The sequence below is a fragment of the Chenopodium album genome, chromosome 1 (genome assembly GCF_948465745.1).
Source record: "Chenopodium album chromosome 1, dcCheAlbu1.1, whole genome shotgun sequence".
Classification (NCBI taxonomy): Eukaryota; Viridiplantae; Streptophyta; class Magnoliopsida; order Caryophyllales; family Amaranthaceae; genus Chenopodium; species Chenopodium album.
Genome location: NC_137834.1, coordinates 55,399,874 through 55,471,962, shown reverse-complemented (window position 1 = coordinate 55,471,962; position 72,089 = coordinate 55,399,874). Strand labels below are relative to the sequence as shown.

Genomic DNA, 72,089 nt, shown 5'->3' with positions numbered 1-72,089 from the left:
AAACTATCTAGTATTCCCTTTGTTTCACAATATAATGTTGATTACATGTGTTCTTACACAATTATTAAAGAATATAAAATCATTGATTAAATGTCACATACTGTCACTACTATTACGCAATTTGAACTTTTATAGTTTTTGGTTTGGCTATATTCTTGCCTACAAAGCATTAATATAGTAACATAATCCATTAAAACGAGGAAGATTTGATCATTGATGGAAATGTTTTTTGTATTTTGGCCGAATGATCTGAGTGAGCTCTTCAGACTTTGGCCTTATTTGTTATGAAGTAGAGTATTTTAGAGAGCTTCAAACTTATTGAAACCTATTAAAGGTATAAGCAAATAAAAAAGCTAATTTGAATAATGTTTGGGAAACAACTTATAGAAAGCGGTTTTGGGCTCAAATAATAACTCTTTTTTAAAAGCAGTTAGTGTTTTATAAAATTAGCTTATCCGACATTTAGCTTTTTAGTAATTATATACATTGAAATTAAACAGACAACAATCTATCTAATCTAATCTAATATATATAAATAAAGTAGACATTTTTCAAGAGTTTTCGGCGCGCCACATAAGAAAATGTATTATTTTGACCAATGAAAAATTAGAATAATAATTTATTTTAGAATTAAAAAATTCACTCACCACCTAAGGAAAAGTGACAAATAAGATTCAAGAATTTTGCCACATAGATAAAAACAACGCATTGTGAATAATTATAATTTAAATTATACAAAAAACTAAAAATTGTCTTTTTGAAAAAAACTAACAATAATCTTTAAATATTAGGATATAAATTATTAAAAAAATAGATTAATTAGTATTTTTAATTTTTTGATATTTATCAACAATGGTAAGATAACGTGCATTATAAGTTATCATAAGGTTGTGCATTATAAGATAATTTTAGACAATACAAGCTCAAGAAACATAAATAAATAATACTTAAAATTATATCACAAATAATATTAGATTTAAATTATAAACGTTTTTAATAAAATTTGTGATACCTACGATCATAAGATAATTTTTTACAGCGTTATAAATTAACGCATCATACGACATCAACGAAATTCTGTATCAATACAAAACCCAATCAAGGGAATTTGTGTTAGCAATTTTCTCTCAGTTTTAAGTCATCAATGGTTGGGTAAATCTTAGCCTAATTTTTAAAATTCTATATTTGTAATTATTACTTACATTATGTTTTTTGGGATATCTAACGAGTATATGTTTATGTTTTGTTTAATTTATTGAATTTTGTTTTTACATGCTTATCTAATTTAATAGGGGGATTAAATTCGAGCAACAATTGATTGGAAAATCAAAGTACGAGCTCTCGCCTATTTGACATACTAAACATCCGCAAATTAAACAAGATAGCTTAATAAGTTTGTATATGGTCCAATTGGACAAGGAGGTATTATATTTTAGAAATTGCTTTTATTTATTAAATTTCATTAATATACACCTTTTTGGTTTTTTTATTAATTAATATAATGAAAAAATCTAACTTAATTGTAGGGTGATTAATATACACCTTATTTTTAATTGTAGGGTGATTACGTTCCAACTTTGTCCAACACTTTCGTCTAAAATATATTGAAGGAAATAATTTCCTTATACGGAGCATGTTTATTTTAGCTTTGGAATTACAATATTTTCCTCAAAATACATACATTTTAAAAAAACAAAAAGAATACTCCGTACATATTAATTAGAATTAACATATTCAATTTCCAATAAATACTTAGAAGCTAATCTAAACAAATACTACTCGTGTAATGTACAAAGGGATTTATAAAAAAGATTTATAAGTTTTTAAAAAAGGGAAAAAAAAAAAAAAAAGATTCAAAAATATTACAATAAAATCTGTGCATCGCACGGGCTTACATCTAGTATATATATATAAAAGGGAGTTTTTCCCCGAGTTTTTAGAGAGCCACGTAGGATTTAATTTTCTTAGCGCGCCATGTAGGATTATAAATTTAGGTTGTAGCCAATTAAATAAGAAATTATTAATTTATTTTACAATTAAATCATTCAAATGCCACGTAAGCAAAATTGACGAATGAGATTTTAAAGTTTAAATTAATTAAATACAAAATATTATCTTTAGAGATTAGGAATTTTATCTAATATTTTAAAACTTATATAATAACAATTTAATCACATAAATATGAAAACAAAGCATTTTGTGTGAGACTGGACTCACGTGAGACCGGGCTGTAAATGAAAAAGGCGCGAGGCTGATAAACCCGACCAAAGCCCGCGCGCCATTTAATAAAATGTCTCAATTTTTTTGTTTTCATCATTTTCCTAAAATTTTGAGCGCCGTCATTTTCTCAAAATTTCACACTCCTTCATTTCGACGAAATTCAACGACTGCATTTCCTCAAATTTCAGAGCATTCAAATCTTCAAATTTCAAATTTCAAACAATTCAAATAAAAAAAATGGAGAAATCAAACAACACAATGATGACTGAAATAGAATCTGATTCACCCATAGAATCAATTTCTAGCTCAATTACTGCTGAAAAAGGTAAATTACAATTCATAATTTCAGATTGTTTTTAATTTCAAATAATATTTGTGAAATGTAATAGCGAATTTGTATGATGAATTTCGATTTATAATTTATATGCAAGCCAAATTGAATTTCAGATCGTATTAAATTTTGATTTAATTTCCGATCGTATGTAAATTCTAGTTAATTTCGACCTATAATACGCAATCAATGCTTATGAAATTACAGATCGTTATTAATTTAGAATGAAGCATAATTTAATTCAATTTCAAATCGTAATTAATTTCGACTTATAATTTAAAATCAATGCTAATTATATTCCGATAGCATTTAAGTTCGACAAATAACTTGCAATAAAAGCTATTTTAATTCGAATTGTATAAATAACATGTCGTAGAATATTAATTTAAATTTGAATCTATTTTCCTGATAATTTTAAAGTAAAATTCAAATATACTAATGCTAATAATGTATGCAGCAGATAATGCAATTATAGAAGACAACATCAATGAAGAAAGAGATACTGAAGAAAGAGATGAAGATGCTGCTATAATAGGTATATTGATAATTAAATGCTCTGTAATTTATTGATGTATGCGTTTAATATAGTTTAATTTCTAACAAAAACAATATAATTTCTGACTTATAGAATCTATTTCCTGACTAATTTGGTAATTTGTGAAAATAATCTGATTCTGACAAGTTCAAAATGTTTATTACTGGATTGAAAAATCTAATTCCTGTATGCAATAATTTAACTGACTATTTTTATATTGAACCTGTTTATAATTATCTATTTCGTGACTATTATTATCTAATTTCTTACAATTTGAATGTATTTATGACTAAATTAAAAAATCCAACTGACTATTATTATATGAAACCTGATTATTATTATCTATTTCCTGACTAATACTATCTATATCTTTTTCATTTCCTATATAATTCCTGACTTTTATTATTTTATTCCTGACTAATATAATACTTGACTGTGATAATTTATTTCCTGACTAATATATTGTAATTCCTGATTTGGATATTCTAATTTCTGACTAAAAAATGCTAATTCCCGAGTATTATAAATTTTAAAAAATATTTAATTACTGTGTATAATAATGTAATTCCTGACAAAAATACGATATGATATGAGTTATATTTACTTTTATTGCATATTATTTCAAATATGACAAGGATGAAAATATAAGTAGATGTTTAGTAGGTTATACTGTGTTGGACTACAATGATGGATTTTTTTTTATACAAAGCTCATTCAAGATCACTTGGTTTCAGTGTCAGAAAATCAACAAAAAGAAAAGATACCAATGATAAACTATATGAGTTTTATTTTAGATGCTCTAAAGAAGGACATACAAAGGGTAAAATGAAGATAGCTGGTGAACAACAATCAGTAGAAATACCCATATTGGTTAAAACTGATGAAAGAAAGAGAAAAGAAATGGAGGTAAATGAAACAAGAACTGGATGCAAAGCTCATATTCGTTTTAAGAAAAATAGAGAAGGTAGATTTGCTGTTCTTACACATGATTTGGACATAATCATGAACTGGTAATAACAGTTCAAAGACATCACTTAAGATCAAAAAGGCAAATATCAGCTCCAATGGGTGAGCTAATTGAGAGCATGATTGAGAGTGGTATTTAACCAATGGATGCTTATAATTATATAAGCAATGAATCTGGAGGAGAAGAATGTGTAGGTCATATAAGAGAGATCACCTTAATTATGTATCAAGGGTGAAAATGAGTATTGTTGAAGGTGGAGACATGCAAAATGTATTAGATACCCTTCAAGAAAGAGCAGATCAAGATCCCTCATTCTTTTATAGATTGAAATTTGGAGAAGAAAATAATGTTGTGAGCTATTTTTGGCGTGACTCCCAAATGCTTGAAGATTTCAAAGCTTATGGTGATGTTTTAATCTTCGATACAACATACAGAACAAACAAATATGGGTTGATATGTGCTCCATTTCTTGGTATAAAAAATCACTGGAAAACAACAATGTTTGGATGTGCATTCATAATTGATGAAAAGACTGATACATTTGTTTGGCTGCTTTCAATCTTCAAAAAGTCAATGTGTGGAATTGAACCAAAATCAATCTTCACTGATCAAGATCTTGCAATGAGTAACGCCATACCAGAGGTAAGCAGTTTCAGCTTAATATTTGTATTTGTATTTTATATTGGGTTATGTTTTGTATCAAATAAAATAATCTTGAATTTTTTATTTAATTCCTGATAATTATAAACTAACTATATAATGTATTACCTGAAAAAAAATATTAAGCCTGACTTAAATCAATCAATGCCTAAGATAAAACACATTATATCTGACTAATATTTTCTAATACCTGTCTAAGTTAAATGTAATTCTGAGTTAAAAATATCAAATACTAAACACTAATTAAACTCTGAAATATTTAAATCATGACTAAAATATTGTTATATCTGGCAAGAATTATTTTATATCTGACTATAATATACGAATAGATGACTAAAATTTTATATCTAATTTAAACATTTTAATACCTGACTAATAAACTGTTATGCCTCACAAAAATAAATTAAAAACTAACGTGAGTTATTTAATATCTGACTTTGACTCTTTAATACCTGACAAAAATATGTCAATTACTGCCATGATTTATATAATATTTGATTGTAAAATGAATTTATTTGATTTCTGTCTAAGTAATGACTATAACTTTACTAATACCTAATGAATATCATGTAATATCTGATGAAAATAATATAAAAATTGATGAAAAAAATAGATTTATAATTGACATTATATATTTAATATGTAATTAAAACACTTTAATTCCTGGCTAACAAATTGTTATGCCTGAAAAAAATAGATTAATAACTGACATGAGTTATATAATATCTGACTTTGACTCTATTATACCTGACAAAAATTTATTAAGTACTGCCATTATTTATCTAATATCTGACTATAAAATGAATTTATTTGAATATCATGTAATTCCTTATGAATTTCATGTAATTTCTGATCAAAATAATCTAAAAACGGACTAATATATTATTATGCCTGATAAAAATAGATTAATAACTGACGTAACTTATATAATATATTAACACTAATTAAACTTTGAAAATATTTAAATCCTGACTAAAATATAGTAATATCTGACTAGAATTATTTTATATCTGACTATAATATACGAATAGCTGAATTAAATTTTAAAATTCTTTAAAAAATACAACAAAAATAATTTTCTGAGAAATATGATTTATATCCTGCCCTAAATAATATAATATCTGACTAAACAAATAATAATAATGAAAGAAATAATATTATTTCTGATTTTTAATACAAAATGAATGCCTTCTTCATACATCTCCATAACAGAAACAGAACAAAATCAAAAAATTTCATCATCTTTACAATGAAAACAAGGGATATAAATTAATACAAAAAGCATAAACTTAGTACTTCAAAATCATCATCCATTAATTTTAATAAAATAAGAAACTATATTAGATTCTATACATTAATTCCTACCTAAATCATCAAGTTATACTTTAACAACAACAAGACTATTCAAGCTTAATTTTCTTCTTCTGCATAACTGGTTGAGTTGCTTCCTCCCTCTTCCTTTTTTTTTGCTGTACATATATAGCTTCTTCATCCTTAAATAACCAACGCAGCCCATCCAAAAATTCAGCCCAATCTTGAACCATCCCATTATGAAAGCCATAGCCATTATTCCTAATTATATCTTTGGCCATCCACCACCTTTTACTTTCATGTTGGGCTCTAACATGATGAGAAATCAAGGACTTAAAAAACCATAGTTCATTCCAGTGCTTACACACACAGTTGCACATGCCTTGGGCTTTAGGGGGCAACTTAGGAAAAATGTACATGCATAAAATTTCTGGAATTGATAACGCATGTGGGGCATCTTCTAGAGCCACCATATGATGAGGGTCATCTATTAGATCCATATAACCTAACAAAACACACAATAATTATTGTATTAACACAACATCAATTACACATAATTCATCCAACAAATACTCTATTTTTCAAGAAATGTTACTGTAGGGAATAAATTCAAGCCTTTAAATCCCACTAGCTTGAACCCCACTGTGATCATACACTAAAGTACGGTGGCGTCCAAAAGGGAAGAAGATAGAGCAAAAGAGTCGCCAACAAGTTTTTAAGGAACTTGTAAACCGTTCACGAGGTGAAGGTTACACCCCTTAACGATCCAAGAGATCGTCAACCCCATAAGGTCTAGAACCAAATAAGGGTTCGGGGATGAAGGTACAAATCCAACCTAAAAGAGATTGAACCTGCCCTAATAATAGGCCTCTACTTTATTCTGATCGTATTCATGTGCGCTTTCTGATTAACATGCAATCATTAGGATTAACCCTAAACCTGTTTAATCTATGTTGGTTGAATATTAATGCACAAATAAACTATTATTGGCGATCACTTGAATTATAATCAAATTAACCCTAAACAAGATTATTAATTATCTTATTAAGCGTGATTACAAGTACCAAATTCCCTTTAAGCACGCATAAAAGGTGTGATCAAGCAATAACAATAAAAATCAAGCAACACAATAAATAATGAATATCATGAATAATAATTATAATAATAATAATATCATCATAAATAAAATAATTATCATCAAAATAATAATAATAATAATAATAATATTCATAATCATAAATTATAACGATTATAATCATAATCATGTTCATGTTAATATTAAAGCATAATAATTGCAAGATCCTAGGCATGATACTAACAAGATTAATAGCAAACCCTAGCATGTCACTAAGCAATAAAAATCAGATCTTTAACCCTAACATGATACTAACAATCATAAATATTAGGAAGAACATAGGAAGCATCGTAACAATCATATTTAATATATTTGATATTATAACCTTTTCCCTAAACATGATACTAGGAATATCATAATAACAATATAAACATGATTTCTACATCATAATATCAATTAATCAATTAAAGTACTTACTTTGATGCTTCGTACCTCTTTCTAATAACAAAATACACACGTTAGTAACTTCAAGGAAAATAATAATCAAAACAATTAAATTAAATAATTGAAATAGAGATTTGGGACCAAACCCTCAGAAATTAAACCTTTCACGCCTACGGCGAAGACAACTTCGAATATGGCTAGGTGTTTCTAAATCTTGTGAATGCGGAATTTTGTATGAGAACACAAAGTTTTGGGAAAGATGAAAGAGATGAACGATTAAGAGATTTAAAGAATGCTAATGCATGAATGATTTAACTTGCGAATGAAAACTGATTGTTGATGATTGACTTGTGAATGAAGAGAATTGGTGAATCAAAACGGAGTTTTTAATACGATATTTATAGAGAAAATCAGCCAAAAAAGATAAATTAACAAAACAAAGTCTGACGCTCAAGAAACAGAGCTGGCGCCAACCCTGGCTAGTTGGCGCCATGCACCAATGGCTAGCGCCGGGCGCCAATCCTGGTTCCAGGCGCCAAGGACTGGGGTTGGACGCCAAACTCGATTTCGACGCGTTTTCGAAAATGTGATAAATTTACCGTACTGGAGGATAAAAAAATATAATTTCTTCAAAAATGCTATTTGATTTTAATAAAAACTCTGAAAAGTCAACAAAGTCAACTTATCAATGCTAATTGAATTAGGAACGAAAAGAACATTATAGAAGAATCTAGAAGACTAAAACCATTCCTAATTGCATTAGGAATGATAAATCATATTAGGCCCTCCCCTAGATCATTGGGCCGCATATAAAGCTCAAACCGGGCCCAGTTTAGTAAATTGGCCATAACTTCCTCAATATTCATTGGAATTGGGCTTATAATATATCGTTGGAAAGGTCTTTGCAAGCCCCATCCAACTACACCATTATTGGACCCATATCATGGGCCAAGAAAACTGGATTGGCTGTTTTCTTAAAATAAAGTTTTCAAAAACAGAGAGAAGAGAAAAGAAAATAAAAACTTTCCGCAACACTAGACTTTTCCACACTTTCGTTTCATTCGATTATGATTCGACGTGAAAGGTACTCATCACTGGGTTTGGTTTTGGGGATACACAAATGGGTGTCTACAGAAGCCCCCACTTTGACTGAGTTTGGAGAAACGCAAGTTTCGAAAACAAAAGTCAAAGTAGCGATAGGGACGGAGAATGATTCAGAACGTTCTGCGATCCTAAACCAATCTTGTAACGCCGATACCTGCAAAACTAGCGTTAGTTAAACAGATAGAAGAGTTAAGAAACGCGTATCTTGCACCGTCGAGCACACGTCTCCGAAAGTAACCGATTGTTTTGACGACCTCCTGCAAGCTAGAGAATGCCATCCCGCTTGAAAACCGCTACGCCTGTAACTGCTTCCAAATTAGAAGATTGCTTCGCCTGAAACTATCCTCTCTGAAATGATAATATTCCACATCCTAGGGAACATTATCGAAGATTATTTCTCTTGAAACAATCCTCATCCGCATTGATAATATTCCACATCCTAGGGAATACTATCGAAGATTATTTCTCTTGAAATAATCCTCATCCGCATTGATAATATTCCACATCGTAGGGAATACAATCGAAGATTATTTCGCTTGAAATAATCCTCATGTTGTTCGTGACAACTCTCCGCAAGCTAGGGAACGCTGTCGAAGATATCTTCTCTTGAAGTCATCCTCTTTTGATGCGATAATTTTCCAAAGGAAATTACCGAAGATCCACGCCTGTCGATCTTTAAAAGTTCGCCTGAACTTTGCTTCCGCTATGCCTGTACGTCGGCGCTCTTGTTGCTTTGAACCTGTATGTCGGTGCTCTTTGCTCTTGAACCTATATGTCGGTGCCCTTTGCTCTTGAACCTATATGTCGGTGCCTTTTGCTAATGAGCCAATGCTTAGGCGCTTTAAGCTAAGTGAGACGATCTCTTATCAGGTCGATCACTTTATGTAATCAAGCCGATTACTAAATCATGTCAAATTGCTTAGAGGGGCTAACTGGCGTACCAAGGAACCCAAAATATGTTGTAGAAGGCTAGCTATACCTCAACAGGTGGCTGGACGCTTTGGCGTCGCTGAAAAACCATCAGCGCCAGGCTCTGATGTTGGCGCCAGGCGCCAAGCCCAACTTGTGACGCCAATGCCTAGGGATTGGCGCCAGCACGGGATTCTCTTTAAATGCCCGTTTTCTCTTCATTTCGCTGCTCTGTTCGTCACGAAAACTGCTCGGGGAAATCCGAAACCTCAATTACTCATTGCTTGCTCGTTTTTCAACCGAATTCGCTCAAATTTGTTGCAAATCAAAGCTCTTATCATCTATTTTCTCGATCTATGTAAGTTTTCCTCAAACTCACATCAGTTTTTATAAAATCTTGGCATATTTATTCACGAAATTTATGAAAATTCGAATTTTATGATGCTCAATTTTCTTTGTTTGTCAAGTTTTATGCCATGAAATTGCTTGTTTATGTTTATATATTGCCTTGGGAGTAATTTGAGACTTGTTTGACTCAATTTGGTGAAGAAATGAGCAATTTGCCATTGTTGGACCTCTTAAGGTCGTGAAGAACAATGTGGCTCGTTCTTGACATTTTTGCTAGCAATTCTTGTTCAATTTGTCACAATAATCACTATAGTGTTGCAAGAAATTGTTTGATTGCTTGAAAAAATGCTATCATGCTCACTTTGAATTTTGCTCTGTTTTAGTACTACGTACTCTATTTTTGCGAACATAGTATCATGCGGCTAGGCGAACCTTAGATACTATAGAACCTTAATTTATGATGATTCTACACAATGTAGCATGGCTAGACAACGAGGCTCGGGTTCACGGTCCTGAAACACTAGACGGGAGCATGAGCCCGTGGATGACGACGCCACGCCGTCCACTTCGCTTGGTCGGCTTCCGGAGGGGGATGAGCAGACTCTGTTCTTTGCCCTTGTCCACCACATTTCTGAGAGGGTGAGACGGGGCACCGAGCCCGGGAGGACACGACATCACGACTCTGGCTGTGACGGTTTAGGCGACTTGTACTGGATGCACATCGCCAGGGACCTTGAGACTAGACTCCTATGGGAGTCTTGCGGGCTAGTTACTCTGTTTGAGACCTCCGAGGCTATGGTCGCCTCCAGCGGGGGTCATCATGTAGTGCGCGCTTTGGTGGAGTTCTTCTGGGACACCACCAACACCTTCCATTTTCCCTGGGGCGAGATGATGGTCACCCCTACAGACTTCAGTCTCATCACAGGACTGGAGTTCACTTCTGTGCCACTGCCGTTCGACGGTGGGATCGACGTCTTTTCTTCAGAGGTCGAGGAGTTGTTGGGGCCGATTGCTATTCGGGCCCAAGCTGAGGTCGAGACGACTCATTTTAGTGCTAGAGGGATTCGCCGCTCGACGCTGGCAGCGGCTCTTGATGACGATGCGACCACCCGAGAGCAGCGGGTGCGCATCTTTGTGCTGATGTTGTTGTCAGGGACATTCTCCCCTAACAAGGGTAGAATTGGTCGGCTTCCGGAGTGAGATGAAAAGACTCTGTTCTTTGCCCCTGTCCACCACATTTCTGAGAGGGTGAGACGGGGCACCGAGCTTGGGAGGACACGGCATCACGACTCTGGTTGTGACGGTTTAGGCGACTTGTACAGGATGCACATCGCCAGGGACCTTGAGACGAGACTCCTATGGGAGTCTTGCGGGCTAGTTACTCTGTTTGAGACCTCCGAGGCTATGGTCGCCTCCAGCAGGGGTCATCATGTAGTGCGCGCTTTGGTGGAGTTCTTCTGGGACACCACCAACACCTTCCATTTTCCCTGGGGCGAGATGATGGTCACCCCTACAGACTTCAGTCTCATCACAGGACTGGAGTTCACTTCTGTGCCACTACCGTTCGACGGTGGGATCGACGTCTTTTCTTCAGAGGTCGAGGAGTTGTTGGGGCCGATTGCTATTCGGGCCCGAGCTGAGGTCGAGACGACTCAGTTCAGTGCTAGAGGGATTCGCCGCTCGACGCTGGCAGCGGCTCTTGATGACAATGCGACCACCCGAGAGCAGCGGGTGCGCATCTTTGTGCTGATGTTGTTGTTAGGGACATTCTCCCCTGACAAGGGTAGTAGGGCATTGCTTTACTACCTCCCTGCCGTCCGTGATCTCCAGCGGATCGGGACTTATGACTGGGCCAGCTTGGCCTATGCTGACTTCGTTCGTGCGCTGAGGGACTCGTGTCGTCACCGGTCCTTTAGGACGAACGTCACTTTGTCCGCTTTTTGGAAGGTCGTAGAGGTAAACATTATTCCCTATAAAGTTTATCCCTACATATTAGTTAGCATTTATTCTCACTTTTAACTTCTTGTAGATCTGGTTCTACGAGTACTTTCCTTCCGTTGCGCCGGCGAGACCATTGCCGAGGGGATTTCCGTAGAGCGCCTCTTGGGGCGGCCACCATGTGGACATGTCTATTGCACGTGTCCGGAGCTGGATCATCTCGGTATGACTTTTAGTGTTTATCCTGATTTTCCGCGGTGCTCTAGACATATTCTTGCATGATTGATGCTTTTTATAGGGACCTGAGGTGGTATACCGACCGTGGGGCGGTTGGACAGTCCCTGGATTAGCCGCAAAATACTCTGCTGGGCGTCGCTATTTTCTGGGGACCTATGGAGCAGTCGCGTACTTAGGAGAGAGAGTCGCTAGACAGCACTCTTCTGATGTCTTCATCGTTCCTGCCGCTCCGCCACGTCATATGTTCGACGAGGCGAGGTTGTCGAGCATGTCTGAGGGAGCTGGTACCCTTTGGCGGTCCCATGCTATGCTGAGGAGCTACTACCTTTGTTAGCTTCAGCCCCTGTACCGGCTGAGGATGTGAGGGTAAGATTCTTAGCTTTTTATTTTTCGCTAAGTAGCCCCCAAGTAATACTTTACTGATTTTTTTCGTTTTATCAGGACGGTCCTGCTGAATTCGTGCCGCCCCGTATGTCCATTCATTACCAGGGGATATACGGGCCAATCGAGGAGATGATTTCTCCGGCTCCCGAGGGCGAGCGCTTCGTAGAGCGGTCGATTCCTCGCCACCAGACTAGTGTAAGCCTAGTTTTAATTCAGAATTTTTTGTGTTCATTTATCATGCATTTTCACTGACTTATTTTTCTGACAGTTTTCACGCGAGGTGGTTTCGGCTATGGCACGATGCATAGATGCCTTCCGGAGCCAGCTCGTCCGGATGAGGAACGCGACCACCTATCGTCGGGATGACGTTGTCCGAGAGGTAGCTTTTCTTTACTCATTATTTCTGCATTATTGCTTCAGTTTTACCTTGTTTCTGATTTCTTTCCTTTTACAGGGCCAGCCTATCGCTTCTCACACTCGTACGAGACCTGAGGGGTGGAGAGATCCGGCGAGGTCTAGCTCGAGACGTCGTCGTACTTCGTCAGGGGGTAGAGGCGGTCGTTCTGAGGCTGCTCGAGCCGATGTTTCTGAGGGCTCGGGATCTTCCTCTGAGGGTGCTCCTGCTGCACCGGTAAGAGAGGCTATCTCGGCTTTCAGAGGTGGTGGGATGTACGAGGTCGGCTCATCATCGCAGCAGCCTCCGCGGCCTCAGCCTCAGGTTGATCCTGGCTGGAGTGGTCCCATCTTGAGTCTTCCTCCTCCCACGGAGATTGGAGCTGGTGCTGAAGCTGGAGCTGGTGGAGAGGTGACTCCTCGTACGGCGCAGTTTTATGGCATGATGGGCCTACGTCCTCCGGCGCCGTAGTTTGTTCCTGTATATATATTTTATTTTGACTTTTTATAGAACTTTGCCTTTGACTCATTATTTAGACACATTTTGTATTTTTATGTTATTATGAATTTATTATGAGTTTATTTGATTTATGTGTATGTTTGTGTGTGCAAGAAAAGTGTGAAAACAATTTTGCGCAAAAATTCCATCATTTTTGTTATTGATGGAGGATATTATCCGACTCTCTCCCCCAAAAAGAAAAAATAAAAAAGGAAAAAAACGAATAAAAATGTCGGGTTTTGGAATTTAAAATAAAGTCCAAAAAAGAATAATATAAATTAAAAATAATAGCTATATTTAATTAATTAAGAAAAAAAGATAAAAAAGGTGTTTAGGAAAATTAAACGGAGCCATAAAGTCTTTAACCGACTCGAGTTTAATATTAAAAACGCAAACTGAGCACGCGCAGCTGTCTTGGTGACTTGGCGCCAGCTGGCGCCACACTATGGCGCGTGGCGCCAGGCGCTACACTTAGCGTGTGGCGCCAAGCTCTGGCGGTTGGCGCCAATCGCGGGTGTTTGACGCCAATTGACGCTGACTCCGTATTTCATTCTGATTAAAATTCTTCGCAATTTGTGTATCAATAGCCCCCTGCCCAGCCGATTCTTCTCATAATTCCAGCGAATAAAATTATTCTCTCCTTTAGAAAAAATAATAATCATGTCTTTAGCCACTAAAACCTTCACCCAATACACTCATGAATGGTGTCGATCTCTTAATGCTAGAGATAAAAAGGAATTAGATTTATTTCACTTGGGGGGAATTTATGGCATCAAAGGGGTAGATCTAGACCTAGACTTCATACATACCGCTTTAGAATTTTGGAATGTTGATACGTATTATTTCAGAATAGGGTATGATGAGATTAGCCCTTTGCTAGAGGAATTTGGTGCTATCTTAGGCTTCCCTGCAATAGACCTGGTAGTAATCCCTAGAGTAGATGCATACTACTATAAGGATTTTGAGCGCTTCTTTAATTTAAAGAAAAGGGATTTATCAAAAATAGTAGATGGCAATATAGTTAATTTGAAAGAATTCGCACGCTATTATTTTGATAAACCTCTTTCTGAATCCTTTCATATATATAGAAGAAGGGCGTTTTTATTTTGCATGCTCAATCAATTTTTTCTTAGTAGTGGTAAAAATAATGAGGGTCAATTAATTATCACCACTGTACTAGAACAAATTGAATCAGGGAAGAATCCAATGCCATTAATAGTTGGAGAGACCATGATTAGTCTCGATGAATTGAAAAGGGACCCAAAAGCGCCTTTTCGCGGTTCTCCAATTTTATTACAGGTAGAAAAATAATATTTTTAATTACAGAAATCAAAAATATATTTTTGGATTGTAATAATACATTTATTTGCATTGCAATTTTTTTACAGATTTGGCTAATGGAGAGGCTAGGATTAATTAGCCCTCCGGATGACATTGAAAATAATATTCCCAATTGCTTCGTGAGAAGAAAGAAGCGCATCCCTAAAATTGGGCGCCATGGGTGGAGAAAAGTATTTGAATCACGTGATTTTGCTATCAAGTGGGTCATCCCATGGTGGAAAATAGAAAGGATGGTTGGTGTTAACAAGCGACCTTTCTGCCGTCTTCCAAGCTTGTCTCGTGTAACATATTATTATCCCTGCAGGATAAAGAGACAATACGACTTACTTCAAAATATTCCTTCCGGGGATCTTCGTCCTCCCTATGAGTACCCTGTATCTCAAGAAGTAGATAGATTCGACGCTTACTGGAGCGCTAGACCTTTATGGGAAGTAATTAACCAAAAGGTTCCCCCTTCTTTACCTAATGATGTAAAGAAGTGGTTGCTGAAGAAATCTTCGATTGATCAGGGTAAAACCGATGTGAAGAATCGTCTAGGTGACAGGGTGACACCTGCCAAAGAACGCTTATGTGCAAGAATTGAATTCAAAACACCTACAATGCCTAGGAAGAAAAATACTACTAGAGACAAAGGAAAAAGGAAAGCTAACACCACAGACAAAAAGGCTTGGGTGGAAAAGAAGCATGAAGTGCTAGCTGAAGGGGAGACAATCTCCTCCAAAATTGAATGTAGGTCCTCTAAAGGATGCCTACTAGCTAAAGTAATGGATGAAGAGGAGGAAGCACAAAAGAATTGGAAAAGAGCTAAAAAGGAAAAGAAAGATTAAAAGCATTGCTTAGCTTTAGATTTATTAGACTTAGACAGTTGTTTTTATTTAAAGTTAATTTATTTCAGCCTTATTTAAATTCCATCAATAATGTAATTTTATTTTATTAATGAAATTTCAGCTTTCAATTAAATTTTTTACCTTAAATTTATTTTATTAAAGCAATGAAAATCGAAAAAAATTAATTTTCTAGAAGTTCTTCGAGTACGGAAGTCGAAAATTTTCCGAAAAACACCAAAATTTGCCCAGATTTTATTCCCAAATTGGCGCCAGTAATTGGGGTTTGGCGCCAGCTATTGAGGTCTGGCGCCAGGCGCAAATTCCATCGGCTGGCGCTGATGACTTCTGGCTGGCGCCAGGCTCTGTTCTGCGACGCCGATAATTTGCCGATTTTCTGTTGACTTTTTAATTGATTCTGGAATGAGGAGATGTCGAAAAATAAAGTGGCCGCACCCGTAAAGGGTTGCCTACGTATCCTTTCCTAAGGAATCAGGCCGAACGTAGCTCTCTTGAGTATCCTACTCAAGTAATTATGGGTAGTATTTCTTAAGTTGGTCGAGATTGGTCATGTTTGAGAATTCATTGCCATCCATATCAGTTAGTTTTGCTGCACCTCCTGACAGGATTGTTTTGACAATGTAGGGGCCAGACCAATTAGGTCTAAATTTTCCCCTTAGATCTAAAACATTTTTCCTTAGTGCTTTTAATACCAAATCCCCTACTTTGATATTTCTTGTCTTGACCTTCTTATTAAAATGTCTAGCCATACGAGTTTGATAACATTGAGTGTAATGTAGAGCTTCTAGTCGTTTTTCGTCGAGTAGAATCAACTCTTCATATCTTGCCCTAGTCCACTCAACTTCATCAAGTTTACTCTCTAGCGCAATGCGTAGAGATGGTATTTCTAGTTCGACAGGTTGTACGGCATCCATTCCATATACCAAGGAAAATGGCGTATTTACCGTTGATGTACGGATTGACGTGCGATAACCCCACAATGCGAAGTGAAGCTTGTCAGGCCAATCCTTATAATTTTCTGTCATTTTCTCGATGATAGTCTTTAGATTTTTATTAGCTGCCTCGACCGCTCCGTTTGCTTGAGGTCTATAAGGGGTCGAATGATGATGTTGGATGCCATATTTTTGTAGCAATTCTTCACATTCGGCTTGAAAGTGAGTTCCATTGTCACTTATCATTTCATTTGGGACTCCATATCAACAAATGATATTTCTCTCGATAAAGAGTGCTACATGTTTCGCAGTGAGTTTAGCGTATGATTGCGCTTCGACCCACTTTGTAAAGTAATCAATTGCTACTAGAATAAATTCGTGGCTTCCTGTTCCTGGGGGAGTGATTTTGCCAATTATGTCAATTCCCCATGTAGAGAATGGCCATGGCGATGTGTAGGTGTAGAGCAAAGATGGAGGGACATGTTGTAAATTGGCATAAATTTGGCACTTAGGGCATCTTTTTACATATTGATGGCAATCCCTATTCATTGTAGTCCAATAATATCCTTCTCGCATTATTTTCTGGACTAACATTTTTCCATTTACATGGGTGCCACAGATTCCTTCGTGAACTATTCTCATTACTCTTTGTGCATCCACCTTTCCTACACATAGAAGAGCTCGACCTTTAGGTACCCTTTTATGTAGCTCATTGTCTATGAGTACATATTGAGAAGCCAAAAGTCTTAATGCTCGCTTTGCTCTTTTATCAGCATGAGGAGGGTATTCTCCATTGGTGACATAGTTGAGTATGTCTGTGTACCACGGTTCTTCTTCTTCTTTTTCTTCGCCTTGGACTAAATCGTCGTGTTCTATAGCCTGGATATATGCTGGTTTGTGCCTTTTTTCGATAGTTAGAGGCATTTGCTCGATTTTCGTGGGAATCCTAACCATTGAGGCTAATCTTGCCAAGGCATCAGCAAATTGGTTTTCTTCTCTAGGTAGATATGTGTATTCTACCTTCTCTAACTGATCGGTAAGAGTTTCCAGATAGGTTTGGTAAGAGGCTAGGCTTTCGCTCCTTACTTTCCACCTTTTAGATATCTGATTGATGATCAAAGAAGAGTCTCCAAATATCCTTAACTTCTTTACTCCCAATGCCAAGGCTGTTTCAAGGCCTACCACGATTGCTTCATATTCAGCAGCGTTGTTGGTAACGTCGAAATCAAGCTTTATTGAGATTGGAACGTGCTCTTCTTTAGGTGATACTAGTAGCACCCCGACGCCACATCCCTTTTGGTTTGAGGCTCCGTCGAAATACAAGGTCCAAGTATCATCTTCAGTGACCATTAAATCTTCATCTGGAAATTCATTGTCATGTATTGGTGTCGAGTCTTCTATTGGAAAGTCTGCCGGAAAGTCTGACACCACGGATCCTTTAATAGCTTTTTGTGGCATAAACCGTACATCAAACTGGGCTAGATTGACTATCCATCTTGAAATACGTCCATTGAGTGTAGATTTCTCGAACAGATACTTGAGTGGATCCAATCGGGAGACTACGAAAACGGTATGCACCAACATGTAATGTCTTAACTTAGTTGTCGCCCATACCAAGGCGAGGCACAATTTCTCGAGCGGTGTATAGCGTGTTTCGTATTCAAGCATCTTTTTACTTAGGTAATAGATTGCGTTCTCTTTGCCTTCTACCTCTTGTGCTAGCATGGCTCCCATTGTTTCTTTGGTAACCGTCAAGTATAACCTAAGAGGTATTCCGGGAAGTGCTGGCGCTAATACGGTAGGATTTGCGAGATAGGCTTTGATCTTGTCAAAGGCTTTTTGACACTCGTCATCCCATATTACTGGTACATTCTTCTTGAGCTTCTTGAAGATTGGTTCACATATCGTTGTTAGTTTTGATATGAACCTACTTATGTATTGCAATCGGCCAATAAATCCTCGAATCTGCTTCTCAGTCTTGGGCGGTGGCATCGACATGATTGCTTTAATCTTGGTTGGATCTACCTCTATTCCTCTAGAGCTTATGACGTATCCCAAAAGCTTGCCCGAGGTGACTCCAAAAGCACATTTTGACGGATTCAACCTCATATTATATTTTCTTAGCCTTTCAAAAAATTTCCTTAACGCTACTTGATGGCCTGGACGGTCCTTTGATTTCACAATCATGTCGTCGACATATACTTCGACTTCTTTGTGCATCATGTCATGGAGTAAGGCAGTTGCTGCACGTTGGTAAGTAGCACCCGCGTTTTTCAACCCAAATGGCATTACCGTGTAGCAGTAAGTGCCCCATGGGGTGATAAAGGTCGTTTTCGCCATGTCTTCTTCTGCCATGAGAATCTAATTGTACCCTGCGTATCCATCCATGAATGAGAGAAGCGCGTGATTTGTCGTGTTGTCTACCAGAATATCGATGTGTGGCAAAGGGAAGTAGTCTTTTGGACTTGCCTTATTTAGATCTCGATAGTCGACACACATCCTTACCCTTCCGTCTTTCTTTGGAACTGGGACGACGTTGGCGACCCATTCGGGGTATTTGGATACCTTGATGAAACCTGCAGTTATTTGTTTTTGAACTTCTTCTTTTATTTTAAGTGCTACGTCGGGTTTCATTCGACGCAACTTTTGTTTTACAGGTTTCATTCCTGGGATTAGTGGTATAGTGTGTTGAGCTATTTCTCTATTAATGCCTGTCATATCTTCATATGACCAAGCGAATACATCGATAAATTCTTTAAGTAAGTTAATTAAATCGGTTCTTTCTTGTTTATTCAATGTTAGTCCGATTTTAACTTCTCTCTTATGAGTTGAATCATTCGAGATGTCAACTGTTTCAGTTTCTTCGATTACCGGTGTTTTCTTTTCGAGTGTTTCCATTGCTTTAATAATTTCTTTGTCTTTTTCATCGTTAGCTAAGCAATGCTCGTCATCTTGGGTTAGAGAAGAACACAAGAAGTAAGGAGAATGAGAAATATTATTATACTCTGAGATCATTACATCAAAGAGTGATATGTCCTCAGAGACTGGATTACTAACTATCCTATGAGAAGAAATAGGAAGGGGAGGTGTTACTGCTAAAGACTTAGAAGACTCTAAAGGGAAAGACTCTGACTCGGACTCTGACTCAGACGACTCTTCGAACATCGGCCCTTGCCCTGTCGTGATTGATATCTTCCTTCCACTTGGAGTAGTCACTTTGATAGTCTTGCGCCACCCTTGTAGTGATCCTTCGGCTGGAGTAATTAGCTTTGAGGGGTCGAAGTTTTCGCTCTGAAGGACTGTTTGAATGAACGAAGAGTTATCCTCTTTATAAATTGGCTCATTCTTTTCTCTCCCGAACAGTAATCCCATGACGTTAAAGTCAAAGCATGGGGGTGCTTTCTCCTTATGGACGGGAGTTGGAATTTCATCAGTGAAGTAGCAATCCAAGAAAATCTCAAATCCTGGTTGTCGTATGCCGTTTACAACAAATGGCTCGAGAAATTCGTGGCATGGATAGTCCTCTCCTTCTTTTATGAACGGACCATTAAGCGAAGAGGGTACTGATCCATTGGAATTGCTATCTTTTGAATGCGAGCATCCCTACGTGCTTTCAACTTGTCCTGGGCTCGCTTGAGATCTTTCCGAGTTGGTTCGAAACCAAGTCCGAAAGTATCTAGCTTAGGGAGGCCAGGTGACTCCAGCGATTTTGCTATCCCTTTCTTCTTTCCTAGGGTCATCGCAGGGAAGTGTCCTTGTTTCTTTAGCATGGTGTTGACGATCATGTTGGAATGGGGGTCATGGCAAAGAGATGTCCTTTCATCCTCCTAGATTAAGGAGACTTCTTCGTTAAAGCCCCATAGGTCTTCAACATCTTCGTCGTGCTCCACATTGATGATTAGTTTCTCTATGGATTTGATTCCCATAGGCGAAGCATCAATAGTGATTGGAATTCCTCCAACTATGGATTTCACTTGTTGGTGGAGAGATGAAGGGACGACCTTTAGATCATGAAGCCAAGGGCGTCCCAACAACAAATTGAATAAGGCTTTGATGTCTACTACTTGAAAAGTAGTAGCATGTTCTATTGCTCGTGCCGTCACATTTAGGGTTACTTTGCCAAGAGCTTGACGGCGAGTATTATCGTAGGCTCTTATTCCTTGTGTGGACGGAGTAAAATCTTCGTCCCTTATGCCGAGCATCCTCGCAGTTCTAAGTGGACAGACATTGATAGCTGATCCATTGTCTACAAGAGTCATGGGAACATTCATCCTTTTGCAGACTACCGTGAGGTTTAATGCCTTGTAATGTTTGTCACCATCTGGGGGTAAATCTTTGTCAGAGAAGGTGATCAGATTAATCAGACTAGGAAGGTGAGGAAGTTAGCCAGTCCCTCAGGAGTAGTGTCAGAATCTATCCCGATTTTATCCAAGGCATTCATTACAGCCAACCTATGCTCTCGAGATGTTGCCAGGAGCTTCCACACATTCATCTCGACTTTTGTCTTCTTAAACTGTTTAACAATGTCGTTGTCTTCGATGATAGGTAAGGGAACTTGTTGTACGGTGGGCATAGGTTGTGTTGAAACGGGAGGTTGTATCCTCCCAGATCTTGTGAAGACGTCTATTGATGAATCTTCTTCAGCCCAAATGTCGTCTGTGGTGTATGATACAGAAGGTGAAGGTCCTACTATGTCCTTTAGGTAGAAATCTTCTTCATCACTGTCCCACACTCCATTAACGGTTATATCCTCTTCTTGTTGAACTTGGACTAATTTCTTTTCATCAATCATTTTCTGTACCAAATCCTTGAATTTGAAACAGTTTTCTATGGTGTGCCCCCCTGATTGATGGTACTGACAGTAATATCTATGTGTCCTTTTTAATGACTCAAATGGTCTCGGTTCGAGAGGTTTGACCTCGCCACTCTCGGAGAGCATTTCGAACATTTGCGCATATGGGATCCCAATTGGAGTGTAGATTCTATTGCTCTTCTTGGGTTTTTCGGTGACTTGTAAGGGAAAATACTTTGCCTCATAAGTCGTTCCCTTGCTAGCTAGAGGTAAAGAGATCTTATTAGCTTCCACAAGATCTTGAATGAGGTTTTGAAACCTGTAGCATTCATTTGTGGTATGACCGTTTCCTTGATGGTACTTACAGTAGGATTTGGGATCCCATCTTGGAGATCGCTTTTCTGGTGTTGGATCCTCTGTTGGACCAATAGGTTTGATTAGTCCTTGATCATAGAGACGATCAAAAGTAGCATCGTAGGTCATTCCTATGGGTGTGAATTCTCTTTTAGGTTTATCTTTCAGAAGTGGAACCTCATCATATTTCTTATAGAGTTTGTTCATAACTTTGAGAGATTCACGTAGTAGTTGCGATGCCTCCTTCATAGACAGTGTGAGCAATTGTATGTCTTCCTTATTTGCCGGTTCTGGAAGGTTATCTCTGACATCGAAAAAGATCTCCTCTCCTTTTTCTATGACATTGATTTCTTCGACAGGTTTAATGAGAGATGATGGGTCAACCTCGTTTTCTTCATCGGAGATAGCCAAAGTATGAGCTAGAGGTGCATTGTCAATGCTTGGCTTCTTACTGGCAGGGGGCAACGACAGTTTGTTATTGTCGATTAGGTCTTGGATAGCTTCCTTAAGCTTCCAACGGCTTTCAGTAGAATGGCCCCTACCTTGGTGATACTTGCAGTGTGCGTTGGGGTTCCAGTTAACCGACCTCTTCTCAACTAGTGGATCCCCAAATGATCCAATGGGAGTTATAAGACCTTTGCATTTAATCGATCAAATGCGGTGTCATAACTCATGCCAATAGGAGTGAAGTTCCTCCTAAATGGTTTCCTCTGTCCTTGGTTGTTCATGGCGAGAACTTCTCCTAGATTAAAGGTGCTAACGTTATTTGAGTGGGCGGTTTTGGAAGAAGAAGGATTGTCGTTCTTCTTTCCTTTCCAGCCACTGTTGGAGTTATTGTTGGCAGCTTTTGACTTAGCCAAGTCATCTTCAATATTGATCCCAATATCATAAACAGCCTTAAAGGTATGGAGGTTATTTTGATATTTAAGATGTTTGGAATATTTTTCTTGGAGATTCTTGATAAACAGTCTCACAGACTCTTTTTCACTTGGTACCTCAATCATTTTAGCTGAGGTTTCTCTCCACTTGTTAAAGAAAGAGGTGAAGCCTTCATTCTCTTTCTGTTTGAGGATTTCAAGTTCTCTATGGTCAGTCTCGACTTGAATGTTGCATTTGTACCTATCAACGAAAGCATTTGCTATAGACTCCCAGGTAGAGGTCTTTTCTTTCTCGAGAGAAAAGAACCATTGTTGGCAAACGGTCTCGAGAGATAGTGAGAAAAGAGAAGGGAAGACCTTCTTATCAATACCCTTGATACTCATTATTGTTTCAAATGCTCTTAAATGGAAGTATGGATTGTCAATTGCTCTGAATTTTGGGATGTCGTTGGCGTTGAACTTCTGCGGAAGAAGATCTTTGTCCACCGAGACCCCTTGTGATGTGAGTTCTTGAAACTTGTAGTCGTTGGACAACTTGCTTAGGCTCTCTTGCATGAGGTCCATTTGTTGTTGTTTCACTGGATCATCGATCCTAAGTGCGAGAAGCTTCAGTGTCTCGGTCACAGTAGCCAGTTGGTTCTTAAGATCATTGACTTCTTCTTGAGTTGCCATTATAACCCTTGCTTTCCTCTTGCGAGCTATAGGTTTGTCGAAAAGTTGGACTTGTACGAAGAGGTTATCTTTGATTAATCGTCCTTCCTTTCTTGACCCCGCGTTGTAAATTAAATCATTTTGCGTTTTAATTACTTGACTCGAATTAACTTGACTTTATGGTTTATTTTAAGAAAAAAGGGGTGCATATTTTTGGCAAACTAAGTATTATTATTTTTATATTGGAGGATTAATATCCGACTTACCCCCCTAAAAAAATGACGGAAAAAACGCGCACACAAGACTCTCTTAATCATGGTCAAAGCATGTGTATTGGTGTGTGCATTGAGTGTAAGTGACATGCTTTGACTCTTGTGTAAGACCATGGGACTTAGTGCCTAAACTTGATTATTGATTCAATTAAACATTATTGAATGCAAAATTAACCGAATTAAACAGAAAACTGATTAATTAGACCGTAGGTGATGACTCGACAAATAATCCGAACTGTCGGCCAAGCGACAGGACTGGCGTCACACTGTGGAGGTTGGCGCCAGACAACATAGCTGTTGTCAGGCGCTACACACCATAGCGTGGCGCTACAGCTCAGACCTTGGCGCCAATAGTGGAGCTTCGGTCTGGGATTGTTTTCGGTATTATTAGTCAACTGGGGTTAGCCTAAAGTCGTACTAGGTCAATTCCGATTGAAAAATTAGACTTTATTGACTCAAATTAAATAATTAATTAATTAGGCAAAGTTCTTTAAGTCATTAATTTATTTAATCTCAACACAAGTCAACAAACGGTTAAGAGAAACATAGAATATATATGCACAACAAATAATGCACAATTAGTCAAGTAGGCACAATATGATGCAATGCGTTCGCAACCTAACCATGGCTCTAGTTCTCTAAAGTTCGGGATTTGGTTTAGTCAAAGAGGGTCCATGGTTAATTGTCCGGATGCACCGCGCGGATGCCTAACCGTGAAGGATTGGCGCGAGTGGATGGGACACCGCAAGCTTTAGAAAAAACTCGCTTCCATGGTTTGGTGAATTCAACATCTTGGATGTACCCTTTGTTGCACGGAGCGTTCAATCGGGTAGATGGAGCATGAATTCCCACAGGGTTATGTCCATATGTAGAACACATATGGGTTTCAGAAAAGTGAGAAAAAATTCAATCAGGAAGTAGGATCGAGCAAAAAATACGAAAAACCGGTCGAAATTAGAACGCATATTTCTGGCTCGGTATTGGGGGAAATTGGCGCCAGCAAACAGAGACTGGCGCCAGCTTTTAACTGTAGCGCCTGGCGCCAATACTGGCGTCTGGTGCTACGGCTAAAATGCTGACGCCAAGCTCTGGCCCCTGACGCTACTTCCCAGATGCCTTAGCAGCTTTCTGTGCTCGATAAAATTTTCCAGTTTCGGGCGGTGTTATTTCAGTCCTAGTTGTGAAAGACACTCCTCAAATTTCCTACATGTAAAATCCTATGTTTTTGACTCATTACGGATGGTCTTTCCAATGAGATCCTTTTTATGCATATGACAATAATGTTAATCAAAATTACGCACATGAAATACTTAGAACTTTTCGAGTCTCATCCACTCATTCTAAATCATTGCCGAAACAAATTCAGGAATTAAAATAGAAATCCTCCCCAGTGGAGTCGCCAAAAACTGTAGGGAATAAATTCAAGCCTTTAAATCCCATTAGCTTGAACCCCACTGTGATCATACACTAAAGTACGGTGGCGTCCAAAAGGGAAGAAGATAGAGCAAAAGAGTCGCTAACAAGTTTTTAAGGAACTTGTAAACCGTTCACGAGGTGAAGGTTACACCCCTTAACGATCCAAGAGATCGTCAACTCCATAAGGTCTAGAACCAAATAAGGGTTCGGGGATGAAGGTACAAATCCAACCTAAAAGAGATTGAACCTGCCCTAATAATAGGCCTCTACTTTATTCTGATCGTATTCATGTGCGCTTTCTGATTAACATGCAATCATTAGGATTAACCCTAAACCTGTTTAATCTATGTTGGTTGAATATTAATGCACAAATAAACTATTATTGGCGATCACTTGAATTATAATCAAATTAACCCTAAACAAGATTATTAATTATCTTATTAAGCGTGATAACAAGTACCAAATTCCCTTTAAGCATGCATAAAAGGTGTGATCAAGCAATAACAATAAAAATCAAGCAACACAATGAATAATGAATATCATGAATAATAATTATAATAATCATAATATCATCATAAATAAAATAATTATCATCAAAATAATAATAATAATAATAATAATAATAATAATAATAATAATAATAATAATAATAATAATAATAATAATAATAATAATAATAATAATAATAATCATAATCATAAATTATAACGATTATAATCATAATCATGTTCTTGTTAATATTAAAGCATAATAATTGCAAGATCCTAGGCATGATACTAACAAGATTAATAACAAACTCTAGCATGTCACTAAGCAACAAAAATCAAATCTTTAACCCTAACATGATACTAACAATCATAAATATTAGGAAGAACATAGGAAGCATCGTAACAATCATATTTAATATATTTGATATTATAACTTTTTCCCTAAACATGATACTAGGAATATCATAATAACAATATAAACATGATTTCTACATCATAATATCAATTAATCAATTAAAGTACTTACTTTGATGCTTCGTACCTCTTTCTAATAACAAAATACACACGTTAGTAACTTCAAGGAAAATAATAATCAAAACAATTAAATTAAATAATTGAAATAGAGATTTGGGACCAAACCCTCAGAAATCAAACCTTTCACGCCTAGGGCGAAGACAACTTCGAATATGGCTAGGTGTTTCTAAATCTTGTGAATGCGGAATTTTGTATGAGAACACAAAGTTTTGGGAAAGATGAAAGAGATGAACGATTAAGAGATTTAAAGAATGCTAATGCATGAATGATTTAACTTGCGAATGAAAACTGATTGTTGATGATTGACTTGTGAATGAAGAGAATTTGTGAATCAAAACGGAGTTTTTAATACGATATTTATAGAGAAAATCAGCCAAAAAAGATAAATTAACAAAACAGAGTCTGACGCTCAGGAAACAGAGCTGGCGCTAACCTTGGCTAGCTGGCGCCAGGCACCAATGGCTAGCGCCAGGCGCCAAGCCTGGTTCCAGGCGCCAAGGCCTGGGGTTGGACGCCAAGCTCGATTTCGACGCGTTTTCAAAAATCTGATAAATTTACCGTTTTGGAGGATATAATAATATAATTTCTTCGAAAATGCTATTTGATTTTAATAAAAACTTTGAAAAGTCAACAAAGTCAACTTATCAATGCTAATTGAATTAGGAACGAAAAGAACCTTCTAGAAGAATCTAGAAGACTAAAACCATTCCTAATTGCATTAGGAATGATAAATCATATTAGGCCCTCCCTTAGATCATTGGGCCGCATATAAAGCTCAAACCGGGCCCAGTTTAGTAAATTGGCCATAACTTCCTCAATATTCATCGAAATTGGGCTTAAAATATATCGTTGGAAAGGTCTTTGCAAGCCCCATCCAACTACACCATTATTGGACCCATATCATGGACCAACAAAACTGGATTGACTGTTTTCTTACAATAAAGTTTTCAAAAACAGAGAGAAGAGAAAAGAAAATAAAAACTTTCCGCAACACTAGACTTTTCCACACTTTCGTTTCATTCGATTATGATTCGACGTGAAAGGTACTCATCACTGGGTTCGGTTTTGGGGAGACACAAATGGGTGTCTACGGTTACTCATAATTCATGCAGTAAATTACTTAAGTAACAAACAACAAATTGATAAATACTAATAAAAAACGCAAAATAAACATAATATAAAAATAATTGTAAGATTAAACCGAACACCGAAAATAATTAGCATATGAAAGGGGATTTTTTTAAAAATAAATAACGTTTCATAATAAACCTTAAATAGATCAATAATTCATCACCAAAGCACAACAATTAAAATCAATGAAAAAAAAAGTATAAAATGATCAGAATTTTACCTTAAAATGCAATTATGATCCGATCGTGCAAAGTTTTTCCAGAAAATGCTTCACTCAAACAGAGAATAGAAGATGAAAAGTTGGAGGAGAATATCCTTTTTTTTTGTCTTCACTGGAGTTAATAAATAGTACTCCGTAAACTAGAAGAGAAAAGGGTGGGAGCGCGCGAAACTAGGGAACAAAGAAGCAGAAAGGTCATTTCAATAACTGACGTCCTCGATTACAACAAAAAAAATTAAATCAGCTTAATTCCTATTATATGAAATTTTTAATCTATTATCTGACTAAAATACTATTATATGACTAAAATACTTTAATTGGTGACTAATATATTATTATGCCTTACAAAAATAGTTTATAACTGATGTAAATTATATAATATCAGCTTGTTGCTCTTTAATTCCTGACTAAAATATTATTATTCTTGACTAAAATATTATTATGCTTCACATAAATCAACAAATACTAAAGATAAATCAAATTATATCTGATAAATAATATCTAATTCCTGTTTAAGTTTAAGCCTGACTAAAATATTATTATTCTTGACTATCTAATATCTTGTAATTCCTTATGAATTTCTTGTTATTTCTGATCAAAATAATCTAAAAACTGACTAATATATTATTATGCCTAACAAAAATAGATTAATAACTGACGTAAATCAAATAACATAGTAACACTAATTAAACTCTGAAAATATTTAAATCCTGGCTAAAATATAGTAATATCTGTCTAGAATTATTTTATATCCGACTTTAATATAAGAATAGCTGAATTAAATTTTATAATTCCTTAGAAAAACACAATAAAAATAATTTAATGAGAGATATGATTTATTTCCTGCCCTAAATAATATAATACCTGACTAAAAATATAATAATCATGAAAGAAATAATATTATTTCTGATTATTAATACAATGGAATAACTTAAATCACCTTAATTCCTTTTATATGAAACTTTTAATCTATTATCTGACTATAATACTTTAATTGCTGACTAATATATTATTATGCCTGACAAAAATAGAATAATAACTGACGTTAATTATATAATATATGTCTGTTACTCTTTAATTCCTGACTAAAATATTATTATTCTTGAGTAAAATATTATTATGCCTGACATAAATCATCCAATCCAAAAATGAAACAACTGACTAATAAAATCTAATTCCTGTCTAAGTTAAGCTTATTTCTGAGTTAAAAATATTAATTCCAAAACACTGATTAAAATATGAATATATTTAAATACTGATTAAAATATAGTATTATCTGACAAAAATTATCTAATATCTGACTATAAAATATGAAAACTGAATTAAATTTTACAATTCCTTACACAAATACAACAAAAATAATTTCTAAGAAATATGATTTAATTCCTGCCATAAATAATATAATAACTGAGTAAAAGAATAATAATCCTGAAAGAAATAATATTATTCCTGATAAAAAAACTATGTTAATTCCTGCATTAATTATTATAATTCCAGACTAAAATAAAACTGTTCCTGATGAAATTAATCTAATTTCTGAACGAAAAAATTATATTCCTTATTGAGGTAACATAGTGCAATTATTCAGAAGTGTTTTTTCATTCACCAGCATTATGCACATAAAAGAAAATTAACAAAAACAAAAACAAAAACATAAGTCCAAATTAGTATATATTTTTTCATTTAATTCATAATATTTTGTCATACTAATGACAATGCCTTACAAAAGCAAATGAACACTGTCACTTTAAACTATATAAGATCATAACAATTCTATATAAAACATTGCTTTTTAATTAAAGAAAAACATATTTACATGGCATTTAAGCTAGCCTAATCTTCTTCTGCGGCCCACCAGGTTGAATAGCTTCCTCCCTCTTTATTTTCTTACTCCACATATCTTCCTCATCCCTAAATATCCATCGCAACCCATCCAGAAATTCAGCCCAATCTTGAACCATTGAATTATGAAAGCCATATCCATTATGCCTCATAATATCAGTTGCAAGCCACCACCTTTCACTGTCCTGTCTGGCTCTAACTACATGAGGAATCTAGGTTTTTAAATATCATAAGTCATTCCAATGCCTACAAACACAATTACATATCACTTGCGCTCGAGGGGTGCACTTAGGAAAAATATACATGCATAAGATTTCAGGAACAGATAATGCATGTGGAGCATCCTCTAGAGCAGCCATGTAATGAGGGTCGTCTATTGGATCCATTTGAAATACTACGTTACAATATACTTGAATTCGAATAAAAATTGAACAAAACTGCTAAATATTCTTTGTTGAAAAACTGAAAATGGATGTTTTTTTTAACAAACAGAAAAGAAATATGAAAGGGTGTATAGATTTTTTTTGAGAGTATGATGTTTGAAATACTTTATTTATATCAGTTTTCACTGCGCGTTTTCCCAAGTAATTTAATTCTAAATCAATCAATTCATCATTTCCTGACTTTTTATCTGCCCACGTAATAATACTCAGTCCTAACATATAATATTGTAATATAATAACTGTTTATATTTCTAATTTCTGAAAAATTTAAACCATTATATGAAAATTTAAATCTATTATCTGACTAAATATATAAAATTTTTACTAACAGTATTATACCTTTATTATTATAATTGACATGATTAATCTAATATCTGAACAAAATTGAACAAAATAGCTAAACATCCTTTGTTGAAAAACTAGAAATGAATGGTTTTTTTAACAAACAGAAGAGAAATATGAAAGGGTATATAGATTTTTTTGGGAGTATGATGTTTGAAATACTTTATTTATATCAGTTTTTACTGCGCATTTTCCAAAGTAATTTAATTTTAAATCAATTAATTCATCATTTCCTGGCTTTTTATCTGCCCACGTAATAATACTCAGTCCTAACATAAAATATTGTAATATAATAAATGATTATATTTTTAATTTCAGATAAATCTAAACCATTATATGAATATTTTTTTTTATTATAATTGACATTATTAATCTAATTGACATTATAAACATAAAGTATTATATTTTTTTATTATAATTGACATTATTAATCTAATATCTGACTAAAACACTTTAATTCCTTACTAATATATTGTTATATCTGAGAAAAATATATTAATAACTTACGTGACTTGTATAATATCTGACTTTGACTCTTTAATTCTTGATTATAATATTATAATTATTGACAATAAAAATAACCTATTATATGAAAATTTAAATATACTAATTTTTGACCAACAAGTATTTTACTGAAAAAAAAAGACAATACATGAGAAAACAAAATAAAATCAAAGTACATTACTGAAATATACTTGATTTCATATACTATTTCGAAAAATATAATATATCAAAAAAAAAAAAAAAAAAAAACAAAACAAAAACCTAGAATCTTAATCATCTTCTGGAGATTTTAAACTTGTTTTTTCTTTTGATCTTCTTTTTCTTCTTCCTGTTTCTTCTTTTGTTGATCGTCTTCTTTCTTTTTTTTTGTTTTGTTCTTCCTGGAATTTTTCTTCAACCCTCTTTCTCTTCCTCAGTTCTTCGATTTCGTTCTTCTCAACTTTTTCATACAGCTTCATCAACCCAGGCCATTCTTCACTCTATCTCTTCTCTCAAGTAGATCATTTAATCTCTTCTCAAAGTTATCAAATTAAAAACATTTTCTTCTGGATTGTTTGATGAAGTAGAAGACTGAGAAGTGTTTTCCATATTTGAGGAATAAAGAAAAAGAGTATGTTTTAGGAGAGAGAATATACAGGAACACAAACATGCAAAATGTATGACCAATTCTTGGTTTTATAGACAAATATAAGAGATTAAAAAAATATTTTACTTTTATAATAATTTTATACGAATAATTCTTATTCTTACATTTTTGTCATCTTTATCCAAAAGTCTAGGTAAATATCTTTATGTTAAATATCTTTATTTTAAATATCTTTATCCAAATCACAAAGTACTGAAAGCAACTCTAAGTAAAATCAAACACTAGTAAAACAATTTTTGCTTGATATAAGTTATCTAATATATGAACAAAATGTCCTAATTTCTGTATTAAAAAATTTTTTCCCTGAAGAAAATACTACAATACTTGATTTATTTTATCTAACATCTGACTAAACCACTTTAATTCCTTACTAATAAATTGTTATGCCTGACAAAAATAGATTAATAACTGACGTGAGTTATATAATATCTAACTTTGACTCTTTAATACCTGACAAAAATTTATTAATTACTGCCATTATATATCTAATATCTGACTATAAAATGAAATTATTTGATTTATGTTGTATAAGAAATGACTATAACTTTGCTAATTCCTAATGAATATCATGTAATTCCTGATAAATATAATCTAAAAACTGATAAAAATAAATCAAATTGTTCTATAATTGTTGAAGAAAATAAATATATAATTGACATTATTTGTTTAATATGTGATTAAAATACTTTAATTCCTGACTAATAAATTGTTATGCCTGACAAAAATAGATTCATAACTGACTTGAGTTATATAATATCTAACTTTGACTCTTTAATACCTGACAAAAATTTATTAATTAATGTCATTATTTATCTAATATTTGACTATAAAATTAAATTATTTGAATATCACTTAATTCCTTATGAATATCATGTAATTTCTTATCAAAATAATATAAAAACTAAAGAAAATAATCAAATTGTTCTATAATTGTTGCAGGTGTATCCAAATTCAAGACATAGATTGTGTCTATGGCATTTACAAAAGAATTTTGTATCACACTTTGGAACTTTAAAAAACAACCCTGAATTCAAGAATATGTTTCACAAGTGCTTAAGTGGCTGTGATTCAGAATCTTAATTCGAAGATGTCTGGAACAAGATGGTTCAAAAACATGGATTAGAAAAAAAAGAGTGGTTTGATAGGTTGTTCGGGCTACGAGAAAAAAGGTGAACTGCTTTGAGCAAGGATATTTTCTCTACGGGAATCCTTTCATATCAAAGAGTAGAAGTAACAAACAGAGCAATTTCATTTAAGGCCAACATAACCACTAAACTTTTGGAGTTCTTTCATATATTTGAAGCTACTGTGAGAAGATGGAGAAGCACTGAAAAGAGTGACAACTTCAGATGTACTACTGAGAAACCAAAAACAACAACAAAAATCTTAAAACATGCTGCTGATGTTTATACTCTGAACTTATACAAGGATTTTAAGTTGGAATTTGAGACCAGCCTAGGAGCATATGCAAAGGAAAAGCCAACTTCAATGCAATACGTCAAATTCTTTGATGTTTCTCTTGATGAAGATTATATGCACACCTATCAAGTCATATATCACTGTCAAACCAATGAATTTATGTGTTCTTGTATGTGCTTCACAGAGACCGGATTGATGTGCTTTCACATTCTCAAGATAATGCAAATGTACAGCATACATGCTATACCAGAGAGATACATTCTGAAACGCTGGACAAAGCTTGCTAAATCAATGATATGGGATGAGAATGAATCAGGTACGTACATACTTTGTTATTTTAAAATTTATTATTTGTTAATTAAATATAAAATAAAAGTATTATTACTCCTAATTATAAAAACTTATTCCTGACAAATATTATATTATTTCCGACGAATCTTTTCCTTATTCTGAAACAAATATTGTTAAAATCTGATAAAACAATTTAATTATGACAAACATAATTTTAAAACTGCTATAAATATTAGTATTTTTTATTAATATGAACTTATTTATTACAAACTTATCATAAACTTATTAATATAATCTTTACAAATAAACTTATACATTAATACCATTTTCTGCTTCAGTAGGAACCCTCTCATTACCATCAGGACGAAAAACTCTAATGTAAAATTTTAAATCATTATCATGATAAATATCCAGTCTTTCTCCTTCAACAATATTATTTGATGATACAAAGCTTGTCCAACCATCATCAATTAAACAATCACCACAGGTTCCTGTATTTTGTGGTACGCTTAACACTCTAACCTCCCAAGATCTTCCATTATTTCCACGATAGACTCTAACGGGACCTGTGAATCTTAACAGAAAACTTTTCCAATCTGCGGGAAGTGGCTGAAATAAAAAAAAAAAAAACACAAAATAGAATTAAAACATTAAATATTTACTAAGATACAAAACAAAAAAATGAGTATAAAGCTAAATGTTTTTACCAAACTAAGCCGATAAATTGATCTGAACTTAACAGAATAATTTGCCAAACTTTCATAGAAATCAGCCATTGTCTTAAAAAATGTACAAAAGAAAAAATAGGACTCAACCTTATATAGAAACAATAGAGGTTGTTAATTTAAGGTTTTTAATAGAAAATCTTGATTTAAACAACCTTTAAATAGAAAATATGTTATGTATGAACAACAATAATTGACATGTAATTTAACAGAAGAAATTATGACATTTGTCTGTTTTTTATGACTTTTTCATGATGGAATAAATTACTTTGAAATTATATGACTTCTTCAGTTTTATCTGATTAGTATGACTTTTTGATAATGCAATTAAATACTTTTTCAGTTTTTTAAAGATATTTATGACTTTTTGAAGTTACAATTAAATACTTTTTCAGTTTTATATAACTTTATTTTGACTTTATTCAAATCTGTATAACTTTTTTTTTTTATCATAAAATATATTATATTTTCATATTTTATAACTTTTTATGATAAATGAACACTTATGACTCAAGGGGAAAACAAAATTGTTTTTACTGAAAAATTTAACATTATTCCTGACATTTAGATTCTTATTTCTGATTATACATATCTTATTCATACTTATACATATCTTATTCCTTATATTGTAATCTTATTCCTGATATAGATATATTGTTATGACTGACAATAAAGATATTATTCCTGATATAGATATATTTATTCCAGACCTATATTATATTATGACAAATGTAATAATTTTTTTATTTTATTTATTTTTTTTGTTAGGAAATGCAACTACAGATCATTCATTAATAAACACTCCTTGGAGGCAATCAATAACAAAGAATTTCTACAACCTTGTAAGTATATGTCAAGGGAATGAAGAAGCAACAAAATTATGTGACGATGCTTTGGAACAAATGTACAAATCTGTAAGAAAAGTGTTCCAAACAAATGAAGAAAAAATTCGTGAGCTTGATGAAGAACAAGAGAGAAGGAATGCTGTAAAAGATCCAAAACAACCAAAACAAAAGGAAGGCCAAAGAAAAACAAAAGAATTAGAGGGCATTTTGAAAGAAGAAGAACAACAACTAGAGATCCAAATGAGTTTGGTACCAAAACTCCAAATCCACAACTCATTTAATATTGAGACATTCATCAAATAATTTTTTTTCATTAAAAATATTTGTAAAAAATATTATTTTTAATTCTAGTATATTTTGATTTGATATTTTAGATTTATAATCAAAATTAAGTTTTGATAATTTTTATTATTCCTGACAGAATTAATCAAATTTCTGAAGAAAATAATTCTATTCCTGACTAACATGTTTTATTTCCTGATAAACATCACTCATTTCTTAAATATAATTTCTGAACCTAGAAATGATATTACTGACTAATATGATTTATTCCCTGATAATATTCTCTCATTCCTTGAATATTATCTCCTAACTGAGTTTTGTTTTTCTTGATAAAAATAAACTAACTTATGTAAAAACACGCATGTACACCTGATTGATAATATTAAGGAAAAGCAAAATATATACATATATAAATAATTGTATAAACAAAGTTTATCAACCAAAACAAACCTAATATTTAACTACAAAAAGGTAATATATATACAAAATAAAATTATCTAACTTTGGTCTATATTCTGCTGTTTTTCCATTTCCTGTAGTTTCTTCTGCTCCAACTTGTATCTCCTATCTTTTTCTTTTTGTATAGCTTCTACATCCTTTTTATATTGAGCCTCAAGCTTCTTCCTTGCAGGTTGAGCTTTTAAAATTTTGTCTTTGTTAATAGAAAATTCAATGCAAGAATTCCATAATTGCTTGCGCAAAAAATTGTCTTCTCTATTAACCAAATTATATGCTATTCTGCATCTATACAACTTCCGATTTTGTTTCTACAAATTTATACAAAAATAAAGAAATAAAAACACTAAAAAATAATTAGTTTAAATAACAAAAAATATCAAGACAGAAAAACACTTACACTTTTTAAATCAACTAGTCCTATATCAAATCCATTGTATTTTTGCATACACATTAATGAAAAAAGCCCACAATCATAATTTTCAGTGCTAGTCTTCCAACTAAAAACTGGAGTATTCCATGTCAAGTTAGGAACTATTTCCGCTAAAGGATGTCCTTTACTTTGAAAAAAACGATGAACAGCTCTGATCTGTAAATATAAATATATATATTTTTATATATAAACATCTAAAAGTGTAATATTTAAGAAACAAAATGAAATAGTTACTAGACAAAAAACTTACCAAATACTTATCAATTAAATCCAAGTGAGATCGATCAATGTCAGTCCTGTTATTTATCCAATCTATACGTGGAGTTATATCAGGAATAAGAATGAAAACCATCAGAGTATAGTGATTTTTGTACCAAATGGGAAAGATTAACTGAAACAATAAAACAAAAAAAAATTATTATAAGTTATAGACCAATACCTGAATTAAACTTTTATATTTTTATCTGTTAATTTTATAAATCATAAGAGTCTAGTTTTATATGAGTTTTATATTACAATGTCTGACTGAATGATAAATGACATAAATAATCTAATACTTGATAATTCCTGACAAATAATATCTAATTACTGATTATAATAATATAATTCCTGACAAAATATTGAAATCTTTGATAATTCCTGACTAAAAATATCTAATTACTGATTATAACAATATAATTTCTGACTAAATATAATAATAATATATTATCTTAAACTTGACAATGTTAAATCCAAAACTTGAACTCTTAGACTATAAATTATTAATATTTGACTAAAATTTAATTCCTAATCAATATACCTTAATTCCTGAATAGAATAATAATATTTAAGACTTAAATTGTTAAGTCTGACAAAATACAACAATACATGATATAAATCATCTAATATCTGACTAAGCATAGTAATTCCTGACTAATAAAATCTTATTCCTGATTATAATAATCAAATTCATGATTAAATATTGTAATGTTAATCCAACACTCTAAAATCTAAGATTGTCTAATTACTACATTAAGTATCTTTATACATGAAAAAATTAGATTAATACTTGATTATAAAAGCTAGTATTTGAATTTAAAAATATATTACCTGAATTTAATAACTTACCAACTCTGCTTGTGCTATGTTTAAATTTGGAAAACGATCAACCCATTTTTGAATGGAAGCATAAACATCATTAGCATCATGCTTTTTCAATTACATATTGAGCTCTAATTTTTTCAACTTCTCCTTAAAAGTTGCATATTCTTCTGGATTATTTTCCAAAGAATTCAAAATTTTTTCCTATTCTTTTATCTTCTTGACATCTTTTTTGTAATTTTCTCTCTTTATTAAATATGTCTGTACAGAGTCCTACAAAACAAAAAAAATTAAACATATATTATGTTATATACATAAAAATTCTAAACATTATAAGTAAAGATAAAAAAAAAAGAAAAAGAAAACTTACAGCAACTCCAGTAAAAAAAACAAATCTTTTGTACTGAAATATTCCTCTGTTAGCTATTTGGCTCTCTTCAAGATTCAAAGCAGAAACCCAAGTATCATGAATAGCACTATTAATCCAGACAGAGGGGCGCATCGAACAAAACTCCTCTTTCACCAAAATAATATCGCTTTGGGAAAGATCTTCAGTTTTAAACTGACAGATAACATCACCGGTATCTTGCACATACAGACTATTGTTACGCGCCTTAACTCCCTCATCTTCTCCTGTAGGATCTAACTCATACAACTCATTGTATTTTCTAAAAAAGAGGAAGTCACACATATATCTTTCATGCTCAGTTAAATTTTTAAGATACAAAGGCTTATTTTCCTGCAAACTCCTAGAGACAATAATTTCTCGATTTTGAATCGGAATCTTATCAATAGGGGGATCTACCCAATCTGAATCCAAACTAGATGCTTCCAAATTAGCCTGCAATTCCAACAACTGTTTATCTCTTAGATATTGCGATCTCTCAGCCTTTTTTTCAGCATATGCATCAACAGCAATAAATTTAATTTCAGGAGGGACATTTTTATCAGTAGGAAATTTGTCTACATCATTCAACTGAATGTGAGTTTTAGGAGGCTGAGGTCCTATTTCCATAAACTCATCTTGAGATAATTCAGCAGCAGTAGGAGTAGGAGTTTTATCTATTACAATAAGGGTAGGAAGAGGAGCACTAGGAGATTTACAACTTCAGTTGGAACAGATTCATGAGCAACCCGTTTCCGTTTCAACATATTTATTTCTCAATAAATCTAAAAATTCAGGTGTATCTCTAGGCTGAGCTTCCTACAGAAAAACTAATATGTATTAAAATAAAAAACAAATAACTTAAATACAAACAATAATAAACTATATTAATTATTGAACTAAAATTTCTAATTCCTGATAGGAATATTCTTATTACTGACAAAATTAATCTAATAGCTGATTGAATAAATCTTTTTCCTGATTAAGAATGTATTATTTTGAAAAAAAGAAGTAAATTTCTGATCAAAAAATTATTATTCCTGACTAAAATATTCTTACTACAGATAGAGGTAATCTAATAACTGACAATAACAACTTTATTCCTGATGAACAACTAGAGTTATAATTTACATCTGAACAAAATTTTATCATTTCTTGCACAAATCATCTAATAACTGAGTAAAATATAATTATTCCTGATACAGTAAATCTGATTAAAAACCCAACAACTATATTTTAAATCCTGACAAAAATATTTCAATTACTAACAAAACTTATATAATATATGACAAAATAAATCTAATTCCTGGCTAGAATAATTTAATTCGTGAAAAAAATAACAAAAAAAATTACCTAATTCACAACATCAATAGGTGATTGATGTTCTTCTGTAACTTTACTCTGACCAAAATCATCAGATTTAGTAAAAACCTGAAAACATATGTATAACATAAATAAAAAATAAATAAATTTATTTATATAAAATATTCAATTTTAATACAATAATTACTAGTATTTTAATAAATTATTCAAATAAAATACAAATATTAGACCTTAGATGTGATGTCACCATCTTTGTCATCTTTTGTTTCTTCTTCAACAGTTACCGAAATTTCTTTTTCGGTAACTTCTGCAATTTGCTCCTTTGATGGTTGAGGAGAAGGAGGAGTAGGGGTAATTAAATTTAAATTTGGCATGGACTGATCTCCCATTGAAAAACTCCCACCTTCTTGCACAATCCTAGCCTGATTATCATTCAAACCAGCAGAATAAACTTCATTGAGTCCCCTAGCTTTCCTTGGTGTCCTAGAAGGTGATGTTGAAGAACCAAGAACACCCTCCTTACCAACTGAACTAACCACATTTTCACCTGGTGCTGTGACAGGTTCAGAATTTACAGCAGTTGTTTCAACATCTGAAACAGGAACATAAGTTACTTTGTCAACAACAGCAACTTCTGCACCAAGTGAAATAGTAGCGACAGGTCCTTGGTGAACAGCAGCAGCTTCTGAACCAAGTGAAACATCAGCTTCATCTTCATTTTTCTCTGGTATCTGTTCAGGGATACCAGTTTCAGGTACATCAAATTCTTCTTCTTCTTCATATTCTTTTTCTTCATTTCTATCTTCTAATTTATCACTTTTAGATAAATCTTGACTAGACTTTTGACAAATCAAGATCAGCAATAACATTATTCACCCGTATAAAATAAACATTAATATCAAAAATAAAAATTAAGTTAAATTTCATATAAAAAATAAAGATAAAGGTAATAAAACTTACAATTTCATCAGACTTAAGTTTAAGATCAAAATTATCCAATTCAGTGGCTAACTCTTTGCTCTTCATAGCAGCTAACACTATTTCATCAATTTTAGCTAAGAACTGTGGATTGGAATGTATATCATCATCTCCTTGAGATTGAGATTCTTGTGAACTTTTTATTGCCTCATCCTTCAAGTTAGTAGCAAAGTGAATTTGGTTCTCTGATACAATCTTCAAGTCACGACCAAATTTCATCATTTTCTTTTTCACAGCCTGATAAAAAAAAATTGAGTTTAAAAAATGAATGAGATTAATAATTAAATAAAAGACACTCAATAATTAAAAATGAATGAGTTTAAAAAATGAATGAGATTAAATAATTAAAAATGAATGATAACATATCCAACATAAAAGACACTCAATATTCTAATTCCTGATAAAAATTAAATAATTTCTGAATGAAACAACATTATTCCTGAGACTGATACCTTATTTCCTGACTATAAAAAATTAATTCCTGACAAAAAATAACACATTCCTGACAAAAATAATGTTATTCCTGTTAAAAGTAATATAATTTCTAATTTAAACAATGTTTTTACCTAATTGAGATATATTTTTAAATCATTCTAATTCCTGACTAATAATATATAATTCCTGATCATACTAATCTTATTTCTGACTTGAACTTGCTAATTCCTGAAATTTAAAATGTTAAAATAAACCAAGAACTTAATTAAATTATCTAATATATGAAGAAAACAAACTAAATCCCGATTATAATAATCTTATTTCTGGACTAAAATTGTTAAATAGAAAACAGTTACTATTGACATCATCAATTAGGTATTTAATTTTTTTATTACTGATAAACATATATAAATTCCTGATATAAATATTCTTAAATCTGACTTAATAATATCTAACTTTTAGAATTATATGTAAGACTTGAATGCAATTGAGATATAAGTTATTTCCTGACTAAAATTATTCCATTCCTGAAAAAAAAACTATGATATTCCTTATCAACATTCTCATATTAATAATGATATCAAATTTCTTACTCCTAATAAAACTAAACTAAACTAAACTTAACTTAATGACAGGTTATAATAAAAAAGCTTTCAGAATTTAGTGCATAATAACAGATAATAAATAATGAACTCTTGAATTAAAAGCTTTAATAAATTAATAAAAAAAAATATGAGATTTTAAACTTACGTCAATATCCATTTTATCAATCTCATCATCAGTTGGGTATTCTTTAGGAATTTTGTACATGACATATCTAGCTTTGTCATCATCAGCTTTGAACTCAATTGGGGCAGACTGTAAACCCTGACCATCCTTATTTTTACCAGAATCAATTAGGGCAGATTGTACACCCTAACCTTCCATATTTCCACCAGAATCTTCATCATCATCAGTATCTTCAAGTTTAAACTCAATGTTATCCAGCTGAAAAGATTTAAGAATCTCCTGTTCACTTTTGCCAGCATACTGTAATGGTAATGTCTTAGGATACAATTTCACAGAACCATAATCAATATTTTAAGCAACCGCTTTAATCCGCTCATTCAGAGATTCACATGACCAATTCATTACAAATGGCTTCCTATCTAAAGTGGTCCCAAACTCAAACTTTTGCAAAAAAGCAATTATAAAGGCAACCAAACAACCATTTACTTGTTTTGATTTACTTTTCAATTCTTGTCCTTCCTTCTTCTTCAAAACAAAGGACTGAAACTCTGCTATAGATGTACATAACCAATCCATCACATAACCAGCCCACTTGTAAGTCTTTATGAAACGTACATCTTCCAAAGACTTTATGATGTTAAAATTAGGGGACTTATCACCAATTGGAGCCAAAAAATTAGAAACAACAAACATAACAAAGAGTCTCTTAAATTCATAAACTCCACCCCTATATTTCTCAAACAATGATTGATAAGTAAGAAAATTAACATATGTCTTCTTCTTCTTACTTTGAGCTGGTCTTTCAGATTCCTTCTTCTTGCTTTCAATACCTTTTTCTGATTCATCACCAGTTTTCCTCTTCTTTTTTTTGTTACTTTCAGATTCATTTTCTTTTTCCAAATCTTCTTCTCCATCCAAACCTAAAAATTTCCTCCACTCTGATTTCAAATAACCATCAGGATTAAAACCTTTTTTGTTTTTGGAAATCTCTTTTACAGGTATATCAGTAAAAGGAATGCCCAAAACATCAGCAATATCAGAACTGTCAATATGAATGGCATGTTCTTTTTTACCAACAATCAGATTTCTTGCCTTAGGATTATAATGAGTTACCATATAACCATACAACTGGTGACTGATATTATCCTTCAAGTTCATATTAAGCAACCCACCAAACCCAATATCTTTCACATCCTTTTTTTGCTGATCACTTAAATCTTCCATGATTTGACAAAGATGATTAGGACCAGATTTATTACCAAGCTCTAAGTCTTCAATATCATCTTCACTAAGAATTATGAAAGTTTGAAAAGTAAAAAATCACATTAAAATTGAGAGATTTTTAAAACAAAGATAAAAATCTTTAAGCAAATCACAAAGTACTGAGAACCACTCTGAGTAAAATAAAAGACTAATAACTGACAAAATTAATTTAATATCTGACTAAAACGTATTAAATGCTGACATTTAAATTGTTATTCCTGAATAAAATAAACCAAAGCATGAGATTTATTTTCTTACCATTCTAATTCCTGACTAATAATATTTAATTCCTGATTATATTAATCTTATTTCTGTCTTGAACTTGCTAATTCCTGAAATTTAGAATGTTATGCTAGACCAGAATAGACAAAGAACTTAATTAAATTATCTAATATATGAAGAAAGCAAACTAATTCCTGATTATAATAATCTTATTTCTAGCTTCAAATTTTTAAATACAAAACTGTGACTATTGACATCATCAATTGAGTATTTTTTTTTTTTTTATTATTATTGATAAACCTAGATCAATTCCTGATATAAATTTTCTAATATCTAACTAAAACTTGATAATTTCTAATTTTTAGAAATATATGTCTGACTTGAATACACCAATTCCTTAAGCACACTATCTAATATCTGACTACACAATCCTAATTCCTGGCTAATAAAATATAATTCTTGAAAATAATAATCTTATTCCTGACTTAAAAATGCAAAAATCATAAACATTCACATCATAATATAGCATTATGACTAGGGAAACAACCATTTCCATAACAAAGGGCAAAACAACAAAAGATAATCCTGACAAATATAATCTATTACCAAAATACAATATAATAACCACATATGTGTGTTTATTTCCCAAGAAAATATATAAGTATTCAACATGAAACAACAAATACAAAATGCTATGTTTTTTTTGCGAAATAAATAGAATACAATTTCACACCTAACAGGTCGACTTCGTTTAGACCCAGGTTTAGGATCACGCTTCTTCAATGGTGGTTCTGAATCGACCCTACAAAACGGAATAATAAATTATAAAAATGATTGTTAAAAAAAAAATAACTGAAGTATAACCTAAAAAATAACTGAAGTATAATAAACCTTTCAGCCATTGCAACTGTATTCTCTTTTTTTAACATGAGTCCGTTCTACACAATATTTTTCGATATGAAAATATTTTTTTTTAAAAAATACTAACAAACCGTGCATCGCACGGGCTTCATCTAGTATATATATATAAAGGGGATTTTTTTCCCGAATTTTTAGAGAGCCATGTAGGATTTAATTTTCTAAACGCGCCACGTAGGATTAAAAATTTTAGTTGTAGCCAATAAAATTCGAGATTATTAATTTCTTTTAAAACTAAATAATTCAAATGCCACGTAAGCAAAATTGGCGAATGAGATTTTTAAGTTTAAATTTATTAAATATAAAATATTGTCTTTTCATATTATGAATTTTATCTTACTATATAACAAATGTTAGCACATACATAAAATAAAAAATATAAATTATTTTTAAAAATTCAGACAAACCGTGCATTGCACGGGTTTCATCTAGTTAAAAATTACAAGTACATATTTATCAAATACTTTTATACAAGTATACAACCTGCTAGCAAAATTAATTAATAGAACAAGTTAATGAAAGTTAATTAAATAAGCTAATAGAACTAACTATAAATCATTTACTAGTTAAATACCAAACCAGCGCTTTGCTACACTTAACTCTTATTTATCCATGAGTTTTTTTTATTTATTTTATTTTTTTTTACTCACATGCAAGTTAAAAAAAAAAAAAAAAAAAAATAAATAAATAAATTATGCGACTATGGCTCTACGCTCACCCAAGACCCAACCCAATATACTTCACAAAGATAAACTCTCAAGTCAGTATTTTTTATTTATGTTAAATCGAAATTATTATAAAATGATTTAAACTGGATCTAGGCATGGGCCGATATAGCACAAACGTTGATCGGGCATGACATGAAAATGGCTCAATTCAACACAAGTTTGATAAGGCATGAGAGGCACATTGGTAATCCATGTGAGCATCATAATTTCAATAGGAAAATTGTAAACTAATAATCCACCTTTGTCACTTCTGCTCAAAACAATCCCACCTTTTCGAATTCCCAAAATAATTCCACCTTTGACCCCCATCTTCTCAAAATGAGCCTTTTACCGGTTTGTCAAATTAGTGACCTGTTTAAGAAGGTGACTTAACACGTGTCACCTTCTTATTGGCTTTCTTTTTTAAAAATATTTTTTTTTAAAAAAGATAATTAAAAAAAAAAATAAAAAACCCCTTCGACCACCTCCCCTGCGGAGCTCCTCTTGCCGCAGCACGAGCTCAACCAAATCACCGGCCTAACCCCTTCAAGCACCCATACCCTCACCACAAAACGACTGAAATTGACCAAATAAGCCCTGTAACGGTCGATTTTGGTGATCCATGGTCGATTTTGGTGATGGCGTGGTTTTAATTTTCATCGAAATCGACCACTGGATTTATGGGCGTTCGATTCATAGGATGTGGATTTCTAAGCGGCGAATTTTTGGGCGGTGGATGTCGCGGCGGGTTTCAATTTCTGAGTGGTTGAAAGGAGGTTTCGGGGAAGGAGAATGAGGCAAGGGGTCCAATGGTCGGTTTTACGTGGTGTGTTGTTTTTGCCGATTTTGGTGGGATAGGGGGTGCCGACGGCTGGAGATTGGCGGTATTTCGGGGTGGCAGGAGTTCGTGGGCGGCGGTATTTCGTGGTGGCTGGGGTGGTTGGTGTTAGGGGGTTTTATGGGTGGATGGGGTGGTCGGGGTTAGGAGAGAGAAAGAAGGTGGTGGGTTAGGTGGTGATGTGGTGGTTCTTATGGAAGGGTGGTGGTGGTTATGGTGGGAAGCTAAGGTTGAAGATGAGAGATTGAAAAAAAAAAAAAAAAGTTAACTTGTTGAACAAGTTGTGGGTCATAAGGCCTGTTTTAAGGAGATGAGAGTCAAAGGTGGTATTATTTTGAGAATTCGAAAAGGTAGGATTGTTTTGAGCAGAAGTGACAAAAGTGCGATTATTAGTTTACATTTTCCATTTCAATAAATTATAATTATAATTTTGTAATAGCTCATAACTAATCAACCAAAAGAAATGAGCATCATGTATGAAAACAAAGAGAGGGGACTTTTATTTATTTATTTATTTATTTATTTATTTTTTTTATTAAGGTTATAAAAACCAAGGAATACCAGGTATGTAGAAGATATACGCTTGCAATTTCTTACAACAGGACCATAATAATGCCCCTCATAACTTGACATGAAATAAATAAAACCATATAATAGAAAAACAGAGTAATAGGCAGAGTGATCTACAGTCCGGATCAACTGCATATTATGCTGTTCATAGGAGGGAGCTTTTTTTAGCCACAGAAGACTGCAGTAAGAGTATCTGAAGTCTCAAACAGCAAATCCACGCCATAGAGCATAGCATACAGCGAGGTTCCAGTTTCGCTGTCAGAGGCCCTTGTAACTGGCACTATCCCTGAATTTTTCAGTCGATTATCAATCTGTCCCCAGTCGATGCAATTGAATTTGCTTTTACGGCCACACTCCGCGTAAATCTGCCCCATTCACGGACCAATGCCAAAAAATTAAAAAGTGAGTACATCAATAGAGAACGAAGGAAGTATATATTTTTGTATCTCAAAATTGATCGAATGTTACCCGTGATTTATTGTGTACTTATTACCTTTCTCCCTGTATTATTAGAGTCGGCCCAAGCAAGAAGCCATCCACATTCAACACCATAACTATTCTTCCCAGTATAAAACACCGCCGCCTTAATGCCGTCATAGGTTGAGCAAACTTGTGCAAAGCCACCAATACTATTAAGAGGATTTGGATATTCTCCGACAGTGTTCCCTGCCCATAGCTTGGAATCAAAAAGAGTCAACGGTCCTTTTATTTGACTCTTTAGCACGCCTCCTAACATGATATAAGGAGTTATCATGCCCTTAACCTCGGTCATGTTTTCATCTTTATATTTACCAATTATGGCACGGGACTTATTCACTATTTCCATGGAGACACACAAGTTATTGGCGTCCTTGGCCATCTCATCCAACTCCGCTTTCTCTTGGCTGCTCAACTCTACATGAGCTACTTCCTCGGTGCCTGATGCCATTTTTTTTGTATATCTACAATTTACGTGCATTTAAGGTTAGTCTAATAATATGTCATCCAAAGCAAGCAATTGGGAGAATGGGAGATATGTTGTTTGCTTCGTTGAGGACTTGAGGGTGGAAAATGCATGAAATTACAATAAAAGGCTTTAAAGATAAATCTACGACTATATTTCTTACAAGAAATAACAAATTGTAAGCAAACAAATACAAATAGCCATTAATAAGACACTTGTAAATTTGTAATCAATGCAAAATCTGATGAGTTTCATTGTTAAGTTTTTATAATCTCAGTAAATAAAAGGCTCTTTGTCAATTGGTTGAAATGAAAATAACGGAGAATATTTCAAAATTAATTATAGTTACTCCATACGTACTACTATAGTATAGTGCTACCATGATACAATAGAATATATGTAGTACTTCATTTTTATTTTATTGAAGGATTCTGACCGATCCTTAATCCTCACGGTTTTTTGGTCCATTATATGTGGGTCAAACAATTTGAGAGTGAGGAGGGGAAAAATAAGGGATTCCCACGTACCCTCAAAGTGCTTCTAGTGAGAATTAAACGCAATCTTTCCCACCGAGCAAGCTTAGCTTGATACAAAGTACTTCATACTCGTATATAAGACGAAACTATAGAAAGACAAAAGGAAGAAATTACCTCAAAAGAGTGTATTTACTTAGAATTCCTTAGAAGCTTGCAAACAAGTAAGATGTTGATGCACAATTACAAGACCCTATCATGTGGGTATTTATAGGCCTTAATCATCTCATTTCATAAAACAATTTATCAAAATAAAATATTTGACCCAGCAAATACAGAGTAATAAATTAGACAAGTTACTAGTCAGTTTTTGTAATACTTTGTTTAGCTAGAAATATTATATTTACTGTACGTCAAGTTTTGCGTACGTAGTTGGTGAAAGCTTCGCCATAGAGACGACGTTTAAAAAAAAATACAAGTATTACATTTTTGCAACTTGTAAGTAATAATATTAAAAATAAATGAGGAGTGCTGAAGTAATTATATATCCCAACATTATAAAAAGTAGAAGATAACTCTTATGAATATTGTGTTACCAAATACACCCTAAAAAATATTTACAAAAATATGTATTTACTTTTTTACCCTCAATGATATGTTTGTTCTCATTAATATACTACGATTTAAGAGAGAGTGAGGGATATATCAAGTGGTTAGAGCTTCCCTCCCTCCCGATTCTAGGAGGTCCCGGGATCGATTCTCACCCCGCCCTTGTGGCTCTCTAAACACCAAAACAAAAAAAAGAATACTACGATTTAATGTTTTTTTTTTTCATTAAACATATCATCAATTAATTCAAAGTTTTTTTTTTTTTTTTTTTTTTCAAAAACTTAAAATGCCTTAATTTTAATATAAAAAGTATTTTTCATATGTCATTATTATTATATATTATTATTATTATTATTATTATGTAAAAAGAAAAAAAATGCCTTTTTTTAATATAAAAATTATATTTTTTATGTTATTATTATTATTTAAAAAGAAAAAAAAAATTGCATTTATAAAGAGATTATTTATTACCAAGAGATTGTTTAATATTACTCCTTTGTAGTTTCTCTTTTACATTCGTGTCGTCCTTTAATTGCAACATCATTGTTAAGGTTTATTAGAATTTGATTTGTGTATTGTTTGGTGGCACATAAATAATGTTATGGAATTTGAATGAGATTCATGTCAAATAGTGATATTTAAGCAGATATAATCAAGAGGTGTATGTAAAGATCTTAAAAATCCTTAAATCAAGGGAAATCGATAGGAAAAAAACTGGTATGGAGTATTAATTATGGAGAGAATTTACGAGGAAAATATAACTAAGTAGTTACTGGTTTAGTATTAGATATAGATATTAGATGGAAGTAGAACATTAAAGAACTTAGTTAATTAAGTTTTTAGCTAAAACAAATATTTCACATATTATTACTCTGTATGACCAGAGCTCAAAAAAATTCATTTGAAGAAAAACACACTAGATATTATTGAATCATGCAAATCAATTAAGAGTTCTACACTAACAATAGTTTAAGATATGAAGGGATGCAAATCAATTAAATATTATTTAATAATAATTTTAAAATAACATTGTCAAACTTTTGAGGGTTTCAAAAAATAATTGTCATAAAATATTTTAATGGCTTTTTTTTTTATACTTTTACAAAGTCACCACATAGATACGTAGACCAAATAGTACGCATTAAAACTAGCAAGGTCTACCACCCATACCAAAGGTGTAAATACACGCCAATACAATTTCTCTACAAGAACTAACTCTTTTGCACGCATCGCGCACGTAGGTCACCCTAGTTAAAAATAGATGGGGAGTGCCGAAGTATAAATTTGTAAATTTAGCTAATTTTTTTTTACAACAAGATATATTTAGCTAATATTCTATTCTCTGTAACAATTACACAAATCATTAGGGAATTCATGCTTTCAAAGTTTCAATGATACTTAGTATAAACCAATTCTTTACAGTTTCAAAATTCAGTTCTAATTAATATCATCATATGAGATTTTGGTTTGATTAACGTAATTGATTTATATCATACTAGGTGTCAAAACTAACCCATCTGACTAGATCCAATAAAATTCGATTTAGATTTCAACCGGTAAGAAGTTAAGAACGCATTAAATTCACATGATTTAACCTTGAAATAGACCCATAACCCGACCTCATCAAACCCGACCCGAGTACATTATTAACAAATTCATATTAATAGCAATATCACATATTCACATATATATTTTTTTTTCTTATAACATAACTACAAAACACAATCAAAGTTTTATAACTTTGCCCATATAAATAGTAAATAAAAAGATTAAAATAAAAACGGTGCAAGTTTAAAAAATATTTTTGAGTCGAACATCTCTCATATGGGTTGAAGAAGGGCATAGCTAGCCGCATAGCCGCCCATCCATAGATCAAAAATTTAAACCATTCTCAAAAAATATCATAAACAAATAATTAAACGAAAACCGCCAGCTATATACTGATAAGGAAAATTTAATTTAAAACGACTTCAAAAAAAAAAAAAAAAAAAAAAAAAAAAAAAAAAAAGATCTTACTTAGAAAAATGATGCAATGCTTTATAAAATAAGATGACCTTAATGTCAATAAATATTACTCGCATATAATATTATATTCAGGTCTTAAAAATACTCTAATTAGATGGAGTCATCAGACATGGAGTGAATACCAAGTTGTATATAAAGACGTTTACCACAAACTCTACCCTTAAAAGGACTTTTTTTAATAGATTTTTATAACATCTATTTATTCTACCTATATGTCTAAGTAAGGATCTATTCTGATTGACAGAACTGGGCTGAACTAAATAGAAATGAACTGAACTTATTGGAGCTTAACTGAACTGAACTGAAATGAAAATAATCTGAAGAGAACAGGGCCTTAGGGAACGTTCTGTTGTATTCTCACATAGAATACTACGTAATACATATTTAGAAAAACTAAATTAGAATAAGATAATTGATTTCGTCATAAGTAAGCAAGTATAAAATATTTAATACGTTTTGTATGTGACTGACCATATCATGTGACCGCTTGTAAATAACAAAGTAACTTTTATAACACTAAGTAATTCCTGTATAGTACTCATTGAATAACCCCTAAAACACTGTTAATCGAGTAACCCTTGTAACACTGACGAATTGACCTCTATAACACTGATTGAGTAACCTCTATACCATTCATGAAGTAACCCTCACGGTGGCCAACCACACGGTGTTATAGGACTTTGTCTAAAATTTTAACAAATGAAAGTTTTTTTAATTATTGTAGGGAATAATTTCAAGCGTCAACTCCTAGCTTGAACTGTGATCATACACTAAAGTACGGTGGCGTCCAAAAGGGAAGAAGGTAGAGCAAAAGAGTCTCCAACAAGTTTTAGGAACTTGTAAACCGTTCACAGGGTGAAGGTTACACCCCTTAACGATCCAAGAGATCGTCAACTCCATAAGGTCTTAAACCAAATAGGGTTCGGGGATGAAGGTACAAATCCAACCTAAAAGAGATTGAACCTGCCCTAATAATAGGCCTCTACTTTATTCTGATCGTATTCATGTGCGCTTTCTGACTAACATGCAATCAATAGGATTAACCCTAAACCTGTTTATCTATGTTAGTTGAATTTAATGCACAAATAAATCTATTATTGGCGATCACTTGAATAATAACCATATTAACCCTAACAAGATTATTAATTATCTTATTAAGCGTGATTACAAGTACCAATTCCCTTTAAACATGCATAAAAGGCGAGATCAAGCAATAAAAATAAATATATCAAGAAACATAATGATAATCGTCATAATAAAATTATAATCATAACAATCATAATCATCATAACAATAATTATAACAATTATAATCATAAATTATAAAGAATAATCATAATAATAATCAAAATAATAATCATCATAATAACAATCATATTAATCATAATAATAATCATGTTAAAGCATAGCAAGATCCTAGGCATGATACTAACAAGATTAATAACAAACCCTAGCATGTCACTAAGCAATAAAAATCAAAGCTTTAACCCTAACATGATACTAACAATCATAAATATTAGGAAGAACATAGGAAGCATCATACTTTTAATCATACTTGATATTAAAATTACCCTAGACATGATACTAGGAATCATAATAACAATCTAAGCATGAACTCTATATCATAACATCAATAAAAATCATTACATTACTTACTTTGATGCCTCGTACCTCTTTCTAATAACAAAGTACACATGTTAGTAACTTCAAGGAAAATAATAAAAAATTAAATTAAATCAAATAATTGAAAGAGATTTAGGACAAAACCATCAGAAATTAAAACCTTTCACGTCTAGGGCGAAGGCAACTTCGAATATGGCTAGGTGTTTCTAGATCTAATGAATGCGGAATTTTTATATTTGAGAGAAGCTAGTTTAGAAAAGAGAGAGAGAGAGAGAGTAATCAAGAGAATCTTGATGAGAGTTGGTAGATTGTAGAAGAGAACTGGTTATAATTGATTATTGTAGGTGAAAACTGGTTATTGAAAACAGAGTTTTTACGACGTTATTTATAAAGAAAATCAACCAAAAAGATAAAATATCAAAACAGAGTCTGGCGCAGATAAAACTTAATTGGCGCCAACGCTGGCCATTGGCGCCAGGCGCCAACGCTAGCGCCGGGCGCCAGGCGCTACAGCTGGCGTTTGGCGCTGATTCAGAAAATCACGTGTTTTATTAAAATCAGATAAAAATTGCCGTACAGGAGGATAAATTCGTATTTCCCTAAAAAATGCTCTTTGATTTTAATTAAAACTCTGAAAAGTCAACAAAAGTCAATTTATCAATGCTAATTGAATTAGGAATGAAAAGAACCTTCTAGAAGAATTTAGAAGACTAAAACCATTCCTAATTGCATTAGGAATGATAAATCATATTAGGCCCTCCCCTAGATCATTGGACCGCATATAAGGCTCAAACCAGGCCCAGTTCAGTAAATTGGCCATAACTTCCTCAATATTCATCGGAATTGGGCTTATAATATATTGTTGGAAATCTTTTGTCAAGCCCCATCCAACTACACTACTATTGGACCCATATCATGGACCAACCAAACTGGATTGACTGTTTTCTAAAAATAAGTTTTCAAAAAACAGAGAGAAGAGAAAAGAAATTGAAACTATCCGCAAAACTAAACTTTCCACACTTTCACTTTATTTGATTATGATTCGACGTGAAAGGTACTCATACTGGGTTTGGTTTTGGGGAGACACAAATGGGTGTCTATAGAAGCCCCCACTTTGACTGAGTTTGGAGAAACGCAAGTTTCGAAAACAAAAGTCAAAGTATCGATAGGGATGGAGAATGATTCAGAACGTTATGTGATTCTAAGTCACTCTTGTAACGCCGATACTTGCAAACTAGCGTTAGTCAAACAAATAAAAGAGTTAAGAAACGCGTATCTTGCACCGTCGAGCACACGTCTCTGAAAGTATCCGATTTGCTGCTGCTTTACTGTTATTTTGATGACCTCCTACCAAGAGAATATCACCCCGCTTGAAAACTGCTACGCTTGTAACTGCTTCCAATATAGAAGACTGATTCGCCTGAAACGATCCTCCTCCGCTTTGATAATACTCCACGTCCAAGAGAATACTATCGAAGATTGCTTCGCTTGAAGCAATCCTCATCTGCATTAGTAATATTCCACGTCCAAGGGAATACTATCGAAGATTGCTTTGCTTGAAACAATCCTCATCCGCATTGATAATATTCCACGTCCAAGGGAATACTATCGAAGATTTCTTCGCTTGAAAATCTTCTTCCGCTTTATGACCATCTTCCACGTCCAAGGGAACATGATCGAAGACAACTTCGCTTGAAATCACCTTCAGTTACTTTTTTTAATAACTTTCCACAATCTAGGGAATGCTATCTTGCTGCTTGTTTTGACGATCTTCCGCAATCTAGGGAACGCCGTCGATTAATTTGCTACATCTCGAGCCTTTTCTTGAATCATAGTGACAACCTTTCCAATCATAGCAAAAGTCGTCGAAGACCGCCTCATCATGAACCGATCTTCTCATATCTTGGTGACAACCTCTACAATCTTAGCGAACGCCGTCGAAGACCGCCCATCTCGTGCTATCTTCTCAAATCTTGGTTGACAACCTCCACAATCTTAGCGAATGCCGTCGAAGACCGCCCATCTCGTGCTATCTTCTCAAATATTTTCTCAAATCTTAGTGACAACCTCCACAATCTTAGTGAATGCTGTCGAAGACCGCCCATCTCGTGCTATCTTCTCAAATCTTTTCTCAAATCTTAGTGACAACCTCCACAATCTTAGTGAATGCTGTCGAAGACCGCCCATCTCGTGCTATCTTATCAAATCTTTGGTGACAACTTCCACAATCTTAGCGAACACTGTCGAAAATAACTTTACTTGATGTCATCCTTATTTGTTGCGATAATATTCCGAAGAAAACTACCGAAGACCAACGCTTGTCGATCTTTAAAGCTCGCTTGAACATTGCTTCCGCTAAAACCAGTATGTCGGTGTCTTTGTGATGAGCTAATTCTTAGGCGCTTTAAGCTAAGTGAGACGATCTTTCATCAGGTCGATCACTTATTGTGATTGCAATCAAACTGACTACTTAATCATGTCAAATTGCTTATAGGGGCTAACTGGCGTACCAAGGAACCCGAAATTGTTGTATGAGGTCGAAATCACCTTTGTGAGAGGCTTCGAGCTCTGTCGCTGCTAAAATATCTCTGGCGTCAAGAATTGACTCTGTCCCCAGGCGCTGGGATCTAGCGCCAAGCGCTGAAATCTATTTCCAAACGCTAGATATTTTCGTCTGGCGTAGGGTCTTCCCTATTCTGCTGCACCTATATTTATTTTTTACTATAGAACTTTGCTAATTTCTTTAATTATCTTAGGGTTGACCTAAGGTTTAATGTCGCTTGACTTATTGACTCGACACGACTCAAGGCATAAACTTGACTCGCTGTGATTGACTCGAGGTTGACTCGACTCAAAGTAAAATGACACGTGTGACTCGTGACCCATGTGTGCATTGTATTATGATTGTGAGACTCGAAAATGCAAAAAAAGCAAAAAATTTCCGTCATTTTTGTGGAAGGTACTGATGTGTCTATTTTATATAGCATTTTACCCCGTCCCTTGGTCGTAATTAGTGGTGTTTTTGGCTCTTTAGAGCCATTTTTATTACTAATTGGTGTTTTCTAGTGTTTTCGTAGATTTGGTTGACTTTTGCAGGGATTTATGCTTTTGGAGTATTTTCTCGAGTTATTTTGGAGCAATCACGAGCATTGGAGAAATACGAACATCTTTGAAGCCCAAGGCCGGTTAGAGTCATCGAGCCGGTGATTAAGGGCTCGGTAATTGGGATCCCAAGGTATTTGGACCGAGTATTCAAGACCCGAAGAGGAAATCCAGATTGGGCCGAGAAATCAAGCCCAATCGAAGTCCGAGCCTCGAAGTGAAGCAAGGGCTCGATCGGGCAAGGAGTGGCACGATCGGGCGCGGCGCTGGTGCTGTGCGTGGTCTATAGCGCGCCCGATCGTGCGAGCATCTAGCACGATCGGGCGATGCTGCTGAGAAGGAACGCGAAGAAAAAGGCGGGCCCGATCGGGCGGCCATTCACCCGATAGGGCGCGTGTTTTTATGGAGCCTGATTAGTTTAGTTTTAATTTTTGTTTTAGGAAACGTTTATATACGAGTTTTGTACGGAATTTTGATAACCTTCTTTCTTAGACTTTCTCTCTCTACTTAGCATTTTTCTCTCTCTTAACTTTTCTCTCAACTCTTGTTCTTAATTATTTCCGTTAATACAGATTAGTTTGGTAACTATTTCTTTTCTCTTAATCTTAGTTATTTCTTTTACTCATTCCATCATGACTTGTTTTATTGCTTTGATTAGTTTAGTTTTTACTATGTGTGAGTAGTTTTCTTTCTAGGGTTTATGGGGATCCATGAATAATATGAAGGGGTAATTTGTTGTTGTTAATTATCAATGCTAGATTAATTTCCTATTGATTGATTTAATGCTCTGTGACTAGATTAGGCCTGATCTTTTATGCATGAGTTTGACAATATTGATTCGAGATTCGACAGATGAGAATTGAAGTTTAGGTCTAGTTTCAATAGGCAGGTTAATTTATAAATGGTTAGGTCGAGATTCGAAAGATGAGATTTAATACCGGTAAATTAATAGTGTGATTATAATACGTAGCGAAAGCCCTTTATAATCTGATTAATTATGCATTGAGGAATGATTATTATATTCAACCCTGTAATATTATTTTTTGGTGAACCTATGCCCTAGATCCTTTAATATATTGTTTTCTCCCTATTCTCAATCTTAGTAGTTTAGTTTCTTATTCAAATATAAATATTGGTTACTTCATAATCTAGATTATTTTATTAAATTAGGAATAGAAAGACGTGTTTCCCTGTGGAGATCGACCCTACTTCCCTATCTGCTTTAGTTAGAGGACTTAGGTATTTCCTTTTGATTAGGGGATACGACTTTACCTTGTCAAAATTTGGCGCCGTTGCCGGGGAAACGGTTTTATTTTTATTTCTGATTATTTTTGTAGTTTAGATTATTTTATTTTTAATGTTCTCTGAGGTAAATCTCATATTTTCTTCTAGTTTTTGTTTATGCCCAGGTGTTCCAGATCAGGTTACATCCCATTCGATCCTGAGATCGAATGTTCCTTCCATAGACAGAAAAATCTCTACAAGCAAATCCTGGCGGATTCTGGTGATAATAACAATAATCACCGAGACCCTCCAACTGGTTCTAGCAATTCAGAGGTATCATCATATCCAGAATCAGAGATGACGACTCCAAAGAAGCTTAGTGATTACTCATAACCCAAGCTTACAGATTTTCCACATCTCACCCCTACTCCGGCTCTTAATGGGGTTCAATTCGAAATTAAGCCTCAATTTATAACGATGATAGAGAGGAAGCAATTTAGTGGAGCTAAGGGTGAAGACCCGAATCTTCACATTGCCAACTATTGTCAATATTGTAACACCATCAGGCAAACCGGGGTCACTAAAGACCAAATCAGGGAGATTCTCTTTCCCTTTTCTTTAACTGGAAAAGCTAAATTGTGGTTTAATGGTTTAAATAGAACTGCACTTGGTATAACTGACTGGGAAACTCTTGTTTTGAATTTTTATAACAAGTATTATCCTGCTGAGAGAACAGCCGTACTACGGAGTGCAATTCAGAACTTTGCCCAAGAAGCCGATGAATCTTTATATGAGGCTTGGGAGAGGTTCAAGGACTTACAAAGAGAATGCCCTCACCATAATTTAGCGTAATGAAAGTTAATCCAGGCCTTTTATAACGACATTGTAAATTCCTCTAGAATAATTTAAGATTCTACAGCTAGTGGGAGATTTATGAATCTTAATGTTGATGATGCAGGTCAGGTTATTGAAGACATGGTGATACACAATTCCCAATATGGGAATCCTAGAGGATTTGCTAACAAGGGGAAGCATAGTGTTGACTCTGTATCCTTTTTGCAAGCTCAACTGACCTCTATTTGCCAAAAATTAGATAATCTGAGCACTGCTAATGTAGCTAATGTTTCTGCGATTAATAATAATTCTAATGAGGCTTTCTGTGAAAATTGTGGTATTATAGGTCATTGGGAACAAGATTGCAGGAGTTCCGTGGAGCAAGTTAATGCCTTTCAAGTCTATAGGCAGAATAACCCATACTCCAACACCTACAATCTTGGGTATCGGAATCATCCGTACCTTTCCTACCGGAGTAATAATGTTCAAAATCCACCACCACAAGAACCATAGGCGCCACAGCAACAACAGCAGAAATATTATCATCCCAATGCTGGGCAGAAGAACCAACCACAACAAACCTCCTCATCTTCCGACCCTTCTCTGGTGGAAATTAGAGCAATTTTGGTAAATATGCAAAAGCACATGGAGAGTAGAGATGCGACAATTGATCAAATTCTAGCACACAATAAAATTGTAGACAATCAAATTGCGCAATTTTCCGCTAGTCTACAAGCCCGCCAACAGGGAGCTATGCCGGCACAGCCGACCCGGCCTGCGGATCAAGCATTTGCAATTAATATAAGGAGTGGTTCAAACTATAAAGGGCCCCCTATGCCCAAAGTTGATGAACCTATTTTATTAAATAATGCTAATCTTGATTCCATTAAACCAAACAATGTAGTTGATAGCCCTACAAGGCTAAAGGATAATACTAACATATCTAATTCTATATTGCAGGGGACAACTCCAGAGAAGGTGGCTACTCCAGACAAGAGCAACAATGCTCCTAAGCCAATTATCAAACTTCCATTCCCCAATCGTCAATTGAAGACAAACTTTGATAAGCAGTTTGGTAAGTTCCTGGAGGTGGTAAAAGATTTGAAGGTAACAGTTCCCTTCACTGAATTAATCACACAAATCCCCTAGTATGCAAAATTTATGAAAGAAATATTGACAAGAAAAAGGTTTATTAGTGAGGTAGAGACAGTAGCTTTCACTGCAGAGTGTAGTGCCGTAATTCAAAATAAGTCTCCGCCTAAATTAAAGGATCCGGGTAGTTTTTCTATCCCTTGTCATATAGGCAATCTCTTGATTGATAATGCATTATGTGATTTGGGTGCTAGAGTTAGCGTCATGCCATTATCTGTGTGTTCCAAATTGAATATGGGTAAATTAAAAACTACCAATATAACTCTACAAATGGCCGACCGTTCTTTCAAATACCCCTTAGGTGTTTTAGAGGATGTCCCCGTCAGAGTAGGTAAATTTTATATACCTGTTGATTTTGTTGTTCTTGATATGGCTGATGATGCGCAAACCCCAATTATTTTGGGTAGACCATTCCTTAACACTGTAGGAGCAGTCATAGATGTAAGAAGTGGTAAGTTAACATTATCAGTAGGGGATGATAAAGTTGTTTTTAATCTGAATAATGCCCCTAAAAGCTCCATGACCGAGGAGAAATGTTTCAGTGTTAATATGGTTGAAAATTATTCTAACAAGCCCCAAGCTCTTGAAAAAGATCCCTTAGAGGCGGTATCTTGTGTTGCATCCCTTTCAGATGAGATAGACAAATGGCAGAAGGAAGTCGATGCAATAGAAAGAGCACATTACACCGTTGGTCTTGGTTTCGAAGATGAAAAGGTGGAACCGATCAAGCAAGTTGTGCAAATCGAGCCTACGGTAGGTATCCCGCCAGATCGAGTTGCAAGTGTTGAATGCAATGACAATTTGAAGCAATCCTCGATCAAAGAAGGATCTTTGGAGCGTAGCATTGAAGATCCCCCAATCCAAGTCAAGGAGGATCCACCAGATAAGGCGATTTGGCGTCCCACAAGGTATGTTAAGAAGCCGCGTCGCAGCCGAAACACCGCTAAACCGGGTGAGAAACCACCCGATCAAGCGTTAGGCCAAGGGTCCTAGTTATTGTACTTGGTAAGAAGGTCGTGCGGGACCTTGATAAATCAGCGCTTTGCGGGAGGCAACCCGTATTTCTTGCTTTCTAGACTAGTTTTCCTTTTTTTCTATTTTTTTTTTACTTTTATTTTAGAGAGGCGAGGAGAGTGAATTTTACCTTTCATGAGTGTTTTTGTACAGGCTTAGATCCCATAGCAAAGAGGTTTCAAGAGAAGGAAAGTTAGGCGAAGAAAGAGAAGCTACAGGTCTGGGTACGGGCCCGATCGGGCAAGTCTCGCCCGATCGGGCGCGCACCTAAGGGGCAGAGATCGAGTTAATTTCGCCCGATCGAGCAAAGACGCCCAATCGGGCGCCCAAGTGAGGGAAGAAATTGAGGGAAATTTCGCCCGATCGGGCGAATCCGCTCGATCGGGCGGAATTTCGGAGAAATCGAGTGCGGCAAAAAGATATATCGGGCGAGAAAAGGGCAATTTCCAGGTTCGAGTTCGCGCCCGATCGGGCGGAGGTCGCCTGATCGGGCGTGCACTTTGCAAATTGGCATTAAAAACCTTCGCCCGATCGGGCAAGGCTCGCCTGATCGGGCGCGCCTTTTTGATCCGGGGTTTTAACCCCTTTCTCCCTTTCTCTTTTCTTTTTCTTTCTCACTTCTACCTTCTTCTTCACACTTTCTCTCTCTAAAACCTCCATTTTCACACCTTCAACTACACTTTCAATCCAAGATCTCCTCAAATTCATCCATCAAAACCTCAAATTTCTTACATATTCTTAATCCTCACATCTTCCTCCACATTTCCCACCTATTTTCTCCCACTTTCTCTCATACCTCCTTCAAACCCATAGAGAGAGAAAGCTCCAAACATCAAATTTTTCCACATATAATGGCCTCAAAATGTTCAAGGACACATAGCGGTGAGAGTTCGAGGGCACCACAACCAACGGTCAACCCGGACCTTCAAATTCCGGGATGGGAGGAGGTTGTCATTACCTCGGAGGAGCAACGGGCTAGGATGTTAAACCTCATCGATTGCCAGGTAATCTCTACCCGTTTTATTCATCATCCCACACTAGCTAGGTTAGGCTTAGATAAATATGTGGAAAAATTGTTCAAAGGTATAGGCATGAGTGGTTTCTTTCAAATGTGCCATGATACGTACGACTATTTAACATTAGAATTTATTTCAAGTTTTAATGTTATTAAAATGAATGCACTAATTACTCATGTACAATTCCGATTATTAAACAACGATGTGAGACTAACTCTTAAAGAATTCGGAAATTTGTTTGATTTGAAATCGGATAAACCGATTGAACCCTCTCAAGACCACACCGCCGTGGTCTATAAGAGGCTAACTGGGGAGGATTTGGTCAACCTCCAAAATACCAAAGGGACGTGGATTCAACATCCCGTCCCAAAATTTTGGCAAAGATTTGCCGGCCTCACTATTTTTGGGAGGCATGAACCGACAAATGTTAGGAGAGATGAATTGGAACTTTTGACATCCTATGTATTTCCTACCGCCGAAAATTTGAACATACCTCATAGGATAGCCAATCACTTCCAAAGGGCGGCCAATGGGGCCGAGGCTAGTAGGTCTAGGGCACCTATTTATTTTGGAGGGTTAGTGACCCACATTACCAAAAAACACCTAGGGTGGAACCCGGATGGGCATAGGAAAGTTGTAGGATCAAACCTTATGGACCTAGCCTATTTAGGGAGTTTGAACTGGGTGCAACCCGTGGGGGGTGACACTTGGTGGATAGTCCACCGACAATCGGGTAGGAGGGACCAAGCCTTCACCTTACCCAACCCTGCCTTGACCAAATTTGAGAAGGGAAAGCCTTCTTATACTTTCGAGATTAATGGTCAAGGTGAGGTTCAACCACCTCACCCTTCACCACAACCCCACCAATCTCCCCTAGACCACTCCCCCACTCACCATTCACCACACTACCCACCACCTCCACCCTTCACCTATGGCATACCTTCTTCCTCGGTCGACTATAACGTCGACCCCAATGCCCCTTATGATTTTTTGGCTTTTAGGAGCCAATTAGACCATATCGAGATGGGGCAAGGGAGAGTTGAGGGTATGATGCAAAACATAGATTCTAGGTTAAGCACCTTGGATGGGCGGGTTGGTCACATAGAGAGGAACCTTGGGAGGGGTCTATACCCCATGTATGATGATTATGCTCGTCGGGGGGCTATTCCCCCCGATTCACTTACTCCCGATTGGTTCCAATACCCCCAAGGAGGGTATTCTCACCCCGGTGCGTATGGTACTTATGTGGACTACTCTTCAGTCCATGGTTATGGGGGTGATGCTCCTTTTGGGGGTATGGTGGGGAGAATGTGGACCCTAACTACTTTGCAGGTTGTTCGGGTTATGGTGGTGCTGGACCGAGCCAGGGTGGTGCCGGCTCGAGTCATGGAGGAGGATATGAGTGGATGTATGACGATGAGGAGTAGCTCCTCCTAGCTACCCTCCCAAGTCAATGAGGACATTGCTTGATTTGGATTGGGGGGAGATTTCTTGTATATATGGTAACCTTCTTTCTCTTTTCTCTATTTATTGCTTTCATAGTATAGTTTTTATTGCTTTCTTTTATATGAAAAATACAAAAAAATTGAAAAATTAAAAAATCCAAAAATACGTTCCAATGAATTGTAAATTATGCTTCCCTGTGCCCCTTACTTGACAAAATTGTTTTGATTCTTGGTATTTGATGATAGGCATTGTAGATTAGTTGATCATGATTTGATGTTTGATTGCCTTGAAACTTTAACATGCGTCAATTTTGTCCAACTATATGTGAATATAGTGCTTGACTAGTTGATTTGGTAAGGAATGTGTGATAGTTCCATAGTTCCTGGTATGTCAATGAATTTGAGTATTGGTTTGCAACTATTAGTAATATTTATATGATTCATTATTATGCACATTGTGGAGGACGAAGGCATTTGTTCTTTTAGGTAGCAAGATGATTGTAGATACATTTGTTCCCTTCTTGCTACCCATGTTGTTGCCTTGACTTTTTGTTGTTTATTAGCCATATTACAACCGTTTTTTGCCCCATTTGTTACTAGTCCCAAGCTTGGCTTGGGGGAGCTTTTAGTGAGTGAGGTGTGGGAGTTTGTAGTGTGCTTATTATTTGCACAATTTGGGTGGGTTTTGAGAAGTTGTTTTGTTGTTGATCATGTTTATTTTTGATGAGTTTGAGAGTTATATTTTCTTGAAAAAATAAAGAATGATGTTATGAAGAAAAAAAAAAAAGAGAAGTTCCAGAAAAAAAATATGTTGAAAAATAAGTGGACTTCAAAAGAAAAGAAAAAAAAGTGTTCAAATGTTCTAGTTTGAGGCGAATTATCGGCGTCGCAGAGAAGAACCTGGCGCCAGCCAACAACCATCAGCGCCAGCTGATGAAATTGGTGCCTGGCGCCAGACTTCAATGACAGGCGCCAATTGCAAATAACTGGCGCCAATTTGGAAATAAATTCTGGGCGAAGTTCGGTGTTTTTCGGAAAATTTTCGACTTCCGTACTCGAAGAATTTCTGGAAAATTAATTTTTTAGGTTTTCATTGCTTTAATAAAATAAATTTAAAGTACATAATTTAATTAAAAGCTGAAATTTCATTAATAAAATAAAATTACATTATTATTGATGGAATTTAAATAAAGCTGAAATAAATTTTAAATAAAAAATAATAAACTAAGTCTAATAAATTGAAAGTTAAGCAATGCTCCTAGTCTTTCTTTTCCTTTCTAACCCTTTTCCAATTCTTGTCTTCTTCCTCCTCCTCATCCATAACTTTAGCTAGTAGGCACCCTTTAGAGGACCTACATTCAATCTTAGAGTAGATAGTCTCCCCTTCAGCTAATACTCCATGTTTCTTTTCCACCCAAGTCTTTTTATCTATGGTGTTAGCTTTCCTTTTTCCTTTATCTTTGATAGCACCTTTCTTCCTAGGCACTGCAGGTGTTTTGAATTCAATTCTTGCACCTAGACGTTCCTTGGCAGGAATCACCCTGTCACCCAGACGACTCTTTACATCAGTTCTACCCTGCTCTTTCTTCGAATCCTTCGAAGGTTTCTTCAGCAACCACTTCTTTACATCATTGGGAAAAGAAAGAGGAACCTTTTGGGTAATCACTTCCCATAAAGGTCTAGCGCTCCAGTAAGGATCAAATCTGTCTACTTCTTGAGAAACAGGGTACTCATAGGGTGGACGAAGATCCCCAGAAGGAATATTCTGAAGCAAGCCGTATTGTCTTTTTACCCTGCAGGGGTAATAATAAGTTACACGAGACAAGCTTGGAAGACGGCAGAAAGGTTGCTTGTTAACACCAACCATCCTTTCCATTTTCCACCATGGGACGACCCACTTGATAGCAAAATCACGTGATTCGAAGACTTTTCTCCACCCATGGCGCCCAATCTTAGGGAAGAGTTTCTTCCTTCTCACGAAGCAATTAGGAGTATACTTCTCAATATCGTCCGGAGGGCTAATTAATCCTAGCCTTTCCATTAGCCACATCTGTAAAAAAAAATTGCAATGCAAATAAATTATTATTACAATACAAAAATATATTTTTTGATTTCTGTAATTAAAAATATTATTTTTCTACCTGTAATAAAATTGGAGAACCGCGAAAAGGTGCTTTTGGGTCCCTTTTCAATTCGTCAAGACTAATCATAGTCTCTCCAACTATCAATGGCATTGGATTTCTCCCTGATTCAATTTGTTCTAAAACAGTGGTTATAATTGATTGGCCTTCATTATTTTTACCACTACTAAGAAAAAATTGATTAAGCATGCAAAATAATAACGCCCTTCTTCTATATATATGAAAATATTCAGAAAGAGGTTTATCAAAATAATGGCGTGCAAATTCTTTCAAATTAACTATGTTTCCATCTACTATTTTTGATAAATCCCTTTCTTTTAAATTAAAGAAGCGCTCAAAATCCTTATAATAGTATGCATCTACTCTAGGGATTACTACGAGGTCTATTGCAGGGAAGCCTAAAATAGCACCAAATTCCTCTGGCAAAGGGCTAATCTCATCATACCCTATTCTAAAGCAATGAGTATCAACATTCCAAAATTCTAGAGCGGTATGTATGAAATCTAAGTCAAGATCTACCCCTTTGATGCCATAAATTCCCCCCAAGTGAAATAAATCTAATTCTTTTCTCTCCCTAGCATTAAGAGATCGCCACCATTCATGAGTGTATTGGGTGAAGGTTTTGGTGACTAAAGACATGGTTATTATTTTTTCTAAAGCAAAGAATTATTTGATTTCGCTGGAATTATGAGAAGAATCGGCTGGGCAGGGGGCTATTTATACACAAATTGCGAGAAGTTTTAATCAGAATGAAATACGGTATCAGCGTCAATTGGCGTCAAAACCCCGTAATTGGCGCCAGCCGCCAGCGCTCGGCACCACACGCCAAGTGTAGCGCCTGGCGCCACGCGCAATATTGTGGCGCCAGCTGGCGCCAAGTTGTCACAACAGACGCGCGTGCTTAACTTGCGTTTTTAATCCTAAACTCGAGTCGACTAATGACTTTATGGCTCCGATTATCTTTCCTAAACATCTTTTTTATCCTCTTTCTTAATTAATTAAAATAGCTATTATATTAATTATATTATTCTTTTATTTGGATTTTATCTAGATTAATTTCCAAGTTTTTTCTTTTTATAAACACCCGACATTTTATTTGATTTTTTCCTTTTTATTTTTTCTTTTTGGGGGAGAGAGTCGGATACCCTCCATCAATAATAAAAATGACGGAATTTTTGCGCAAAATTGTTTACCACACTTCTCTTGCACACACAAACATACACATAATAATAATAAACAAATAAACTCATAATAGCATAAATATACAAAATGTGTCTATAAATAATGAGTCTAAGGCAAAGTTCGATGAAAAGTCAAAATAAAATATACACAGGAACAAACTACGGCGCTGGAGGACGTAGGCCCATCATATCATAAAATTGCGCCGTACGAGGAGTCACCTCTCCACCAGCTCCATCTCCAGCTCCAGTCTTCGTAGGAGGAGGAAGACTCAATGTAGGTCCACTCCACCCAGGATCAACCTGAGGCTGAGGCTGCGCAGGCTGCCGTGATGACGAGCCTACCTCGTACATCCCACCACCTCTGAAAGCCGAGGTAGCCTCTCCTACCGGTGCAGCATGAGCACCCTCAGAAGAAGATCCCGAGCCCTCTGCAACGTCAGCACGAGCAGCCTCAGAGCGGCCACCTCTACCCCCTGACGAAGTACGACGGCATCTCGAGCTAGACCTCGCCGGATCCCTCCGCCCCTCAGGTCTCGTGCGGGTGTCAGAAGCAATAGGCTGGCCCTGCAAAAAGAATTAAATCAGAAACAAGATAAAATTGAAGCGGTAATACAAAAAATATAAAGAAAGACTACCACTCGGATGACGTCATCCCGACGGCAAGTGGCCGCATTCCTCATCCGGACGAGCTGGCTCCGGAAGGCATCTATACATCGTGCCATCGCCGAAACCACCTCGCGAGAAAACTGTCAGAAAAATAAGTCAGTAAACATGCATGATATATGAATACAAAATTGTGAATAACTAGGCTTACTCGAGTCTGGTGGCGAGGAATCGACCGCTCTACGAAGCGCTCGCCCTCGGGAGCCGGAGAAATCATCTCCTCAATCGACCCGTACATCCCCTAGTAGTGGATGGACATACAGGGTGGCACGAACTCAGCAGGACCGTCCTGATAAAACAAAAACGTCAGTAAAACATTACTTGGGGGTTACTTCATGGAAAGTAAAAGCTGAAAAATCTTACCCTCACATCCTCGGCCGGTACGGGGGCTGGAGCTAACAACGGTAGTAGCTCCTCAGCATAGCACTGTCCAGGGATCACATAGGACCGCCAAGGGGTACCATCTCCCTCAGACATGCTCGACAAACGTGCGTCATCAAACATATGACGTGGTGAAGGAGTAGGAACGACGGAGACATCAGAGGAATGCTGTCTAGCAACCCTCTCTCCTAAGTACGCGATCGCTCCATAAGTCCCCAAGAAATAGCGATGCTCAGCAGAATACTGTGCGGCTAACCTAGGGACTGTCCAACCGCCCCACGGCCAGTACACCACCTCAGGCCCCTACAAAGAACATCATTCAGGCGAGAATATACCTAAAGCACCGCGAAAAAGCAAATAAACAATAAAAGTCGTACCGCGATGATCCAGTTCCGGACATGGGTAGTAGACATATCCACATCGTATCCGCCCCAAGAGGCGCTCACTGGAAATCCCCGCGGCGATGGTCTCGCCGGCGCAGCAGAAGGGAAGTGCTCGTAGAACCAGATCTAAAAGGAGTTAAAATTGTAAGTAAATGCTAACTAAAATGTAGAGCTAAACTTTATAAGGAATAATGTTTACCTCTACGACCTTCCAAAAGGCAGACATAGCGACGTTCGTCCCAAAGGACTGGTGTCGACACGAGTCCCTTAGCGCACGAACGAAGTCAGCATAGGCCAAGCTGGCCCAGTCATAAGTCCCGATCCGGTGAAGATCACGGACAGTAGGAAGATAGTAAAGCAACGCCCTACTACCTTTGTCAGGGGAGAATGTCCCTGACAACAACATCAGCGCAAAGATGTGCACCCGCTGCTCTTGGGTGGTCGCATCGTCATCAAGAGCCGCTGCCAGCGTTGATCGGCGAATTCCCCTAGCACTAAACTGAGTCGTCTCGACCTCAGCTCGGGCCCGAATAGCGATCGTCCCCAACAGCTCCTCGACCTCCGAAGAAAAGACGTCGATCCCACTGTCGAACGGCAGTGGCACAGAGCTGAACTCCAGTCCTGTAATGAGACTGAAGTCCGTAGGGGTGACCATCATCTCGCCCCAAGGGAAATGGAAAGTGTTGGTGGTGTCCCAGAAGAACTCCACCAAAGCGCGCACTACATGATGACCCCTGCTGGAGGCAACCATAGCCTCAGAGGTCTCGAACAGAGTAGCTAGCCTGCAAGACTCCCATAGGAGTCTCGTCTCAAGATCCTTGGCGATGTACATCCTGTATAAATCGCCCAAACCATCATAGCCGGAGCCATGATGCCGTGTCCTCCCGGGCGTGATGCCTTGTCTCACCCGCTCAGAAATGTGGTGGACAGGGGCGAAGAACAGGGTCCGCTCATCTCACTCCGGAAGTCGACCAAGCGAAGTGGAAGGCGTGACGTCATCCTCTACGGGCTCATGCTCCAGTCGAGTGTTTCGGGACCGTGAACCCGAGCCTCGTTGTCTGTCTATGCTACATTGTGCAAAAACATCATAAATCGAGGTTCTATAGTATCTAAGGTTCGCCTAGCCGCATGATACTATGTTCGCAAAAAACAGAGTACGTAGTACTAAAACATAGCACAAATTCAAATTGAGCATAACGGCATTTTTCAAGCAATCAAACAATTTCTTGCAATACTATAGTAATTATTGTGACAAATTGGACAAGAATTGCTAGCAAAAACATCAAGAATAAGCCGCATTGTTCTTCACGACCTTAGGAGGTCCAACAATGGCAAATTGCTCATTTCTTCACCAAATTGAGTCAAACAAGTCTCAAATTACTCCCAAGGCAATATATAAGCATAATCAAGCAATTTCATGGCATAAGACTTGACAAACAAAGCAAATTGAGCATTATAAATTTCGAATTTACATGAAATTCGTGAATAAACATGCCAAAAATTCATGAAAACTGATGTGAGTTTGAAGAAAACTTACATAGATCGGGAAAATAGATGAAAAGAGCTTTGATTCGTAACAAATTTGAGCAAATTTGGTTGAGAAACGAGCAAGAACCGAGCAATTGAAGTTTTCGGATTTTTTCGAGCAAATTCGCTACGAGCAGCCAGCAAAATGAAGATGAAAGGGGTATTTAAGGAAATCCCCGTGCTGGCGCCAAGCCCTATGCATTGGCGTCACAAATTTGGCTTGGCGCCTGGCGCCAATCTCAGCGCCTGGCGCTAAGACTAATTAACTGGCGCTGATGGATTTTCAGTGGCGCCAGAGCACCCAGCCACCTGATGAGGTTGTTCTACCTTTCTACAACATATTTATGGGTTCCTTGGTACGCCAGTTAGCCCCTCTGAGCAATTTGACATGATTTAGTAATCGGCTTAATTACATAGAGTGATCGACCTGATAAAAGACCGTCTCACTTAGCTTAAAGCGCCTAAGTGTTGGCTCATTAGCAAAAAGCACCAGCATATAGGTTCAAAAGCAAAAAAGGAACCGACGTACAGGTTCAAAGCAACGGAAGCGCCGACGTACAGGCAAAGCAGAAGCAAAGTTCAGGCGAACTTTTAAAGATCGACAGGAGTGGGTCTTTGGTAATTTCCTTTGGAAAATTATCGCATCAAATGAGGATGACTTCAAGTGAGGATATCTTCGACGACATTCCCTAGCTTGCAGAGAGTTGTCACAAACAACTGGAGGTAATTTCGGGCGAAGTTGTCTTCGATCATGTTCCCTTAGGCATGGAAGATGGTCATAATGCGGATGGAGATTGTTTCAAGAGAAATAATCTTCGATAGTATTCCCTTGGACGTGGAATATTATCAATGCGGATGAGGATTTGTTTCAAGAGAAGCAATCTTCGATGATATTCCCTTGGACGTGGAATATTATCATAGCGGAGGAGGATCGTTTCAGGCAAAGCAATCTTCCAAATTTGGAAGCAGTTACAGGCGTAGCGGTTTTTAAGCGGGATGGCATTCTCTAGCTTGCAGGAGGTCATCAAAACAACAGTAAAGCGGCAGCAAATCGGTTACTTTCAGAGACGTGTGCTCGACGGTGCAAAATACGCGTTTCTTAACTCTTTTATCTGTTTAACTAACGTTAGTTTGCAGGTATTGGCGTTACAAGATTGATTTAGGATCGCATAACATTCTGAATCATTCTCCGTCCCTATCGATACTTTGACTTTTGTTTTTGAAACCTGCGTTTCTCCAAACTCAGTCAAAGTGGGGGCTTTTGTAGACACCTATTTGTGTCTCCCAAAAATCAAACCCAGTGATGAGTACCTTTCACGTCGAATCATAATCGAATGAAGCGAAAGTGTGGAAAGTTTAGTGTTGCGGATAGTTTTAATTTCTTTTCTCTCCTCTCTGTTTTTGAAAACTTATTTTAAGAAAATAGCCAATCCAGTTTGGTTGGTCCATGATATGGGTCTAATAATAGTGTAGTTGGATGGGGCTTGCAAAGACCTTTCCAACGATATATTATAAGCCCAATTCCGATGAATATTATGGAAGTTATGACCAATTTACTAAACAGGGCCCGGTTTGAGCTTTATGTGCGGCCCAATGATCTTGGGGAGGGCCTAATTAGGAATGGTTTTAGTCTTCTAGAATCTTCTAGAAGGTTCTTTTCATTCCTAATTCAATTAGCATTGATAAATTGACTTTTGTTGACTTTTCAGAGTTTTAATTAAAATCAAATAGCATTTTCGAAGAAATTATAGGATTTTATCCTCCAGTACGACAAATTTATCTAATTTTCGAAAACGCGTTGAAAATAGGCTTGGCGCCTGGAACCAGGTCTAGCGCCTGGCGCTAGCCATTGGCGCCTGGCGCCAGTGTTGGTGCCTGGCGCCAGTTAGCTAGGGTTTGCGCCAGCTCTGTTTTTTGTGCGTCAGACTCTGTTTTGTTTATTTTATCTTTTTGGCTGATTTTCTCTATAAATATCGTATTAAAAACTCCGTTTTCAATCATCTACATTCACCTACAATCAGTTTTCATTCGCAATCTTTAATTCTCTAATTCTCTCTTAATCATTCACCAATTCTCATCAAGTTTTCTTAATTATTTCTCTTTCTTTCTTTCTCTAAACTTTGTTTTCACATACAAAATTCCGCATTCGCAAGACCTAGAAACACCTATCCATATTCAAAGTTGCCTTTGCCCTAGACGTGAAAGGTTTTAATTTCTGAGGGTTTGGTCCCTAATCTTTATTTCAATTATTTAATTTAATTGTTTTGTTTATTATTTTCCTTGAAGTTACTAACATGTGTATTTTGTTATTAGAAAGAGGTACGAGGCATCAAAGTAAGTGTTTTATTGGTTTTAATTGATGTTATGATGTAGAAATCATGTTTACATTGTTATTATGATATTCCTAGTATCATGTCTAGGGTATTTTTAATATTAAATATGATTGTTACGATGCTTCCTATTCTCTTCCTAATATTTATGATTGTTAGTATCATGTTAGGGCTAAAGATTTGATTTTTATTGCTTAGTGACAAGCTAGGGTTTGTTGTTAATCTTGTTAGTATCATGCCTAGGATCTTGCTATTTTTATTATGCTTTAATATTAACATGAACATGATTATGATTATAATTGTTATAATTTATGATTATTATTATTATTATTATTATTATTATTATTATTATTATTATTATTATTATTATTATTATTTTTATGATGATTATTTTGTTTATGATGATTATTATTATTCATATTCATGATTATGATTGATTATTTATTATGTTGCTTGATATTTATTTATTTTTATTGCTTGATCACGCCTTTTATGCATGTTTAAAGGGAATTTGTACTTGTAATCACGCTTAATAAGATAATTAATAATCTTGTTTAGGGTTAATATGATTATAATTCAAGTGATCGCCAATAATAGTTTATTTGTGCATTAAATTCAACCAACATAGATTAAACAGGTTTAGGGGTAATCCTATTGATTGCATGTTAATTAGAAAGCGCACATGAATACGATCAGAATAAAGTAGAGGCCTATTATTAGGGCAGGTTCAATCTCTTTTAGGTTGGATTTGTACCTTCATCCCCGAACCCTTATTTGGTTCTAGACCTTATGGAGTTGACGATCTCTTGGATCGTTAAGGGGTGTAACCTTCATCCTGTGAACGGTTTACAAGTTCCTTAAAAAAAACTTGTTGGCGACTCTTTTGCTCTATCTTCTTCCCTTTTGGACGCCACCGTACTTTAGTGTATGATCAGAGTGGGGTTCAAGCTAGTGGGATTAAAGCTTGAAATTATTCCCTACAGTTATGTTGTTGAAGATGTTGATCAAATTTTGTTTTGATCATGGGTTTTGATAGGATTTGCTCCCTTAAGCATAGCTTTTCTCTCACTTGTTCCCAAATTTATCCTACCCTTTACCCTAGCCTTACATTACAAACTTTAAAGACCTTCCGACCTTTGTGCATAGAATTGTATGAATGTGAAAGTGTTGTTTATCAATGCAAGTTATGATTTGGCATATTTCGAGTCGACTAGTAGGATTGAGCGTTCATTGTTTTATACACACGAGAGTGTGAGATGGGTGGGCATTGTTCACAATAAAAGGGGTTGGATGGAGAGCGATCGAGTACATCTTTTACTAGCCACAAAAATGAGAGTTGAGTGCGTGAGCACTAGTCTTGAATTCAATATGCTCTTGTGGTTTGCTCTGTTTGACAATTGTTAGGGAAGATTGGTAATTAGATGGATTTGATTGGTTGATTTTGAAGCATGTTTATTTGATTTACCCTGAATCGTTTGTGTTTGATTTTTACTTTTGGGGTGAGGCATATTTATTGATTCATTGATGAGATCTTTGCTTAGGGACAAGCAAAGGTTTGGCTTGGGAGAGTTTGATGTGTCTATTTTATATAGAATTTTACCCCCGTCCCTTAGTCGTAATTAGTGGTGTTTTTGGCTCTTTAGAGCCATTTTTATTACTAATAGGTGTTTTCTAGTGTTTTCGTAGATTTGGTTGACTTTTGCAGGGATTTATGCTTTTGGAGTATTTTCCCGAGTTATTTTGGAGCAATCACGAGCATTGGAGAAATACAACCATCTTTGAAGCCCAAGGCCGGTTAGAGTCATCGAGCCGGTGATTAAGGGCTCGGTAATTGGGATCCCGAGGTATTTGGACCGAGTATTCAAGACCCGAAGAGGAAATCCGGATTGGGCCGAGAAATCAAGCCCAATCGAAGTCCGAGCCTCGAAGTGAAGCAAGGGCCCGATCGGGCAAGGAGTGGCACGATCGGGCGTGGCGCTGGTGCTGTGCGTGGCCTATAGCGCGCCCGATCGTGCGAGCGTCTAGCACGATCGGGCGATGCTGCTGAGAAGGAACGCGAAGAAAAAGGCGGGCCCGATCGGGCGCGTGTTTTTATGGAGCCTTAGTTGTTTAGTTTTAATTTTTGTTTTAGGAAACGTTTATATACGAGTTTTGTACGGAATTTGGATAACCTTCTTTCTTAGACTTTCTCTCTCTACATAGGATTTTTCTCTCTCTTAACTTTTCTCTCAACTCTTGTTCTTAATTATTTCCGTTAATACAGATTAGTTTGGTAACTATTTCTCTTCTCTTAATCTTAGTTATTTATTTTACTCATTCCATCATTACGTGTTTTATTGCTTTGATTAGTTTAGTTTTTACTATGCGTGAGTAGTTTTCTTTCTAGGGTTTATGGGGATCCATGAATAATATGAAGGGGTAATTTGTTGCTGTTCATTATCAATGCTAGATTAATTTCCTATTGATTGATTTAATGCTCTGTGACTAGATTAGGCGTGATCTTTTATGAATGAGTTTGACAATATTGATTCGAGATTCGACAGATGAGAATTTATGTTTAGGTCTAGTTTCAATAGGCAGGTTAATTTATAAATGGTTAGGTCGAGATTCGAAAGATGAGATTTAATACCGGTAAATTAATTGTGTGATTATAATACGTAGCGAAAGCCCTTTATAATCTGATTAATTATGCATTGATGAATGATTATTATATTCAACCCTGGAATATTATTTATTGGTGAACCTATGCCCTAGATCCTTTTATATATTGTTTTCTCCCTATTTTCAATCTTAGTAGTTTAGTTTCTTATTCAAATATAAATATTGGTTACTTCATAATCTAGATTATTTTATTAAATTAGGAATAGAAAGACTTCGATGCAATGACAATTATGATTGATGAGTGATGACAAAGCATGATTCAGTGTTATGTTAAGATTTCATGACAAAGGGTTCCTAAGGGAAGTATATTTGGTCATGTATCTGTGATGTGTGTGAAACTGACACTAAAATTAGGTCGCAAAGGCTAAGTGCGTAGAAAAATATTATTTCAAGAAGAGTCAAATAATGGTGACTCTTAGGCTAGGTAAGCTAATTATGTAGGGATCAAGCCTCCAAGTCTAGATCTAAGTAAATAGGG

The 72,089-nt window shown here is 35.2% G+C and overlaps 1 protein-coding gene and 1 non-coding gene across 2 annotated transcripts; both read right to left on the bottom strand.

Annotated features, from left to right (window-relative positions):
* Positions 1-45,049: 45,049 nt before the first annotated feature.
* Positions 45,050-45,813, bottom strand: LOC145632864 (jasmonate-induced protein homolog). The gene is made up of 2 exons (XM_081685194.1): positions 45,379-45,813; positions 45,050-45,250 (listed from the first exon to the last, which is right to left on the bottom strand). The coding sequence occupies exons 1-2, from the start codon at positions 45,811-45,813 to the stop codon at positions 45,050-45,052; spliced, it is 636 nt and encodes a 211-aa protein (XP_081541320.1).
* A 9,808-nt stretch (positions 45,814-55,621) lies between these two features.
* On the bottom strand, positions 55,622-55,728 carry LOC145564984 (small nucleolar RNA R71). Its single transcript, XR_014094942.1, has one exon. It is a non-coding gene; the product is annotated as a small nucleolar RNA R71 (small nucleolar RNA).
* Between the last annotated feature and the right edge of the window lie 16,361 nt (positions 55,729-72,089).

Coding starts and splice junctions, on each gene's coding strand:
- LOC145632864 (XM_081685194.1), bottom strand. CDS start 45,813: ATGGCATCAGGCACCGAGGAAGTAGCTCATGTAGAGTTGAGCAGCCAA. Junction 45,251..45,378: donor CTAATAATACAGGGAGAAAG/GTAATAAGTACA, acceptor TGAATGGGGCAG/ATTTACGCGGAGTGTGGCCG.